Here is a 71680-nt window from a genome sequence, read left to right as displayed (position 1 = left end):
ACCAAAGCTTACCAGAATGGACATGTTTTCAAGGCCCTGTATATTTGATCTGCACTGTTTTTGTTTTTGTTTTTCTGATGTAACAAAAAGCTTGAAGTTCTCAGGGAGCAATGTTTTTCTTTGGCTGCTTCACCATCACAGAAAAAAAAAAAAGCTGCAAAAGGGTAGACAAAACATCCTTTCCACTATGAAAGGACTCGGAGAAGTCATATTCCCATTGAGTCAACTCCACAACACAAAGCCTTTTAGTTGAGGAGAAAACTGAATAAAAGATAAACACGGAAATACTTTTAACGAGTCTCCAAGAATATTTACAACGTGGCTGGGTCTCCCTCTTTCTGCGGTTGGCCCGAAAGGAGATAGTCACCGAGGTGAGAACCAGCATGGTGGAGCACATCTCTGTGGACACCAATGTTGTTGTCACACCTCTGATTATGTCATTTGAAAGCACAACGCGAAACAGAACTGTGCCAACTCTTTGTCAGTGTGCATTCAGTGAGGGACCGCAGCAGTCTTAAGAGCATCCGATTTAGACGTTCAAATGTGACAAATAGCGAGCTAAAGTTATTCAGAGAGTCTTGTGTGTTCAGCCTAGATGATATGTTGCGTCTTAACGCCGCAAATCTGACCTCATTCTATCAAGCAGCATGTTCAAACAAATTCACATGAGACCTAACCCTAAGAGGGGGCAGTTTTGTTCTACTTGTATTCCTGCCCAAAGTATCTGGTACATAAATGTCTGCATTCGTCACGCAGCTCGCTGGGCTTACATTTTAGCTGATGAGCAAAATGTCAGGGTTGGAATTCACCTCCATTCCTCACCAAAGGACATTTTTAAAGCAGCTCAATACTTCAGTGGCATTCCCTCCCCCCTCGCCCCCCTTCAGCCTCCTCTCCCCAGTAGTACTTTTTCAATAACAGGAAACAATCGGCCGTCGTCTTTCATCACAAGCTGACGTTGGTTCCCGCACGGTGCCACTAGGTCTCTATGCTGCCAGCCAGCCAGCCAGCCAGCACACAGCCAGTCTACAGCAGAGCTGAGAGAGAATAAAGAGCCTGTGTCGGCTTCCTCGTTTCCTTATCGTCCTCTTAGGCGGTGGGGGATGAGGAGGCGGAGGGGTCTCACGCTTGGGCTTTCACTGAAAGTACCCCGGATTGACACGAGTGGAAAGAAGCCCATCACCATTACAAAGTCATTTAATGTGCGTCTCCAGTCCTCCAAGCGGACTGAACGATAAGGCGCTTGTTGCAGAGTCGTCTCGTTTGTGAATATCCATCTCATTTTTGAAAGCGGTCGACAGTTTTTGTTTTTTTGCTGGCATTAAAGTGAGATTTTAGTTACGTGATGGGCGGAGGCACTCTATCACAGAAAATGACAGATTGATGATGTTAAATCAGTCCTGTGTTGATAACCCAACGGAGGCCCCCCAAACGAAAACCCTGAGATAATGAATCTTGACGTATACATTCAGCTAGAAGCTCTTGTTTTAAATAGACCATGTGGGTGGTTCTGTTCCAACCTGCCCCGATTTCTTGTTTTCATCTACAGTTGCTCAACTGCAAATCAAAACAAATCCTGAACAATTCCCATGCTTACCACAAAACATTTTGACATGAAATAATCACCTGCAGCAAATTAACCCTCAACTGTAGTGATATTTCAAAAGCAACACCTTGCATGCGTTTGAAGCATGTTTCCAAAGCTGAAACACAATGCACCAAATATGCTTCTTCACGTACGTGAACTTTTGCTGTCGATATCTGTAACAGTAAGCTTCATAAGTACATCGTTTTGGTGAATTATATATGTAGATTATTGGAGTACTTACTCAGCTTTAAGAGTCAGACTTCTCTGAAGTATGTGCCTCATCAGATGACAGGCATGCTTTAATAAATTCTATACATAAATATTCAATGTATTCAGTGTCTTTAAAATATGCACAAAACATTACTTCGGTTTTTCATCTCGTCAAACCGTAAGATTTTTTACGTGTTAGACTGGGGCATCTAAAATGCATTTGTCAAGGATTTTACCAAAAGGCTGTAATACGAATGTGTTCAGTGATTAATAAATAAATCTAGTCTGATGAAGAACATTATAAAATATTACTCTTTTTTTTTCCCTCTAAAAGGGCAGTCAAAACATTATCACATGATATTTCTATCCAACCCACAGGAAGGGTCAGTATCTTCACTTTAATCCTGAACTGGCACCAAGCTAATCCTTTTCATTTATTTTTTTTTCTGTTGCCTGACTAATTCAAATATTAAACTTTTTTTTTTTGTTCCTCAATTTCCTGTTTTGCATTTTACTTGTAGGCTTGAACTATGAAACGAAGACCTGAGAACGATTTCTGACAAAAGCAAAACTGAAGTTCAATATTCAGAAATGTAATCACTTTGTTTCTCTTTGCATGTCAGCCTCCTGTGTTATGCAATATATTTTTCAGAGCTTTACAACATAGAAAAAACAAGGAAATTGAAGGGAACTAAAGATAAGAGTGGTTGCAAGGAGGCCTTTCATTCTCAAAGATTTAGGCTAATCATCAAGTCACTAAATCTTGAATCATAAAATGTTTTGATCTCTCCAATGGTACTATTTTTTTTTCTTTCATTTGATTACTGATGTGGTTCTAAATAAATTTATACTACTTCAAAAAACAATGTAAATAAAAACTTTACCCTATATTTCCCCTCCTTTTACTTCATTTGCATTGCTTTCTTTTTTCTTTTTTCTTTTTTTGAGACGTCTGCTTCATTTCCTTTCAGACGTTCAGCAATAGAGAGCATATGCTCTCTATCGGCGCCTCAGGTGGCTATTTAAGGAACTGCGGTTTAAATCTTCCACAAAACAACTTGTAAGACCTGAAAATTGTGGATTTCTGTGGACGTTTCCGCATGAAATTTTAATGAACTATCAATCCCTTGCCGTCCTATCTGAAAGCAGAGTTCTCATCTCTTTTCACCAGCAGTTTGGTCAGTGTAATACTGGTATAATAAACAGTTTGCTATTCCTGTGATATTTCAGAAATGTCTACTTGAAAAGACTGAAATGTGCAACCCTGACAAAATGCATCTTCTATGCTACTTGCTATTTGCTGTATGTTGTTTTGTCTCACTTCAACGACTCGACAGATGATTCTGTAATTGCACAACAAACATCTTTTGCAATAACTTCCACGTCGCAAGTTATAATCTCAATATCCATTTAAAAACAATGCGTGCTAACTGTATAAGTCATCAGGTGTTATGACTTATAGATGTTTTCGAATGCATGACTGATATTGTCTCAAATTTGTTCGAGATTAATAAGCCGTCGGTCAAGCTAGACGCCAAAGTTTTTCCACAGTTGTACGTGGCAAATTCCACTGCAAGCTCAACATGTCCTCTTTGTTTTCTACCTTTATGAAGCAAGAACAAAATTCTTGGCATTCAAGCAGCATCCTCAGTGACTTTATGAAAGCATTTCAGACGCCTCCGTCTGATTGACTTTCCTACGGACACATCCTGTCCACCTTCAGAGGCCATTTTCCCTTTCCTCATCCCTACAGAGCACAGTCATGATCAGAGCCGTCCTTGGAGAAAAGTCCGGATACCTGCAGTAGCGTTGGCTCAGCCCCGACTGGAAATACGTGTGTTTGTGTGAGAGAAAGATGAGGGAGGTGAGAGGCAGAGGAAGAGCAGCTGGTCATTTGGGCCTCAAAGGAGTTATTGGAATAACACTGCTGGACCACAGCTGCTGCAGGGTGTCCTGTATCCTGTTGTGTCTGCATTCTCCAGCGTCCTCGTTGTGGTTTATTATTAGAAAGCATTTCCTGTGTTGGACTCCTTTTATGGCGTTTGACCAGAATTACCAACAATCTCAGTATGGTGGCGTTTAAAATCGTACAAAGTGGAATCTAGGGATGGAGCTCAGTACATACACCACCGCAAAATTAACATCAAACTACATTGTTTTATAGGATATTGAACATCTGTATTTTTTACAACTTTATAGAGATCTCTTTCACATGTGTACATACCGTCACAATGAAAGCGGCGCAAAATATCCGCAGAGCTTAAGATGGGCTAAAAAAAAGGAATTGAAAAGTTCTGCCTATGTGAACAATAACCTTATTTTATAATTTTGTCTCCTTTAAATGGCACAAGAAGACATATTGTAGCAGTGACGTGGCTGTTTTTTTTATGCATTTTGAACTTCTTTTATAGCAAATGTGTTGAATAGATCTATTGTATGTTTGTATAAAAATAAGATTTTGTCTTGTAATTCATCGTAACCACATTATCCGCCAATGTCACATTGGCACAACATGTTCTGTTTGCCAAAATGGACAATACAAGAAAATGATAAGCAATTTAAATGTCAAAGCTCAATGACCAGCTGTTTGTACAAAAACAAAATGTTCTACCCTCAAGTTAGGAATACAGTAGAGCATCTTTGAAAAATATGAAAATATTGTGCAAGGTGTCTGTTACATGGTGGACACCCATGATCTTTTTTATTTTTTAATATATCCTTGCATAAACTGCATCTCAGTGTGATACTCCAGCTGCAATATGGCACACGAAGGGCCCTGAAGAGGACAGTGACAGGAGCTGAAATGGTTGTTGGAGTGTCCCAGTCCAAGGCCTGTTTAGCAGTCACTGCAGTGCAGTGACGGGGTGCGGACCACTGCCAGAGATCCTGAAAATCTCTCCGTGAGCTTATTAAACTGCAGTTATCAGGCAAACAGTGGCAACAACAATAAAAGCAGAATTACCAGATCGGCACACAGTTTTTGGCTCAAGCTGTTAAAACGATGAACTACAGTAATAGCAGTAAGGCGGTTATTTTATACGCAATAGATGTCTTGTGTTTTTAGCTCGGTTTCAAGGCTTTAGCACACTGAACTGTCCTCAGACTGTTGTGAGCACATTATATATTATATCGAAATGACAATAAGCCATTTACATTTGATTTGATTCAAACACTTGTGGGGTGTGGAGGTCCTACGATTAGTAGTCTGTCTTCCAGTCAGGTTTAGTCCTTTTAAAACCCACACATATACTCATAAGAAAACAACATCCAGACACAGCTCATCCAGTTATGTTGTTTTACTACAGTGCATCAATAGCCTTGGAAACCTGGGCAAAGACGTCATCCACCGCCAGCTCAGAATCCACCTGCAAGATGAATAGAAAAACGACATCATGAGACTAATGTTTCAAATACGTTCTATATGTTTTTAGTCAACGACGCGTTTGTCGTACACACCTTCTTCACAATGCCACGGCCCTCATAGAAAGCGATGACCGGCTCGGTTGCCTTGTAATACAAGTCCAGGCGTTTCTTAATTGTCTCTTCGTTGTCGTCAGAGCGGCCGCTGGTCTCGCCACGCTTCAATAGTCTCTTGACCATGGTTTCTGCTTTCGCATCGACGTACAGCAGCAGGCAGGGTTTGCCGATCTGAGGTCGAAATCAAAACTTCTGTAGATTTAAGGCTGCAGCAATAAATAAGAAATCCCCGTGTATGTTCTCACCTTCTTCTCAAACTCCTCTCCCTGTTTGACCTCACGAGGATAGCCGTCGATGAGAAACCCCTTTGAGACGTCAGCCTTGGCGATCATGGCATCCTTAATCATGTCCAAGACTGTGTCCTAGAAAGCAGACAGGAAAAGGTGATGAAACTTTACGATGTAGCGGTTCTAACAGAAAATGCTCACGGCACCACTTTAAACTCTCGGTCACGTCCTTACCAGAGGAACAAGCTCCCCTTTCTGCATGATGGCCTGGAGTTGCTTGCCCCTTTCAGAGCCGGAGGCCACCTCAGCACGTAGCAGATCTCCAGAAGACAAGTGGGTGTAGCCATACTTTGCAACTATCTTTTCACACTGGGTGCCCTTTCCAGAGCCAGGTCCACCTAAGGACATCAACACAAAACCCAATGTGGTGGCATACAAACAAACAAAACAAAACAAAAAAACCCAAGTAGTTGAACATCTTGCAAGTGAAGTGTTAGGACCGGTTCAGAGTACTCACCCACAACAAAGATGATTTTGGCATCCTTGATTTTGTCTGCAATAAGCATTGCAAAGAGAAGTTATGAACATGTACAAAACCACCGGTGGCTTTTCTACAAATGTAATTTTAAATCCACAAAGAGAGATTTAGGTAACAAACCATCTTGTGAGGTGGATGCTTTTTTCATTTTTAATGTTGCAGAACAAAGAGTCTTCTTGTGCAACAAGCTGCTTTGGCTGTGCTCGCCTTGAAGTGAGTTTGTGTCATTACTCAAACTGCGTTGACATGGCAACTGTTGCTATCTAATTATGCTATGCAGCCAAGGGGTTAAGAGAGAACTAAAAGGAAAGTGGTAAGCTTAACCACTGCAGGAGAAAACCCCTAACTCGGATTTATTGCTTTAGATCATAACACATTTACATGTTTATTGAAATTAAATACATAATTTCTATTCAAATAATGATTTATTTCTATGTGAACTAAATACCGCAAATACACGGGACCGTTAGGATTTTTCTTGCAACCTATAAAAATACCAGAAGAGGGCAATAGAGGCCTTTAAAAAAAAAAAAAAAAAAACTCCTGTCTGGCTCTGCTTTACTTAAACACCACTAGATTACTAATGGAAGTACAAATGAAGAAGTTTCACCTCATTGGTCATATACAGTAGAGCATTTATCACTTCACTGAAAGTGATGCATTGATTACCTGCCATTGCGTTGTGTCTCTGGAGTGTTTTCCTTCAGCTGTGAAAAAATAAATACATAAGAGCCATTAAGTAAATGTGAAAATGCAATACATTTCAAGGTGCCAAGAACCCTAACCAGTCATTGTGCTGCTTGATAATTGGAAAACATGCAGGGAAGCAAAGTCTTTCCACTTCACTTCTTTTTTTTTTTTTTTAATTCTTCTCCTTACCCCTTACTGTCAGTATAGAGTAAAATACAAATAGATTTTGTAGTCTGAACTGGCTGACATAACTTTTCTCAGATGATTTTTCTATCGTTTCCAAAATCAATTCAGGATTGCTCTTTCTAATGTAGCAGCAGAAGACTAAAGGTCATATAAGGTTTCCCTTAAGGCGTTACAGCTATTTTATTGATTCTGACATTCCTTTGGCGATGACTGAACTGAAAACACGATTTGTTTCTAAAGTTGTTTTATACTATTCTGTTCTTTTATTTGTTAGCTTTTTCTCTAAGGAAATGATGTTTGTCCTTGCACTCATTGTGCACATTGGATTCATACATACGGTCCTGAAGATGTATAGAGTGCAGAATTAATACGATAGAATTGAGTTTAGGTTTAAGTTTTACGTTACCCCTAAGAGGGCAGGGAGGTAAGCTGCAAATTGAAAACCAGACAAATTGAAAAAGTGCCGTTATAAATTGCAATGACATGTGAAACATTAATGTAACTCAAAAGACAGTGGGGGAAAAGCAGGATTTGCTCTACATGAGTTCTGCATTTTTGCTTCTTAGAATGTATTAATAGTAGTAGTAGTATTAGTAGTAATAGTAGTAAGTGTCACATCATTGTACTTTTTTGCCTCTTGTGTAAACTTTAAACACAAAATACACACTGCAATGAAATTTTTGCCGTTTTGTTTCTTTTTTTATTATTATTTGGCTATAGGGTAAGTAAGCATATGAAGACTTGCATTTTCACATACTACTCTTGGCAATATTGCTCAACCAGTGGAAAATTCAATCGATGCCATCTAGAAAAATCTATATTAAAACCCCCACATATTCATAATTGAACCATGTCCATTTCAACACATGTTTCTGCCTGGTTCTAAGCTTTTCCACTGCAGCTCTGCCTGTAGGTTTAACATATTTCTCATGCAAAAGGGTCTATTTAAGTTCTTCTCCGTCAACAGCATGTACTCTCCCTAAATTGCTCCGTCTTTATCGCTATCTTCCAATCAACTCAGACCAGCCTCCCTGTTCCTGCCAAAGAAAAATAATCTTCACAGCATGATACAGCTCCCGTTATGGTTCATCATGGAAATAGTGTGAAAATCGTGATGTGCGGCGTAGCTTTTTAAACAAACATTAGCATTGTGAATGGAGGTCAAAAAGCTGAATCTTAGTCCGATCTGACAAAAGCTCCTTTCCCTACATCTGTATCATGATTTCTAAATGGCTTGTCGAAAAATATACATATAAAATAAGTTTTAGTTGTACAACCAGATAGCTACTAAGTATCTTAACATAGAGTATAATTATGTAATTTAAAAAAACGACAACAAGGATTTCATGATAGGATTTCAGATAAAGTATATTTTTCACTCTTTGTACCGTTTTATTTTTTAATTTTCAATTCTGACACTTTGGAAAATATACAGCACCTCCAGCTCTTAATGTTCAGCTGACAGAGGACTGCTAGTTTTACCCAATATGTACTTATGTACTCAGCGTATCTAAAGAGAACAGTAACCACAGAAGAGTTTTAGTAAATATTCTTTGCAGCTGACAGATAAAAGAATGAGGAAGTAGGTTGGATGTAGGCGGGCATATTCAAGTGCAAGCTTGCCCCAAGTCTCTAGCCCAAGAGCTTCCCTAGTTCCTGCAACTGTTTGCATTTTAAACAGCGATTTTCCCTTTTGTACAAATGAATGGTGCATTTTAATTATTTAACAATCAATTTAAGATGCATACATTTAGAGTTGATTATCACACAGTCACGTTTAGTTATACATTATGAATGGTTTCCTATGGTTTTATTGCTGCATTATCAAACTGTTAATTCTAAAAGCAATTTTTTTTATTGAAAAAAACAAAAAACAGAACCTCTTTCTTTTATGCATTTCTGCCAATTTGATAGTCAAATCAGCCTGGTGTGTTTAACTCCTCACCCCATGTTTCTGCGTTGCCACAGATAAATAGGACATACTCCCATGCAGGGCTGGGTTGAGGAGAGAGTTTGCCTGAGGGTAGAAGTCATGTTTTGGTGCCCAACCCAAAATAATTTTTACACATTCAAATTGCAATAGATTGAAAAGTAGATCCTCATCTATTTTAACAAACACAAGAAAAAAACAAAACAAAAAGAGGAGGCATGGGGAATACAGTTAAAGAGTGTTGCCATTATGATTTCAAGTGCTGCAGATGAAGGTTAAGGCTAGAGGTAAGGTAATGATGAAACCGTTTTTAAAAAGATGAATTCTGGGTAATGATAGTTGAAACTAAACACTCTCAGCTAACATGAGGTTATAAACTTTTTTTTTTTTTTGGAAAGCTGTTTGAAAACATTCATTGAATTAAATTTAAAAGAAAAACTCTTTGGATCCCCCAAGCCACTGCCGTGACAAAATACTCTGCCAAGGATTAATGCTAACAAAAACATAACATATTAAAACTTTTAAGTTTGGTTATACAAAATAGAAAAGATTAAAAGAGAATGGCTTCATAGCTTGCAAAGATGCATGAAAATGAGAATTAAAACATTTTTTTTTAAATTAATTTTGGGATATCCGTTTGTACCTTATCAACCGTATTACCTTTAAATCCTTGCTTGACATACATTCACAGGAAGATGGTGGCTTTGGGTTAGATTAACCAATGCTTAGTTACTGGACTCTGTTGTCAGCATTCCTGCACTGGATCAGCTTGCACTAAAGTTTTGAACTAGTGTTAGAATGGCATTACAAGTTCTACACAATTAATCTACTGTAAAGTACAACCAAAAATGATTTAATTATGTGCTAATTTAATTTGCCGTACACCTAAAGAGTGATGGTGCTGTGTTCTCAGGTTTCTGGTTTTATGATGGCACCCTCTGACCCTGTGGTCAGAGTAAATGTCACTGGTGGGCTGTTATCGGAGTCAGCACGGCGCCTCTTTGGGATTCCCACTCTGGCCTATTATGGTTATCTCGGTTGTTTGGTAACTTCAACCAGCATGGTCAATGCTCTGGTGTTTTGTGAAATTACAAATTAGTGGACCATTCTGAGCCATTGTTTACATTGTTACCATCAACAATTTTAAATACCCTGAGAGTAACATAAAGTTAAATGTAAAGGAGTTGGATCTGTAATGTCCATTATCCATAAAAGAAGTAGCAAAAAAAATAATAAAATAAAAAATAACCTTAGACACTCCAAAACTCTACATTACACCCACACGTCTTATTGCTGCTTTTAAATATGCAGTCAGTCCTGCTAAAAAAAGACCCAGGTTGTCTGCAGCTGTTAAAGGATTTAGTGACACCCATTAAGCACGTGGAGACGCAGCCCTGGCTGACTGCTCTGCAAGAGACTGGACAGGAAAACACGGTTGACAGTTTTTTCAGAGCACACGCTCCAGTGCACAATTTGGTTAAGCTTTCTCCAAGTTTAATTTGCCGTGCTGCCCCTTTAAAGGACCCTTTGACGTCAGTGCACTTTGAGGCATTCCATGATGTTTGTGAATGGATGGAGTGAGAGAAATCTTGTTTGTGATCTGGTCGCAAAGTGGTACCTGGAATGTGCAGCAGAATCAATAACACTCTTGCACTAATCAGTCGTTAATGACCTTTATGGGGGCTTAGAGGGATGGATGTGGAATTAAATGGCTGCAGTGAGTTGCATTGGCAATGACCTTTATTGGTTGCAGTTCAAAATATGGTTTATGAATTGATAAAAAAAAAAGGGGGGGGCAGAATGTGTTTCTGATGTGTATTTACACAGAAGGTAATTATGTAAATGTCCCTCCCCTATTTCATCCCTAAGATACCTGGTCAAGAATGACCAGAAATGCATGCCTTTGCACTAAAGAAACATCCCATTCTCTAAAAATGCCAATTTGAAATGATTTACAAAATCATCTGCCATTTGAGGTCTGTAGACCTCAAATGGCAGATGACAACTACACACTCAGCCTCAGTTATTCTCATTTTCCATCCCCATAAACAGCTCTGGCCACTCTGCCTGCCTTCGATCTCCGTCATCTCCATTTGGCACGACGTCTCACAAAAGAATAACTGTTGTCACACAGACATTCCTGCCCGATCTTCCTTTACCGAGCCTTTCGTCCTCTGTACTGACCTCTCTTCCGCGCTGTGGCTTTAGATCCCTCTGCAAAGGGGGTTGCCTTTCCCTGGATTCCCGTCTGCACAGTTCCTGCTGCACGGCAGCCCTCCCTCCCCCATCCGATGCCTTTTTATAGTGCAGCTGAGCCTGCTCAGCCTGCAATGCATTCTGGGTAAGAGGGAGGAAGAATAGATGAGGAGAGGGAGGGAGGAAGGAAGGGAATGTCTGGTGAAATGAAGAAAGCAGGGGTGAAACTAAAGGGAGGGTAACTTGAGGGGAAAACTGTGGCAGAAAGTTTAACAGCTGTACAGAAAGTGTATCCAATTATCAGGTTTAAATGGCTTTGCAAAATTGAACCATTCAAAATGTGTTCTGACATGTCTGGTAAAGAAATTATGCAAGGCGGAAGTAAACTTTAAAAAGAGGAATTACAACCTACTAAGTTAAGTGACACATATTCTATCTGAAATACAACATAAAAAAATGTGTCATAGTTCCTAGGCTTATTATCTTTAAGTAAATGCTTAAAAAAAACCAACTGAAAAATACTTTTCAGTCAAATCCAGTTGTGGTTATGCAATGATGGCTGAAGCTCGGAAACTGGCTTGGCCTGTACTTTTCTACAGTTCCAGCGTCACAAACTCATTCAGTAAGTGGTAGGTAAAAGGCGTAACTTTTCAGCTTGCTGAAAATGTTGACATAATCGTATGTGGAGCACCTCTTGCTGAAAGGAGGAAGTAACGCAATTCAAATAAACATTTGAAACATTTTATTAAAAGCATGAGGCGACATATTCATGTCCTTAAAAGGAACATAAATACAAAATATATTTTTATATACAAATTATGGCAAAGATAATTAAAAGCATTCCAGATATTTTTCCTAAAAATTTTCATTTACAAAAAAAGGGGTGGGGGGAAAGGAATAGTTTAACTGCAACTCCCAATATGTTTAATATCAAAGAGGAATGGACTAAGTATTCCAATGTGATTCACAATTTCTATTAAATTACATGGTATGAACTTTGAGGTTCAAATATGAGGTATGCAATAGTTCTAAATAAAAAAAGAAGTCTAAAATTAATCCCAGTACCACTGAAACAGATGCCGTATTTTCCAGACTATAGAGCGGACCCACAAAGTTTTTTTTATTTTTTAATAGAAACGTACCACATCGGGCTATAAGCCACTGATATCTCTGCCGCTCTCGGTTTTCCACAAGAAAATAAATCTGCTATTAAGGACGCAGCCCTGCATCTCAACGCCGAACCTTGGATTCATTCACGCAGAGCTTACGCACAGCGGCCATCGATCTGTACTGCCATATCGGTAGCCTTCAACTTAAAAGCTGCGTCATATGAACTTCTTCGTGTTTTTTCCATGAGGGGGTATGAGTTTGAAAACATTTCTCCGCCGTGCCTGCTGCTAGCATATGTGCTTGTTCTAAATGAAAAACAGCACTTTCCTCTTTGATTTCCAATTTTGACTTCCAATGATTCACTTCCTGCTAAAGAGCCCCCTGGTGGTTGAAGAAAAATCCACAGAAAAGCCGCACCGGGCTATAAAGCGCATGGTTCAAACGTGGGGAAAAAAAAGTAGCGGCTTATAGTACGACAAATGCGGTACTTTGTAGCAGATCTTAATTTCAGAGTCCTTGCAAATTTAAGCTTTTTATGTGTAGCCTGTACCAGGCATTGGCTGGTTAGAACTGTCAAAGTATACCACCATTTAAAGAATAAAAAAATGCTTTGAAAACTGCAAGGAATTCCACCTTATTCCTGTGGTTTAAAGTCAGTCTTAAAGAGATGCTGCAAGAAGGGCTAGAGAAACCAGTTTGTTCAGGGAGCGAACTGAGGAAGCAGTAACACAAAGTCAGCTCTCTCTCACCTGTTGCTGCATACAGGTGGCTGGAAGTCGGCTGGGCTCTTTATCGTTTACACATTAGACAATTTACCAGTTCTACGTGGAAACAAAAAAAAAAAATCAGGCAGAAACTAGAGGATAAATAAACTAATATTCTGCACAACTAGTTCTTTTTTTTCCCTTTTTGAAATACTTCAAAATTTAGCAGGCAATTTGCATCTTTGATACCAAGGTGGTAACAATAAAAGTGTTAGATTATTTTGTAGCATTTTTTGATTACTTGTTGCATTTCTGTTTTAAGTAATTGCAATGAGATCAAGTTTAAATTTTATGTAAATTTCGTAATATCACAAACCCATGGTGTTACTTCAAGGTTATACCCTGAGATTCTTACACCAGCCCATGGCTGGTATACAACTCTCGTACTTTATAACCAACAAACTGAAAAATGCACTTATCTGCAATCGGTTATTCTAAAGCATTTATAATAATAGCAACAATTAGCACAACCAAAGTAATCATGCAGAACTGTGATGCTGAATCACAATATCACTCATATTAAAGACCACACCCTTCAATTCACAGATGCAATAAGTTTTCACCACATTGAGGCAGTGTGCTACGAATACGTTTCAGAAACATAACATCTCTTTGCTTTTAACCAATAAATAAAAGCTGCGAAATGTAATTGGTTGCCAGATCTTCAAAAGAATCACAGGCAACTGAAAGAATCACCTAAAAACTAAAAATTCAAAGAATTTAAGGTTAAATTAGCAACGCTGGTCTGTACCCATAAAGAAGCTATGTACGTAATTTGCCCTTTAACCTTGGTCTAGAAAATTTTGAATTAGAATTTTAATGCAAAAAACAATGACAATTTTCTCATTTTGTCAGTTGATAAAAAAAAGCGTTTTATCAAAATAATTAGCAAAATAACTCAAGATGACCAAATGAGTTTGTCAAAGGCCAACACACTAATACTGTTACTGCACAGATAACACTATAAGTGGTAGAAACCACAAACAGATCAAGGATAAAACTAAGCAGCATTAATCGGAGCACAATGGAATTAAATTTCTAAACATTATATTTCATGTTTACAAACGTCAGTGCACGCCTCCCGTTGCAATTATACCGTTTTATAAGTTTCGCTCTCCACATCATACTGTATGCCCAACCTGTGCATTCAAAAATGCATTTGACACTGGGGAATACAATCTCAGGTCTGAAAAATCATCTGATTAAGGCATTAGACTGAGTATATACACTTTTCCCATCCTTGTTAAGCCACCCTAGACTTCTTGCAGACTCCTCGAGCCTCCCATTTTGTTTAACATCGTATTTACACACATTATACATAATACATCAAGTAACATTTAACAGGGCACCACCTATTGCACATGAAATTTCTCTCTTCATTAATTAACAGGTTAGCTCACCCATCAGTACCTTTTTTTTTTTCTTTTTTTTTTTACTGCCTGTTCATCCTGCCTTCGCCACTGTTTTCTATTTTAAATGACATGACAAGTTGTGCAGCATTATTCACCAAGTCCTAGCTTGGAAAGTCACCAGGTGGCTCCTGGTCAGGGGACTGAGAACTGTCCTGGTCATCTGAGGGTAGGTGGACACGCTGCTCATCCATACGCTTTGCCTGTACCCTCTGGATTAAGCTGAAGAAGTCTTCATCAGGCACTGTGGGGGCATGAGGGCCTGCTTCTGGTGGGGAGCACCGTTGATCATCAATCCTAGAGGACTAGGGCCAGAAAAATGAAAGAAGTTAAACGAGAATATATGAATAAAATTACCTGGATGCTTTGCAATAGAGTGGCATGATCTTAAAAAAATCTCGTGATGGAAATGATATCGGAAAATAACTCAATGACGATATCTTTCGGTATATGTCCATTTTCGTCTTTTCTTCCATTACTCTGACCTTTAGCATTTATCTGGTGTGAACCTCTGCTGCCATGAGACAAGCAAGCTGTGACATTAGCATCTATAATGAAAGTTCATAATACTCGGAAAATGTTAGCCAATAATTTTTGAACTTTAAACAGTACTTGTTGCACACACCAACTGGGAGGACAACATAGTTACGATATTACAGAAATCCTGATACTGGCTAAGCTTGATGTTTATTATATCAATGTGAGTTTTATGAAAGATGCACCAACTAATAGGCAAGATGAAGATAAATGACACATGCTTGGCTGCAGAAAAACTTAAATCTTGCAATTCCTTTCTTTGGATTCAAAATATGTACAACTCATTCTTGCTACTGTCTCCACATGCTTGCTCAGGATGATGGATTCCATCAAAGTCAATGAGTCAAAGGCTGAGGTTTCTTACATAAATAACTTCTGGTGCTAGAAACTGAGCTAGAACGTCTAGTGTGATATGTAGGATCAGGCATCTCATTGCACCTAATCTGCCTTCATGCCTGGATTATACTGAATTCACTTCATTCAACTGCAAGTGAATTGGACCAGTTTTTCTTATTTAGTGCCCAAGGATGACATTTGTTGTAAACCGGCAGTAAATTAAAATAATAATAATAATAATTTTGTTATTTTTCCAACTTATCCAGATTTGGAAAATTAGACATTCCAGTTTAGCAGTTTTATGATTGCACAGGAACCCTGACGTCTTTAATGTGTTTCAGCATTCTATGACAATTTAACTTTAGCATTTGTATAAGAATGGGGTTCTGACCTGGCACTTAATAAGCATGTTGAAGAAATCATCGCTGGGTTCTTGATGATCTCCCTCACCAACCAGATGTCCCAGGTTGTTCTGAGTAATCCTAAGTCCTGGGAGGTTTCCAACACTAACACGCTGATCATCAAGGCGGCGACTCTGAGAGCTAGCAATCAAGTCAAACAGCTCCTCAGTCTGGGGGGATGTGGTAATTGCAGGATCTATAAAAAAATAACACAAAACACAGAAATGACTTCCTGGTGTGACGTTTTAGGTTGATTGGCTTCTCCCCCCAGGTGCACATTGACTAAAACTGAAAATATGAAGAAAAAAAATTAACTGACCTATCATCTCATTTAGGGATGTGTTGGCAGCACCTTCTGTGTCATCTCCGTTCTGTGTTTCATCAAGGTGGCAGCGCTGGTCGTCCATGCGGCTGCTCTGGAACTTACTGAGAAGGTCAAAGAAGCAGTCTTCATCGGAGGGGTCGCGGCCCAGTTTCTGAAAATAAAAAATGACTACACTCTTTATCATGTGTTTTCATTCTCCTGAGCCACCAGATGATGAACTACACCATATGAGTAAATAAAATAACCCTCAAGTGTTTTCATAATAGCAAAATAAACTTTTCTCACAATGGTGGACTTTTTTGATAAAAACGCCTATAGCCCAGACGCTGGATGTCAGACAATGCAAAAAGAGAACATATGCATGGATCAAAATAAAGAAAATATCAAGAGACATACAGTAGATGTAGTTGCAAAGAAAGTCGCTACAAATTTAAAATTCTTAATTGTCTTTACTTGTCCAAGAAAATGAGATCGTCAATCACTCAATAACAAAATATATATTTTTTAGGATGGGTTTATCTCTGCTAGAAAGTCCAATGATCCCATTCTTGTTTCATTGATGAATCCTGGCATGGACAAGATTAAGAATGTTACTTTATAATAACCTTGACTAAAACTACCATAATTTTGCCATACTAAGGTATTTCAAGCTGCAGTAATTTGTACATTCTTACTTTTATGCAAATCAGACAAACATAACAAATTGGTTTACAAACATCTTTTATGTAACTGATATATCATAGCTTTACAAATCCATTTCCTTAAACAATATCAGAATAGCAAAACCTCTAAATAAATTCTTCAATATATATATTGTAATTCATATTTCCTGTAGTACCTGGTTGTAACACAAGATGGAGCCTCTTATTATTTAAAAACCCAGTTATTGATATAAGGTGAACTAAATGCTGCCATTCTATATGTTGTTTTTTTTTTGTGTTTTTTTTGTTTGTTTTTTTTTAGCTTGCAGCTGAACACTGTGAATTATCTGATAGTTGTTTGGATTGGTAAACTACAAAGCCTTTACAGAACACAAGTTTTAAGTCATAAACCCAAAGCTTAGGTGATCAACTCTGATAATATGATGCATGATCTAAAATGACATGCTGACAACTACAAAAAATGACATGTTCCCCCAACATTATGGTGGTGGCAGCAAATACTGATGGATTAACCAGATGGATAAATTTAGTAAGAATAAGGATGAGGTACTTGCTGGATGACTCAACAGTGTAGAGAAAGCAGGGTTTGGGTAAGTAACTGATGAAAAAAATGTAACTAAAGTATCTAATATTACAATATTCTATTCTTTTTAACATACAAGAGCTGTGATGTCAGTTTTACTGTTAATTTCAAACTCCATTTTATTTTTTCCCCCCTAAAATTTGTAAAAAACAAAATTTTTAAGTAGTAATTCCAATCTCAAAAACAGCAGTTGTAGCACAAATCATGGCACAAGTGCTTATGAAAGTACAGAAACTGCCCAAGGATTGGCCGCTTCACTTCAACATTAGCATGTCATTACATGGTCTACAACGCTGCTAGGACTATGTAGTCTCCAACTTATGCCTTTGCGTTTCCTGTGTTTTTCATCTGAACTGCCCTATTTTGAGATTTCCAAAGGCATAGCTTGCTGTTAGCCACACATCTATGCCAAAAATGCAAACAGATATCCTTCTGCTACCCTTTTTAAAATGTATAAAAACTCCAAGTAAAGTGAAACATCTTACCAGCAGCAGGTTGTTGTCTAGCCTTTATCTCGCATTCCACTCTTTCTGGATCACTCTGTTCACATGTCTGGCTCACACCTCTTTCTTCTCTGCCATCGCCCAAAGACTCGATATTCTTCCCTTTGCTAAACACAACCACTAGCCTCCGATTTCTTCGACTCTGCTAGTCCGTTATTCCAGGCCTCTTTTAAGCTGCATACTACCTTGTCCTCTCCGGTCTCTCAGTTTCACTCTCCCTCTCTCACTCTCTTTCTCCCTCTATGTAGATCTCTGGCAGGCCATTTTTGTCCTGTTCACCCACTGTGGGAAAACAACTCATTATGGGAAGCTAAGCGTTTGACCCTGTGGGGAGGGTACCAGTTCTCCGATCAAGGTCACATTATCAGCTGAGAGGCAGAGCTGTGGGGGACAAAGCGGGAGGAGGGGAGATGGAGGGTAGAAAGATGTATGCAGGGGGAGTAGTTATGCGAGCAATGCTTGGCAGCAGGCTATTCCAGTAGGGATCAGATGCGCTAAACTGACGAGGAACCACGCATTTTTTTTGCTTTTCAAAAAGTCTAATCTGGTGTGACTTCTAGTAATTTGTGTCCTGTGTCCTTGGCCCAATGGATTCTCTGTGGATCTAGTCACTTCCTACTTTGTGATGTCCAATTAGTCAAGTAGGCCACAATGACAGAACAAGAGAAAAGAACATGTGATGATCGAGAGGGAGAGAGAAAAGGGGACAGAGAAAAGTAGGGAAAGAAAGCTACAAAAGAATTTGACTGAGAATGTGAATGATGGTTTAGAAGAGACGCCTTGTCTACGTCAACCCTCACAGACCAGGGGTAGGACAGGTTGTGGCCATAAGAGCTGACAATGCTCCAAATATGCCAACTTAACATAGAACCTGTAACTTAAACAGCAAATAAAAACTATGCCTTGGTGACCAATTCCACTCCTTGAGAGCTATCAGCCTTCTTTTTGTTACACCCCTTCTATAACACACCTGAATCAAATGAAGGAATCATTACCGCGCTTTCGCAGAGCTGAATGATGAGTGAGTCATGCCATTAGTTTTAGGTGAGTTTGGAAAAGATATTTTGCTTTTTGGAAATATTTTTGCTCATGAAAAACAGCTGGTCACGTCGTTCTGAGAGTGAAAGAGACACTGCATTGGCTGCTTCAATGCAACATGATCTGTTTGGACGCTGTGCTCAGACAGCTGTCTGTATGAAAATGTCATGGTCAAATCAGAGGATTACATTTGTGAAACAGTGAAAAAAAAAACATATTTTCTGTGTAAAACATTAACTGGAATATACTGCCACCAAAATTATCAACAAGATATCTGAAAACAGAAAAGTAGCATGCTAGCATTAGCTTAGCACTTCAGATGCTTCAGCCGAGAATATTGTCAGCAGTTTGCCAAGCCAAATAAATATTGAGAAATAAGTTATACATCCAGACTGTACTTGTATAGTACTTTATCAAGACCAGACGACCCCCAAAGCACTTCACACTACATTCAGCCGTTCACCCATCAATGCACACATTCACACTCTGACTCCACCAGGGCAGCTGTGGCTACAGTCCTGTAGCTTGCCACCATCAGATACAAAATGCACTGGTGCCTCCAGCCCTCTGACTACAACCAGCAGGCAAAGACCGACAATGCAAGGATTCAAACTGGCAAACCCGATTACAGGACAAACTCCTACCAATGTCCATGTCCAGAACAAATTAAATACAAATACAAATATATATATATATTTATTTTTATTTTTTTTTCCCAAAAACTAAGCTTAGAGATTTGGAAGTTTTCTGTCCTAAGAAATTAAAGTAGATCACACAAAATGTATGTCGTTTTTGGAAAACTGTCAATGCAAAAAAATGTCTCGTAATTGCATGCCTTTTTAAGAACATTTTGGAAAATAAAAATCCTTTAGGAGAAAATTCATATATTTCTAACAAGAAAAAAAATGTAAATATCAAAAACAGCGTGTAGTGTTACACGTATAATAATCGTGTAAAGGTGTGAAAAAATCTCAAGAGGATTTTAATCGCAACCCATCTCAATGCATAACTTGCCAAAAATGGTCAAACCTAATAATGAGTACTCTTCAACATTGTCAAGAGGAAGAAGATTCACATCTAAATTAATTTTCTACTCAGTTAAGATGAACAATTATGAAGCACACAAGTAATTTCCATGTTTTTCAGTCCTGTCAGAACAACTGATTACAACAATTAATGTCATCACATTGGCAGATGATTAGGTGCTGCAGGGGTGTGAGGCTCCAGCAGCTGTGACGGAGCACATTCATTAAACATTCTGATTCACAGCAAACTGCTAATTGCTCTTAAACTAGAAGATATTGTTACAATGTTGCCAGCACGTTTATTTCATAATTTCATAATGAACACTTTAAAGAAATGAACATTCAAAAAGGTTTACTGGTTAAATATTTCCTTGAAAGAAATTAAACTGAGTCAATGTCTCTGAGGTCTTTTTGGTGTAACTCAAGAAGAAATCTGAATCTTGTCTTTGCTAAGATGAGCCCTCAGTGACTGCAATAATTGTCTGACATTTTACAGAGGGTACCAAGGAACTAATCCCCAATTGGTACACATTTAACACCACATAAAATCTACTAGGTTTGTGGATTTAAAAGACTTCCCCCCCCTATTGTTAGCAAGAACACCAATGAAGCAAGTCTCTTTTTGTGATTTTAAAGTACCAAAGCTAAAAAAAAAAAAGTCAAATAAATGTCAAATTACGCTTAAAATATAAAAAATGCAAAATTTGAGCTCAAGCTCAAAATGCACAAAAATTGTCTGATTTTACGCCTCAGAGGCCCTAATTTGTGATCAGTCGGTTGGAAACTACAGATCTGATCTTTCTATCTGTGAACACCCCAGACTAAAACGATATCGGGTCAGACTGACAATATTCAGTGTGGGTGTTGTTATCACCAGAATAAGACTTGGCTATTTTCTATATTTTTTGCATCAGTGGGTTGTTCATAAATAAGTTGGTGGAAATACAAAGAAGCTCTTCTGTTATCTGGTATGCATTAAAGTTCTTGTAATGATAACCAACGCATGGAGATTGATAGAACCACGTGTGCTGTTTAGGTGTCTTTAGTGCTGCACCTACAATGAGATGAAGCTTAACCCGTGGCTTTAGGAAGTCTGTGTTAAACATTTATTCACAGTGAAACAGGATCGAAACAGTTTACAACATTCTGGTGTTTACGCCTCTGACCGCATTCTCAACCTATGGGAGAAAACTGCCTTTTAAAAATTGTCCAATAAATAATTAAAGTGCTCTTAGAAAAAAAAAAAAAAAAGCTTAGAAAACACCAGAAAAATATGAAATTTAATTTGACACCCTTCTGTCTTTCCACTACACACTCCAAGATTAATTTAAATGTGTTAGAATATATGATCAGAGTCCATTTTTATCAGGTCATCCACACAATCTTTTAAAGATGAAAGTATAGCTATGGTTATATTATCACTTTATTTAAACTACAATCGCTATTCCCACATTTTCTGTCTGTATTTGTTCTGCAACAGAGCGTTCAATTAAATCTAAGATTTCTAGCCCAGAAGCAAAGCATCAGAAGTTATAGAAATAAGGTGGATAAATGATTAATGATTATTACAGAAAGCTTCCATAAAGCATCCATAAATTTATGAACAGAAAATTCATGAATTCAAAATCAATGACTTTCATATCGAGTTGGACACAGCTGATATTTTCTTTGAAAACAAAAATTGAATACGCATAAGTGACATTTTAGCATTTTTAAATGCAGCTGAAAAGGAAAAAAAGGAAACTATAATTGGACATGTAAAGGAGCAATTAAAATTTGCAGCAACTCATTTCAGATGTATTTAATTTTCTTAAATATAACCTGCATTATTTTAGTGTAGTTGAAGATTTTCAGCAAAGCAGAAACCGAAAGATTCAACAGCTTTAAAAAAACTGAACTGTTTCAGAGAAATTATTGTCTTACTTGAGTGTAAATCTGTAATTATGTTCATATCCACTTCATGGAAATGGTAGTAAAAAAGTACATTTTGTTATTGAGAGTTCTTAAAGACAGACTGGAACCAGATGAAATTGACGTCAGCAGGTCGGAGCTTTACAAATTTGGCAATTGGAAACCAACTGCAAAATCTCTAAAAATGTTGCTAAGCTAGCTAAGCTGTAGCTAGCTTAGCGAATGTGTTTTTTAATCATAATAACATGATAAAATAGTAAAGGTGTGACTACTTACGGACACTGGAGGTGTAACTTGAACGGTGATATCATCGGTGTCAACAGGGGAGTCCAACCAGGGCCTTTCATCAGACGACTGACTGTCCGGGTAACCTTTTCTTTTACCAGGTTGCGACAGCTGATTCCTGGATCTTCTCTGAATATTTTCCATGCTTTGGTTGTCACCGTTCTGTGGCAACGCAGCACATTAGAGACGGATAGATGAACAAGAGTGTTAAAAAAAAAAAAACAGTAAAAAAACAAAACATATTTCAGCAGCAAAACATGTGAGATTAGACACACCACCTTGTCTGAGGAGTACTTCCATAGTTCTACACTGTCCATGCTGTTTCTCTTGGTGATTTTGGGTCTTGCTCCTGCAAAAAAAAAAAAAAATTATGTAAATAAATGTTACATCACAGTTCAGATGTGATATTTAGCAACATTAGAGACTCACACTGTCTTAAATGAACCAACTTGGGCTGAAAGCTGCCATCTGTTTATCTTTTTTCACCCCACTAGACAGTAATTTCAGCGGTGGTCTCATGATGACCAATGTGGGTAGGAGGGCAAACAACCAGGCAGACAAACTAAATAAAGCATCTGTTTGCCAAGCTGTGATTCCAAAGCTAGAAATGTCTGATGTGGGTGTCAGTTTCTACCCTGAGGTGGGTTCATGAATGCAGACACTATGCAGACCAGGAGGACTGAAGAGATTTCTCAGCTTCTGTCTATATTTTTTTTTTTTTTTTTAGGAAGCTCAAATGCCCAAATTTGTGAACAGCTGAATCATTTGATTTGATATAGAAAGTTATGTTTAGCCTCAGTTCAGACATAACACAGACACCATCCTGCTTCAAGTTGGTTTTAAACTTCATGTAGCCAATTTGTGTACATAGAGGTTAACTGTGAAAACAGCAAAACTAAAAGGGGATTATATAAAATATTGAGTGAAACACGTTTTAGAACTGTGTTAAATGCATCTTCTCCTAATTTACAATGATCACAAAAGTTTGTTTAGCCACAGAATAAATAAACTTATTTTTTTTACACATTTTCAAGAGGCAGTGGCTTCTCTAACTAAAAGGATCTTGCCATTAAATTTCCTACTTGAGCAAATCGCTTGATCCACGCTTCAAAATTAGAAAAAACAAAGATGCACCAAAAAACAAATTGTTGACTGGAATCAAATAATTTTCAGCTTCATTCCTTACTGCTTAACAGTCAGAAACTCAAAAATCCTACATTTCTACAATTACTGAACACACAATACACAAGTACAACACTTTTGAGGGTAGAACTTGTTACTGCAGAAAGAAGACTCAGCAGGTTTTTGTTTTGTAAGGCGTTTAAAATAAACTATTTAATATACAACAGTATTTTTTATGACATATTGAGAGATTGCTTCAGTTTATTTGGGCTACTTAGGCAGAACTTTTGGCCAGTCAGAGGAAGGTTGAATGTAATGCAGATGAAAAGTGTTTTATTGTTTTTTGGGGGTTTTTTTACCTTTAACCTCTGTCAGGGAACACAATACTTTTGGAAATGTTGATAGCCTATTAGAAATATCAGCTGAAATATGGATCTACATTTTTAAGGTAAATCATATGGAAATTACTGTTCGAGTAAAATCAGCCTTGCCAAACATCAAAAAAGATGGTGAAGATTATGTTTTAGGGACCGCTTTAACGCACGGGGCATGAAACAAGCAATGCTCTTATCATAAATAATTACTGCTAAAAGCAGTAACAGGCTAGAAAAAGAAACATTTACAGTGCTCTTCTCAAAATGTCTTGTATTATGCTTGTGAAATAGAAATTTGTGCCAGCAGGTTGGGATACAGAGGTCAAGATATAAAATTCTGATTAGTGCACTTAAAAGGACTGAACCTCATTACAAAATTACATGTTATAATAAAAAAACTTTTAGCTCAACTTAAAGAGTCGGCCACTAAAACATACACTTGCCTTACATCTGTGAAAAGTACTTGAAAAACCAATAGACGTCCATATTTCTTAAAAAGCAGTCTACTTCCTGGGTGTTACCTTGCATCTCAAACTCCGAACTGGAGGGAGAAAGATCACTTTCATTGACTCCCAAAGCCTCCATCAGCTGCTCCACATTCATCCTGGCTGTTAGCTCCCCGTTTCTGTCTCCAATCTGAGGATAACAAAGAGGCAACAAGACAGAGGGGGTTCGAGAAAATGGCTTCACACCGGGCTGCATTGGACTGCTGAGATTTTTAAAGTGTCCTACTTCTTTAGAGATGTCCAGGTGTTTTCGGGCGTAGTGGAGGGCTTGTTTGTGGTTTCCCAAAGACACGTATGCATTTCCTAGGCTCCAGCAGGCACGACCCTCGCCAACTCTATCAAAAACAAAACCAACACAGACTACTCAATCATAGTCAAGTTAAGCATTTTCGTTAATAATCATGACTTGTTTTTTGTGGTATTCAGTGACGAACACTGAATATTACTCCAGCAAAACAAAAAAAAATAAATAAAAAATGTTCCAACATCTGGCATGCCTGTTTAGTCCATTATTTGACCTTGCCATTTTGCACTAAATTACATAAAAGTTGGAAATGCCTCAAGATCATTCTGATTTTTTTTGCTGTCAAGTCTATTAAATAAAAAAGGAAATCATAAAGTGATGGATCTAAACGGGACAAAAAGAGATTTTTTCACTCACTTTTCACAACCACATGTGGCGAGGAATGAAACTGAACCGGCAGCTGACCCAAATGAGATACAGACAGACATGTCTGAAAAAAATACTTTTGTCTTGTTTGCATTTTCAACACTGCAAATTGTGAGTCGATTTGCTGTTAGCAGCCATGTCCCATAAAAACACCACTTAACATAAAAAAAAAAAAAACATGACACACTGACTTCCTTTGTGTGGATCTTTGGTTGTTGGTATTATGTTTTACTGTTTATTAACGTGATAATATGAGATCCTGCTATTGTCGATCCTTTAGTTATATGGAGAATCCCAATAAATGCATTCATGACACCTGGTATTTTTTGCGTTTACCTGTCATTGAGCTCCTGGGCTATGCACAGATGTTTCAGGTGGTAGTCTATAGCCCTCTCATATTGTTGCAGTAGTGTGTAAGTGTTTCCCAAACTGTAGCATGCTTGAGCCTCCATCACTTGGTCCCTCAGCTGCCGGGACAGCTGCAAAGTTTTTCTGAGATGGGAAACAAGAGAATAGGTAAGGGGAAGAAAAAACGCGACTGAAGAGATGGATAGATGGAAATCCTTTAGCTTTTAATGGGTTGGGACATGCATTGGGATTAACCCAGATTCACTTTGATGTTCCTCCACTAGATGTGAGACTGCACTCTTTCTTCACCTGTAATATTCAGTGGCTGTGTTGAACTGTCCCAGGAATATCAGGGCATTGCCAAGATTGCTGTAAGCTCGACGTTCAGCTGCTTTGTCCCCAAACTCCTTCGCGATGGATAACCGCTGTAAATGACAGAACAACACGCTCAAAAACCATTTTTCAGCACTTTGCATTTCATCTTACCAATATTAAAACATTTAGTCCATACGTTATTGGCTTTATTTAATCACATTTATTTATTTTTTGATGGAGCATACACAAGTAAAAGTAGCTCAACTGTTAAGCTATGCTGGGCCTCTTTCCATTACCTAAAAAAGGGGTTTCTGCAGCACTAGTGGATCAAATCACCCCTTTATTTCCTTTTACAGGCACCATGTTCTGCTCTGTTGCATCCTGATAGATTTGTAATAGGAAAGGCGGGCTTCTCACAAAAGAAAAGAAAAGGTTTCAAATGATGAGTGACATGAAAACAAGACGAGTTACTGAGCTACACTTTTCAATGAATCATCACAAAACCAATTTTCTTCTTGTTTCAGTAAGTAGAACACTTTCTGCATGCTAAGGCAGAACAAAATGCATTCAGTTTAGTCTTACCCTGACATTTATCAAAAATGCATACTTTTGTTTTTTTTTTGCTTTAAGAAAAGCACATATGTAAATGATAACTTTAAAATAAATTCCACAAATATCAGTCCCCTCCTCTTCCTAGATGAACTGATGGGCCAAAGTATTTTGCAAGTAAAATTTTAGTCAACCTCACATTTAAACAAGACAAAGTCCTATGAGGAACGTCTCTCAGCAGGAACAAAACTCATACTGTATTGTTTGTCTCTGAGTTGACCTCTCACCTGACGGTGAAACTTAATAGCTTCAACAAAGTTCCCCAGCAGGTAGTGGGTATTTCCCAGGTTTCCGTACGCTCTCCCCTGAGCTGCTCGATCGCCAAGTTCTTTCACCAAGCACAAGTTCATCCTGCAGTAACAAGAACAGCCATTAGTAAAATGATTGAAAAGACATTTATCAGGCGATATCTTCCGTGTCCTTTACATTTTTATACTGTTTATTTTTACATGTACTAGAATGTTAATCTATACAGTTGAAACCAAATATTTACATAAACGATAGAGAAAGACAAGCTTTTTTCTCCTCACAATCTTGCATGAAAACAAACCATAACATAAGTCTAGATTATTTAGGGTTACAAACATTATTTGTATTGACTACAAAACAGAATACGGTAATGGGAACACATTTATTTCTCCAAGATTTTTTGTTTTGCTCGAATTTAAAAATGTATATTGGCCTTTAAGTTATATGACTAAGAAAATAAAATGCTCTGGATAAAGAATAATTTTAGTAGTTTTTCCCTTTTACTTATAGATGCATTAAAGTCTCTTTAAGTTGTCCCTTTAATTTCTCCCTTTAATCTTTTACCTGTTTTTATCCCCATTTTATTTCCTCGCATTTTTTTTTTCTTTGTTTTACATGTTCCCGTCTAATTTTACATCATGTATTTCTACCTCATTATGCAAATGAGGATGGGTTCTGTCTTAAGGCTTCAACTTCTGTCTATTGGTTGGTTCTCATTACACCTTGCAGGTCCTCAGTGGATGTTCTGGGCTCATTTATGATATCCATGAACATTTGTAGCACAATCTATACCTATCTAAACAGGTAGGAGATTTTCTTTAGGGGGGAGTGACACTGTGGAGTATTTATGAACATTCAGTATGTAGCTAGAGCTCCTTGGACTTTTGCATAAGATGATCATTTAAATTATCATTTTAGAACATTTACACTGAAGACCACGTTGTTTCTCCAGCCACTAATTTATTACATGTAAACTGTATATAGTAAACAGAAAATTTTATTTTTAATAAAATTGTGTAACAGTTCACGTATTTTGTACATTTTTAAGCAATTACTCATAATTATATTAGATAGCTTAACATGTTTAATTTTGAAAGCTTTTGCCATTTTTGCTTTATGCTGAAAACATCATTTAAAAAAAAAAAGCCCAAAGTGTATCCAACATGAGGTAAGACATGTGTACAACTCTTAGTCCTCAGTTGTTATTCAAACAAATGGTACTACCTGCTACCGTTTAAGCTCAATAACAAAAAACAAATACGCAATAATGCAAAACTATAATTGGATACGTTATATTATTAATACATACTCGTAAAAGCCTGTAGCCTTCTGCAGTGTCTCTCTGACATCAGAGGGCAGCTCGCCTGGCTCCTGGGTGCAGCCCCACAGCTGCTGTTTGCCCTTTGCATGAAACACGTTTCCAATGTTGTACAGTGCTCTCGCTTCTCCAACCTGCAGCATTACAGTAAGAAGAGACAAGTTGGATCCCGAAGCATATGATCCTGAATACTGTGCTTGTTTAAGTCATTTTCATTACAGTCCAAGACGGGTTAAATGTGTTTATGCATCTCTGTTAATCAGTACACGGTGCAACACTTTACCTTGTCGCTCTGCTCTTGAGAAATATCCAGATGTCTTTGGCAGCAGACAACAGCCTCGTCAAAACGCCCCAACACTTTTAAAGTGTTACCAAGGTTACCGCTAGCTTTTCCTTCTCCAATTCTGTCACCTATGGTTCTGAGAAAATTAACAACACATTTCTACATTCGCAATCTGGAACAAAAATAACTTTCGGATGTTAATCAGCACGTCAAATAATTAGTATTAAGGTATTAAAATGCAGTTCGTTAGACATGTTGTATGGTATGTATGCAGTTTATCTGCTTAATTCAGGGACCAAGTCCCAGTGCTCCCCAGTGAGACTGTAATGTAACAAGGTAAATCTCCCAGGGGTGTTTAATCACTTCCCTGCTGAAGTACCAGCTGCACTCACTGTAGGAGACCGGATTACTAACGAGCTAAATATCCTGCTTGTAGTCAACTTTTACTATAAAATATTTCTCACGGTCTGACTCAAAGTCAATAACTTAGATATTCTTATTCTCTGCTCGTTTCCAACTGTGCAATAAAAATCTGTAAAAAGAGTGACCCGAGTTCAGCTCAGGTTGGAGAAATTCTGTGTGCAGTGTACTATGGATTCTCTCACGTCTTGGTCTGTTTCTAGGCAAAATAAATTAAATGATAACACAGCGGAAGGAAGGAAGGTGAAGAAAGCAAAAAAGCAAGGACAGAAGGGAGGGAAGGATGCAATGAAGGAAGAGAAGGAAGTAATGTGAAGAAATAAAGATGCAAAGGGAAGAAAAAAATATGGAAGGATGCAGGGAAAGGACACGAGGTAATAAAGTCTGGAAATAAGCATGATTTTTCCTTTTCTATATTTATTTATATCTTAAAAATACTGAATTCATGTTTCATATGCAGTAACCCTGAGAGCGTAAAACATCTATAGGCCAGTAATTGGCGCAAAATCTCATCAATGAAACTGACCGGCTGACCCAGCTTTACCTTTCACCACCTTTCACTCTCCTTTTTGTATCGAATGTAGATGTCTACACAGATAGCATCTATAAATGTATATGTGACTTACAATTATAACTACTGAAGTACAAATGTTTACACTTTTTATAAAAAAAACTACACTGTGTTGCATACTTTAAACCAACATTTTTGTTCATTTCGTTAGTAATATACCAAAAGCATATTTGCGTTCAGCTAAAGCAACTGTAAATGTAACTGACTGTTCACCTGGCCAGGGTTAGGTCATGTCTGTGGTATTCCAGGGCTTTTCCATACTCCTTGAGGTAGAAGTAGGCATTGCCAAGCTGGCTGTAGATGGCACTGAGGGTCTTCAGGTCTTCTGTGCCGACTTGCACGGCTGCTTCAAAGAACGCTGTTCCTCCTTTAAAGTCTCCCGCCTTGCACAGCCGCTCACCTTCCAAGGCCAACTCCAAACAAGAGGCCTCCATTCTGAAAGATGGAAACAAGTCAGATATCAGCTCACATGTACCTGGTCTACACTATGCAGCCCAGGACCATTTACAGTAACACAGATGCTACTGAAGTGGAGGTGCAACATCTTAAGCTGGTGGTATCACTATGACAACAGGTTCTGTAGTCATTTCTGTGGACTGTTGCCTTAGCAACTCTGTCTAAGCTCAAAGCTGAACCCCCATGAGAAGATGTTGCACTTTTCACTCATCAGTGTTTGCATCAGTTTGCCTTCTGGAGCAACACAGCCGTCCTTCAGTGACGCAGCAAATGGAATTGAAAGCAACCTTGCTTTCTACTATGAGCAGCACATTAGAGCTTAAAAGACCTTAAAAGGTCAACTTTCCTTGCAATATCAATGTGTGCAAAATCGCAATTGTAAAATGCTAATGAGAGAACTATTACTTGTTTGGCTTTTACACTTCAATTTCCATGTTTTTTGATTATGACTGTCAGTTTGGCCATGTGTAGGAACTTTCCCATGCTTCGATTCTGACATCTCATACAGATTCTAATGCTAATATACAGTACATGCAAATATTGTAAAGATGAGAAAAGAAGTAGACCGGTGGAGCACCAGCAGCTTAACATCCACAAGCCATTTCATGTTCTCCATTATTTCTGAGCCCTACTTGGCCTATCAGCAAGTGAAATTAACAAGCTGATATTCTTTCATGGTTCCTACAGCAAAGTAATGTTAGCCTTTACTCCCAAAAAAAAGGTATGTTTTTTTTAAGTTCTTTTAATAGGATTCCAGAGAAAGTACTGAAGATTATTTTCAGGCTGTATGAAGCATAGAGTTGCTGAACAATGTCTGAAAAGAGGCTTCTACACAATTCCCTCGCTTGTAAGAGAGACAGATATGATTTTATATAAATGTAAATGAAAGGAGGGGTAATGTCTTTTTGTTAATTTGACAGAATATTTGCAGCTTTTCAGTTTTACATAAAAGTAATTGCATCTTTATGATGGTATGTTTACAAAGGATTATCTTCACAGCTTGAGAATCTTATATCAGACAACATCTAATCCAGAATTTATAGGAAGCTTTTCAGTTTCGCTGTATCCCTAAAGGGTATAGCGTTGAATACAGAGTTAGGCGGTGGATGTCCTTGAATTTGATCTGTTTTCCAAAGAGCCTTATTCCAAAGAAGAGAATAAGGATGAGGTTTCTTATGCATTCTTAGAACGTTTGAAGGATCTCTTTGAATATTCAGTCCATGGTTCCTACACTAAATTTATGACTCAGCTTTTCATTAACATTAATTTGCATAAACATCATTATCTGATTAAATTCTCTCTACTTGTCCAAATCATAAATCACAGTGCTAGATGTGATTCAAAATCTTACATCAAAGTGCTAAAATGACCCCATCCACATAAACAGCACCTGTGTTTTTGCTTTGTTCGCATCTTATCCACATACACCTGGAGCTCCAAGCGCAAAGGCTTTATCATAGACTGTGGTCGGGGTCCATGGTGGACAAGTCTGCACACGGCTCTCTCTGCTCCAGTCAGAGGACACGGCTCCATTGTGATGAGAGTAATGTTTAAGAAAATTTCCCCAACTAAAAAATTAAAAAGATCAGTTTTGTTTTTTGGTGGTGGTGGTGGGGGGTTTACACAAAGTTGATTTTCCAAAACTGAAAGAAGAAAAACAAAAGCACCAGCTGTCCTTCCATACAAATCCCACAGAGCCTCAAATCGCTCCACCAAAATCCAGAAAGCTGGAAAATGTCCAGCAATGCGCAGACGTTGGAACTGAAAGTCATGGCCACAATCCAAGAACAATCAGCAATAACATCCACTTTGGAAGTCTTGATGCCTGTTCCAAAAAGAGACTGAATAGTTCCATTTTTAAGCCAAAACAGTCAAAAGGGAATCGTTTTAAATTCGACAAAAAATTAGCACCAGATATGGATTGCAAAAAATAATATAAAAAAAACTCTTCAGAAGTCTTCAAAAATGATTCATTTTGTCTATTAAAAAAGTCTCCTGGTGTTCTTTCTGCTGTTACTATGCATAACCAAAATGAATCCTCCTCTTTTCCTCTTTATCTTAACATAAAATGTTCCAGGTTACAGCAGAGATGAGCTCAGTTACACTACAACTACAGCATTACTTTTAAACTTGCCCGCTGTCCCGTTCAGAAAGAGAAAAGGAATGAGAGGAACATAACTATCCAGTGACCTGCACCTTCTTACTAGAGTTCAGAGAAGTGAGTGGCCCACAGTAATCCACCCATCTGCTGACCCGAGCACAAAGATAATTAGGTCAACAGCAAAGACGGACTTAATTAAGGCCTAAGGACCTATTGAATGAATACATTGTGGCAAAATAAACACAAATGCGAGGATGTCATCGGGGTTAATGTAGAAAAGGTTTAATTGGAGAAAACATTATGCCAAAACCTAATATTCTCACACATCAGGTCAGAAGAAACTCAGAATAAAACTACCTTAACATTGCAAGGCTTACAGCGAATCTGTCAGAGTTACACAGGAAGCGAAATAAAATATGGGATAAATCATGGAAATCTGACTGGCTTACCTTGAGAAAACTTCAAATTGTTATAACTGTTGCTGCAGGCAGAGGGAGCGAAGAACAACTGATTTTTCTTAATCAACATTTTAACCAACTCACTATATGGTTTTAAGGAAAAGCTGCATTTGCATAACATTACTGCAGCAGCCCTAATAAGTGGTAAATTATCCATTTAACTTTTCAACTAATACACACCACAGTGCAGGACTCTATAATTCAATCAAAAGCTCAATAGTCCACCTTTCTCAAACTAATTGTGTACCTCTGAGGTTAGTACCGAGTCCTTCACCTTGTGTCGCACTTGAATGTCCATCTATTATCAAACACACTTATCCTTGCATTAAGTCTTTCCTCCATTTTAGGGCTAAAAAGCAACTGGTTGCTGCTACATGTTTTATACGAGCATGCAATCTTTGGGCATGTTTGGACACCTGCTACAAAGCATTAGTCACTGCGCTCTGTTTGCCATGGAGCTCCAGGACTTATCACCAATCTCTCACAGGGTTGCATGTTCAGGTTCGATATGTCCTCCAGCGACTTCCAGTTTACAAGGCTGTTAGAGCGCAGCCTTGTAAACTGGCTTATTTAGCTCCTGTCCTTTGTACATACAATACATCAACTTCAGTTGCACGAAACATTATTATCAGCATCAGAGATTTTTTTGAGAAGTAGTAATTTCAGTTTACTGCTCAACTCTTTTGAATCAACTGCAAACTGATCTCAAATGGAAGAAGCTAGTCTCAATTAATTTAAGGCATGCGATATTGGATGCTAGTGTTTTACATGATTGAAACCATGTACTGCTGTGAGTCTTGGCCAGGGAATCCTTGTGGGAGCGATCGTAAATCTCAATGGGATATTCCTCAAAGAAAAGGTTAAAAAAAAAAAAAAAAAAGCTCTCTGTGCATTCAACACCCTTTATCCTAATATGTGCAATGTACAAAATGATACTGGCAACACACATGTATGTGTTTTGATGCTATTGTGTTTTTTTTTTCTTAATTAGAAACATTCAGTAATAAAATGCAACAGCATTCTTTAAGCAAACTGAATATCAGGGTGTACTAGATTAAAACAATGTCGCGCCAGATTCAGGCTTCACAGGTAACATTGGAACGTCACTTTTATTACAAAGACAAGGTTAAAAAAATAATGTGCTTGGAAATTATTAAATAAGTTGACGGCAATAAAACAGTCTTTAATGTGGAAATTATGCAGATCAGATTATCACTGCGGGGAACAGTCCTCAAAAATGTGCAAAGTCCAATTCTAAGAACACCAAAAATAGTAAAACAAATATTTTTACTAGTGGAACTCTTACATGGATACTCTGAGGCTTTGAAATTAAAATTCCAGTAAGAAAAACAGATGGTAACACTTCACAAAAAAAAAAAAAAATAAAATATGCTCACAAAAGCCTCGACTGCGTCAAGGCTACAAGAACAAAATAGAAGATGCAGCAGGCATCAGCAGCCGTAGCCTGAGGGAGGAAAGCCACAAGGCCAATGAAAGAACATAATGTTACAAAAGAACACGTTTAAAAACCCCAGTCTAGTCTCTTCTATGCAAGAAACAAAAATCAAGTTAGTTGGCAAAGAAGTTTAAACTTTTATGATGTTAGCTTTTTTTTTTTTTTTTCCAAATGAAGCAAGAACTCAAATATTCTATAGTGGTTAAACTCTCACAAAAAAAAAAAAAGCTTGCATAACTTTGACAAATCCACAGAGCTTAGAAAGTGAAAAGGCTAAGAAAATATTTTTTAAAAATGTGATGTCGAGCACTATCCCTTCTGCAGTAAAATGGAAAGAATGTAGAAATGAATAAAAGTGGATTACAGGGAACAGAACATGAATATTATTGCAGTTAATAAAAGAGGTTCTATTTCAGAAAAAGACAAAAATGGAAGAGAAATAATTCATCTCAAACACAACTAAATAATAAAATATGTAAAAATAAATAAATAAACAACACTAACTGACCGCGTGATGGAGAAATAACATCAAAGACAAAACAAAAGCAACAGAAAGACCAAAATCACTGTGAAACACATACACAGATTTGTGAGCACATAAAAAAGAAAAAAGTTAAGACAACAAAACACTGACCAATTTCTTTGTTCTCTATGGCAGGACTTTATTGGCTTTCAGTCTTTGTGGTTTGAGTTACATCAGATATGAGCAGAAAGCTCTCCCCTTTTATCCTCTAATGAACACTTAAAAGTGAGCGTTTGTGTCACACTTATGTCGGTAAACTTTCCAAAAGATAGAACAAAATTGCTTGTGAAAGAAGCTGGTTAGAGGCAAGTCTATGAATGTTGCCCAGTCAAAAGCAAATCCCCTTGTAAAAGCTATATAGTCAAGTTATCACCAAACTAAAAATAGTGTCTCTCACAGCAAGTTTAAGAGGACGCATTAGTTCTTAATTGCTGTATTTTATTTTTTTTTTTATAAAAATGCCTCAATCATTAAAATGTTCATGTTTTATTACCATACCAGGCAGAAATCATTTTACTTTTCAATATGTTTCTAAACAGCAAATTTGTAAAAAGGATACAAATGCAATACAATATGAAGCAATTTCAACCCTACAATTGGGATCTTTTTTTTTTTTTGACTGTGCACTTAATTATTTTCATTATTAATCCTGTACATGCTGGTGTATGTCAGCCGTAATAAAATCAGTCAATGGAGGGTTTGCGATTTGGCAAATCAATTTGAATAACGTTTGTAACACCACTGTAGCATCTGTCAGTTGTAACAAAGTATTAGCATAAGACAGAAGATCCTTCTGAGAAAATATAGTTCAAGACATTTCTATAAAGACAGTAGTAGGCCTATATTTTAGAGAATACTCAAATTGTCATTTCCACTTAATAAACAGTCTATATACACCGACTGTTCTGGTGATTAACATTTTTTTTTTTTTTTATATTTTTCTACCATTTCATTTTAAAAAGCTCCACATGACTGTTGGCATGTCTATGAAACCCTGTGCTCAGAGTAGTAATACAGCCATAATTACAGTCTACCATGGCCAGTTGTCAGGGGAACTAAAGAAAAACTCCAGGAATGTTTTTCCTCACGCAGTATTTTTCTCTCAAAACAGAGCCTCTTTCTTCTTTTCTTCAAATCTCCTGTAAAGGTGCACTTCGCCACCTTGTCATTGTGTTTCGTCTCAGCCATGTTTTCAGTGCCTGAATTATTTGGAATAGGATCAAAAATATGTCCTTCACGTTCCTGAAAGGAAATTATGTAAAAATGAGAAGAAAATATGTTCTCTCAGGAGTTGTTCCGAAATCTAAAAAGCAGATAAAGTATAAAATTTGAGAGAGGATGTGGTTTAAAACATGGTGATTAAATGTTAATACGTTTAGTAGGAAGCAAGAATGCCAAGCTGCTTTTCCCTCAGCTGTTTGTTTCTCTGAGTGCATTTCTGACCATAAAACATGACATGATTGTATCATTGATTTTTTTATGATGAGGCTTTTATTGGCTGCTTGCTTCGGCTTACAGTGTTTATTAGAAAAGTAGCTAATACTGAATGTTTAAGGAGTTTAAAGTGTCTTGCATAGCTTAAAATGTTTCCAATGTAACCAAGGATCTCAAGCTCTGGTCAAAGGACCACATGTATTATTTTCGTTCCCTTTAGGGGGAACTCTGTGGAAATTTTGACACCAACCATTTACAAGGTAACGCCAAAGTTTAAACGCTGTTAGAGTTAATAAGCAGACTGCAGCCACAAACAGAAAAATCCCACGAGATGCAAAATATATTGAGAAATCTGAGTATGATTTAAAGTGGGCACCAGTAGCTTTAAAGCTAGAATACGTATGCAGCATTTACAGCAAATACAATTTAAGACTATTCCTCTTGCAAGCTGGAAAGCCAAATTATAAATTCATGTGCTCAGATTAAGGCTAACGGCTATTAGCAATACAACCCAGCTAATCTTGGACCAGCTGCCTCGATCAAAGTTTTAAAAAGTTAGGGTTTCAAAATCACTTATTTTTTTTATTTAATTTTACTTATTTGGATTAAAACTCCCATTCTCTCCTTCCCCAATCTACCAGCATTCCTCTTTTTTTCTTGGTGACAAGACCAACAAACGTTGCTATTAATGAAAAACAAGGATGGTGTGATATAGGTAAAGTAACATAACACACCATTCTTCTTAAAGTAACAGTGTTTTAACACTAAATCTGACAAGCTACTAGTAACCTACCAAGTGAAGGCTGGATATCCATAAAGATAATCTGATTGAGAAACTAGTTAATATCACTCTAGTAGAGCTGCTCTTTAAGGACAGGATCTAAAATAGTAAAACTCTGCACAAAAGGCACTTGAAAAAAACTAAATTTAACAAGTGTTCATTGTACGTTTTTGCTTTTGTATTAAAAACAGAAAAAATAAATGTAAACAGCGCCAATAGTTGATATGTTACTATATATGTTATATATGTTACTCAGTGTGTAGTATGAAGCACAATAGCTGCCTTTTTTGTTTAAAATACACACTGTTAGATCATGTTGTACATCTTTGTTTGATGTTTGCCTATACACAGTAATATATTATTTTAACTGTGACAATTTCATATTGACCAATGCCTCTTAAAAGTAGTTATATTTCATGACGGTAAACAATAATGATACATGTAAACTGAAATGGGTTTGGATGAAGTAAGTGTTTGAAATATTTAATGAGGTATTGTTAATAGCATGAAATCTTACAGTCTGTTGCTATTGCTACTGTATATTGCACTCTTTAAAGTTGATGCTTCGATACCGTGAATTATATATATTGGGTATTTTAATTTTTTTTAAAAATGTTTTTAACATATTCAGCGAAAATTGCAGTTGATCTTTGAACCCATAAAGTTGTTGATACCACTGAATTGAAAGTACTGAATTGAAAGTCAATCTTTTTCTTTTTATGCTTTCAAAAGGATTGTACAGGCTACGCATTTTAATTACACAGATCGTTTTGCAAAACCAAAATCACATTGTGGCATTGCACTGTTCACTGTCTGCTCCACAGATTAGGCTGCCTGGAATGTTAATTGAGTGTTGACTTGAGATGTGACATTCATAAAAGCCTGCAAGGTTGGTGTGCCCCCCTGACAAAATGACACACAAATTATATTTAAGCGTGCTAATCACAGCAATGCTGTTTTCCCCTCTAATTTTACCAGCATAAGGGGGTGGACACATGACCTTTCCACAGTGAGTGTGCATGTATTGTCTGTAGCATCCCAAAACAAGGTTGAGACTTAAATATGATGATACCAGGAGGATTACTGTTGGCAAACAATGGAAGAAGCGTCTGCCAGCTGAAAGTCAACATGTTGGACCTCGTTTTTCCCTTACATCTTAACAGCCACTCACCATTTATCAGGGCTTGTTTTATTACCCAGAGGCATGGTAATTAACCCAGAGGCATGATTATTAAGCCCTATGACTGGGAGTTTGTCTGTGAGGCTATACTGATAATTAGAGGTGACATGATTAGCCTAATGGTTGACAAAACAAAATGAGAGGCAAGTAACTTACAAACACCAAGGACTGGAGGACTAAGGAAACTTCTAGACAAAATGTGCTTATATGCAAAAACGAATGACGTTTTTGCATATAAAAACGGGCTTTTAATTTTAAAAAATTAAATATACTTTTAAAAATAAAATTATACTTAAAAATTAAGTATATTGGCTTTTTTTTTTTTTACATGGTCCAGCTAACCCAAAGCCATATCTAGATGAAGTCCAACCTGTGGACTGTCTGTCTCTGCAACATTCCTCCGACGTCCACATCTTCCAAGGCTCCTCTCAGTCTGTACATTCCAGCCACAGCGGCTCAATGATCCGAGCCAGGAGGGAAGGCTTGGAGCTCAGCTCTGGCTGCTCTGGATGGGTCTTTTTAAACGAGTCGAAAGCTGCTGGCTGGACGAGGTTCCCCCAGACTAGCTCCTCCTTAAGCAAAGCCCTGAGCTGGCAGCGTCTTCTATTCTCCCCCTGTGTTTCTGTCCCTAAAACCGCTTTACATCCATGTGGTTTATCACAAAGTAGATTATCGGCCCCCTTATATAAATGTATGTCTACCAAGGGTTCTTACCTTGAGTGCAGCCTCTTGGTGGCCAAGTCTTGCTCCACACCGTTAGCAGCCGACTGAGCCATGGGAAGAGCTGCGAATCTGCCTGACTCCAAACCTGCTTCCTCCCGCTGAAGACCCCGTTACAATCACTTCCTCCAGAGGCAGAGACCTTTTCTTCTTTCTTGAGGCGTGCCGCTCCTCTGCCCCTCCCTCTCTGCCTCTCGCTATTCTCTACGCTTTCTTCATTCACCACAGTAATGGCAGCCTCCACGGAAGTGACTCCCTGTGCAAATAAGCTCGAGACGCACGTAGCCCCTCCCCCTCAGCCACGTCACGGCTCACATTCGCTCACATTTTGTTGTTATGCCGAGTTATTCATGGTTTTACAAGCACATTAGATCCTTTTAGACAAAACAAAAATGAAACTGTATGTCCAAACGTAATATTTATCATTAAGTTGTGGCTTAAATCAAACTAGGAATAGCAGAAAATATCTTTTATATGTTTTCTTTGCCATCTGACAGCTTATGGAGACTTATGTTGAACTCATTTACTAAAATGCTTAAATCTTAGTGTAGTGCTTTATCCTTCACTACTAAAACAATTTGTGTTCAGAAATGTGTGGCAAAGGCAGAGAGCAGCGTGTTAAGGTTATCCCAACAACAAAAATATGTTTTACAGGCACTTTTTAAAAACATATATTTTACATTCATATTTATATCTTTATTTTTGTCTGTCAACGTTTTATAATCCAGCAGAAAGATTTTTATTACAAGCACAACATTCACACCCAGACACTTTTATAAGAAAGCCTTTGTAATATTATTAATCAAATTAATGAAAGTATGTGCTAGCTGGTATGGGTAATGGATAATAATAATGGATAATGGATAATGTTTTACAGGGATAATGTTACAACCCCAACTCCCTATAGGACTGTGCACCATTTAAGTCTGAAGGTAGTGTTGCAATTCTAAACCTATCCTGTCTTCAAAAATGAGTCAGTGGGAGACATTTTTCCAAAGTTTATTCCAATTGCAACTCCTCAGAGTTTGGAGTGACTTTAATTAAATGTAATCTCTGACTCCGTTAGTGCCAGTGGTTACATTTAACAACAACAAGCTAGTTTGGGATTTCACAGTAGAAAAGCACAGAACTGACAGAAGTAGAAGAATCTGGGAACTGTTGTGAACGTTAACTCGCCTTTAGCTTGGCCTTTCTTATGATTTGAGCACAATAAGTGGAAAAAAAATACACTGGACAAAATGTAATAATAATAATAATAATAATAATAATAATAATAATAATTGCATGTTAAAAGTAAACAATTAAAACCAGACAAAAGAAAATGGCAAAACATATTGACCTCTTCTTCAAATTAAAATACTTTTATAAGTGAAAGGTAAAAAATACATTTTCTTTTGCACATAAATTTAAGATATTTCTTGAATATTAAGTTTTAAGAGTTGCATTTTTTCTCTACAGATTATGCTCTTACTAAATCATGCTTAGAGGGGTTACTTTGTCAATTAACTCTTCCAAATACATGTTAAAGGTTGAGGTTATGTCCATAAACTATATGTTTTGTAATAAAAGGTCGAAAAGAATATGTATGTTGTTCGCAAAAATCATCCCAACAACATTTGCAAATTCAATAAATATATTCGTTCATATCAAGCATCTGTAGTACTTACAGTTTACCACACGAGGGTAGTATTGGACAGGTTTTATGTTTTGATCGAGGCTAAATTCTTTTCACTTTAAAAGATGCAGTGAAATCTAAAAATAACAAAATATGTTTGTTTACAAATCCACATTACTGAACTGCCATAGCTGTAACCGACTTCTTCTTTAATGTGTTTTTGTCGAGTAAATGGACAGCTGATGGCAAATACTTTATGATTTCAGGACTATATTCATGCAATTCTGCAATTAATTTGAAGAATGTTGGGCGCAACACAATGAGTAAAATGATATGATCTTTCCTGAAAAGCTGTTTTTTTTTGTTTATTTTATTTTGTTCTTTTTTTTCAGAGTGTGGATAAATATAACCATATTCTGCTTTGAATATGATTACATTTAGTTGTTTGTTTATGTTCTTCTAATATAATGGCAGTAGTTTCCTTGGGTACCTGCATCAAAATAATTTTTCCCACAACAAAAACAAAAACATGTTTTTTTTTTCTTTTTTTTTCACTTGTCCTTTTTTCCCTCTCTAATCCTAGATGGATTGAGTGCTTAGTCAGTGTTTGTAACATCTCATTATAGGCAACAAAGAAAAAACAAAAAAGGAAAATAAGATTGAGGTAAGCTGATTTAGATTTACAACTGAGCAACTCATATTTATTCTTCTTTTTGTGGGCGGCTCAGCTTACAAAAACAAAGCCATCTGGTTTTATGGAAGGTGAAGTTGAACTGTCTTTATTGTTTTTCTCAGGATATTCTCAGTCTTTGAATATTACCCAAAGGAATTCTTTTGGCATCCGAGGCAGAAAATATTGCTTTCAGCTGCTTAGCAAATGTAAGACTTGTTTTGCTTTCACGCACTGAGATTCACAATGATCCTGTTTTGTTTTTTGGGGGTTTTCTTTACACTAAATCAGCCCTTTGAAGACGTCTTACTGTTCCCTCCAATAACTGTTTATTTGCATGTGTGTGTTTTTGTGCAGTCAAAATAATAACATATTTTCTGAAAAGCCAACAAATAAAAAAATATATATATATGAAAACTCTCTCTTCAGCTTCAACAGATGACTTTGCCATTTTGAGCAGATTTAACTTGTAACTTGTAAAAGAAGACAAATGGTTATGTGTAACTTAATATGTTTTCTTAGAATTAGAATTCCTTTATTGTCATTGTACAAGAAAACACAATTAAATAAAAAATAAATAAATAAATTACACACTCACATTGGAATTATTTTGTGAAATCAGTCTGTAAGCCGCCTGTCATCAGCTCGTTCTTTTTTTTTTTTTTTTTGGAAAACAATGGTTATTTTTTTTTTCATATTTTGAAGGAATGGTTACATTATGAGCTTAGAAATGTATTTTCAAGATCACTTTAAACTAATTTAAAAAGTGGCAAACATAGGCTGTCGTGAAATTGATGAATTGTCACAGATGAAAAATTAACATAATATTTAACAAGTGGACATTTGTTCTAAAAATATAGAGGTAACTCCTTTCCAGAGCTAAAACTGAGACAAAATTACCAGTTTTGGGGTTCGAGGTTTGAAATGCAAATCCAAACTAAGATCTTTGTGTTGTTTTGCTTTTTTATTATTATTATTATCTGTGGCTAACTCATTATAAATCAGTCTAACAATTGGTAGGAAGAAGAAAACAATTTGCCTAATGAAAAATCAGCCCTAATCTTTTCTGAAATCACCACAGGGGGCTTGAGAAGACAATAAAGGAGGGCAAGAGGGAGGGGCGAAAGTAAGAGGAAAAGAAATGGATAAGCCTCTACTTCATAGTTCAACTTGACATCTCTTATCCCTGCACTTAAACCTTGTTTGGATGCCCTTTATATTCCAGCAATACCCCAACACAATGCTTCAGTTTCCACCAATCCCTTTCACCCCAACATTTAGGAAGTGCTTGATTTTTTTTTTTTTCAGATTTTGCAGTGTTTACAATATATACACACACATTTTTCCTGTATTTTGACAAATAAACATACATGGCATATAAGCTAATACATTGTGGAAACTTTTTTCACCATAGTGTCAATTTAACATTTCTTGCCTAAATTTGTCACAAACAACCAGGTGGTGGCAGTGTTGAGTTTGACTTTATTGAATGTAGTGTAATAATAAAATAATTTAAAAAAATAAACATAAACAAAGAAAATGTATTCAAAACAAAAGCAAATAAAAGAAGAACATCAGTAAAGTATCTTTGCACTTTCAAATGAGTGGGAGGAAGCATGAACTTACTTTTTAAGTTCACTGCTTTTCTTCTTCACCTACAAAATAAAATTCTCCCTTTCAGAAAACGATGGAGATCATTTTACCTTTTAACGATTTAAGACTTAAATCATGCGCAGATAAAGCTAAACACTAAACTAGTTTTGTTTTACCTTTTAATCTTTAAATAAATTAGAATCCATCCAGTTTCAGGATGAAAAAGCTGGACAGTGCAAAATGTGAAGTTCACATGAAGCAGAATAGAATAGAATAGAATAGAATAGAATAGAATAGAATAGAATAGAATAGAATAGAATAGAATAGAATTTATTTCTCATTTGGGAAACTCAGCAAAACAACAGGCAAAATGGGATGATAATATTAAGGGTAGACAAACTAAGAATAAGAAACTGTACAGTAAGGGTAAATTTACAATGTAAGAAAAAAAATACTTTACAGTTACAACATGTGCAGATAGTTTGTGCATTAAAAAAAACAAGAAGTACTTTCAAGAAAAGAAAAAAAATCTTGTAGTAGTTTAAGTTTGTTGGGAGCAGTGATGGTCATAAAGTCTAACAGCTGCTGGAAGGAAGGACCTGCATTGATGCTCTTTTGTACACCTAGGATGCAGATGTTCCTGTCTGTGAAGGAGTAAGAACTTCATGCATAAGCTGGGAGACAATGTCCAAGAGTAATGCTGTTTTTCCTAAGGTCCTCTGTCTCCACCCACCTGCACTGGTTTGAGGAAGTATTCTTTCCTATTCACTTCCTTAGGTAATGAGGAGGGAAAGCTGACTGTAAATATATCTTCTTTAGCTAATCATCTTATTTTATCTATCTTGAATTAAAAACAAAATTTTTCTGAGAAAAATGTAACATGAACTCAAATCTGAGTTTTGTTCAACCTTGTTTATGTTGGGATTCCTTTACTACTTATCTTTCTGTCATTTTGCATCTTTAGTTTTTGTGGTGAATTTGTTGTATTAGGGTGTTACTGTATTACCATGTCATACTTTCTGCTCTGTTCTTTTTGTTTGTTTTTTTACAAAAACCATATTAAAAAATTAGTTTGTTTTTTTTTTTGTTTTTGTTTTTTGCAAAAGTGCAAAGTATGAGTCATAGTTTGATTGTTGTGTTGCTACAGCTACATAATGATGCAATACTTAATCTTTGTGTTTGAGCTCAGAATGTTCACAAATAAATCGCAGCAAATAATAGCCAATTATCAGTGACTGCTTTTAAACTGAACCAATTAAACTTGGCCTCCTCTCCCAAATTCCACCAAATCAGTATTAACGGAAAATAATTTTCTGCTTAAGGCCACGCATCACTATGGGCTGGCCATGCATGACGAGCCAGAGCCACAGCACTGCGCATCTCTCTGCTGGATGTGAGAAACCAACTGAAAAGTTCAAATTGAGTGGCACTAGTAGGGATAGACAAGGCTTTTCAGCTTTCATAAGTGCTGCAGAGTTTTTGTTGGCGGTTTTTATAAGATGAGTTTTTCTGATCTTCGCCTTTCATTGTCAATCGGCTGACCCTGCCTGAGCTGAGGTGATCTGCTGTTTTGAGGAGGAGGAGGAGGAGGAGAGGTAAAGAAGGCATTTATATGCCACAAAATCGAAGCACAGTGAGGCTGCAAAACAATTAGTGTTCTCAGACAGCTTCTTCATGGGTTAATCCACCAGCCGAAGAAACGTCCCTCATGCCAGTCCGCCCCTGAACCATGTTCAGTTACACAAAGCTTTACCAGTGGGTCATAAGAGCTCACATGTCTAGCAAAACATATTATGAAAACCGCATGTGTCCACTTGTTTAGACCCCTTGAGGCTAATGGTTTAAGTTGATCACCTACCAAGCAACTAGTGAGTTTCAGATATACATTAACAACACCTTCAACAAGCAGGTTCCAACATCATGTAGGCTTGACAGCAATAATTACTGATTTGTGTTCACAGCTTAAATTCTTACCGTCATGCCATTGTCTCCCTCTAAGGTTGTGTGTGCTCAAAGTTATAACATAATAAAGAGAAAGGAGCAACGGACACATCTAAGAGTAGATGATTTGTTTTATTCCCTCATGAGCGTTGAAGTAGGTTAAAGCAGGAAATGTGTGTGTTTGTAAGTCGTAAGGTCACATTTGTTTCTGTTTCTGAAGCCCAGATTACGCATCATCTGTCCGTGAGTCCTTCTGTGCATGTGTGCAAAGGTCTGTGTCCCTCTTGCCCGTTTGTCTAGCACTGCGATAAAGCCGTGCCCTGTGAAGCCGCGTGCCTCTCTGTTGTGCCTCCTTGTTCTTGGCCTACTTTGTGTGAGGTGAATTGGGGGCAACTCGAGTCTATGGGTAAGGGGATTAGGTCTCCAAACACGCTCCTCTCCAGTTTGGGATTTTGCCCCGATGCCAGACACTTAAAGTCTGCCAGGGATTAAGATAAAGAGAGAGAAGTAAGAGCGGTGTGTATTGTGGTGTTTCACGCCACGAAAAAAGCAAGGCCCGCGGCAGGTGGCGCATATATAAAATTAAGATGCGTGGTGCTAATATGATTCAGTTCACTAATTGAGCATTCGCTGACCCATTTGTATGTGGCTCATGCCAGGATGCCGGTCAGCATGTTTTTAAGGGATGAGACACAATAGTGAAGAAGCTGTTCTTTTATATATATTTTTTTGTTTGCATTAATGGATGATCTTTGCTTAAGTCATTGCTTTAATTAGTAAATGTCTAAAAAGCTTACGTACTGTTATTAGTTTAACAATATCTAGTTGTAGGACACAAAAGATCGAATCAAGGATCATCTGATTAAGAGTCATGTACCAACAAGCACAAGGTTAACAAAGCACCTGTTATTTCTTCTTACCTTTACGAAGTGGCTCCCTTATGAATCTTCCTCTAAAACAGAACATCATCTGCATACAATACAACTACCAAAATCCTGAAGCTTAAATGCCATTTGATTAAAAGCAATGGATTGTTATCACCTCTGATTATTTAACAGACATAAATTATAAGAGCATCAAGTTAAGGTATTAGTGTCGCTGAACCTCTTATGTGGCTTTTAGGATCCTTTAAAGGAGTCTGCTTTTTTTCTTTGTCTTAAAGGGGATTGGAGGGCTACACCACCCGTTCGCCCTGCGTCTGGAGGCACCTCCTGGGTCAGAGGAGGCTGCTGCCGCAGTATGCTCCTCCAAGAAAGTGGGTCATGAGTCTGAGACTGTGGGATTACTGACCGTCATGCAGGCGTGTGCCGGGCAGCCTCTTATCCACACGATGTTTAGCCCACACCGCCCACCCAGCCTCCCCCTCTGTTTAGTACAGGAAAGAAAGGCAAAAGAAAAAGAGAAAAACATGTGTTCCCTCATCAGAGCTATGCGAACATCACTAAACCTATTAAGACAGCTTGAAGCTGATGCAGCCGTGGTCAGCACACAAAGAGAACAACAGGAATAAATAAAAAAAAGCAGACCCAGCGACTGCAAACAGTTTTTACGATTAATTTTCTCTCATTTATCGAGTCCACCAACCTGCTTGGCAATAACATCAAAACCCGACATCATGATAAATGCCGCCTTTAAAACACCTGACCCCTGTGATACTAATGGCATTCTGGGGTCTCTTGCTGGCTCTGACATTGAGAATGATTAATCAGCATGTAATTTACTGATATTAAATCCATTAATTTTCCAATGGATAGATTATAGCCATGAGGTCACTGCTGGCTTGTAGAGCCACTAATCAGTTTTTCCACGTTGTGATGGCAAAACAAAAATGTTAAAAGAGTCAAAACCATAACGATGGTGGAAGCAAACTAGTGACAACAAACAGTGGTGGCGCTGTTGCAAAAATATGAATGGGCAAGTTGAAACATCTTTTTCAAGAAAGCAAAACCTATCATTGTTATCTGAATTCAAACTGGGGAGCCAGAGGTCTATGAAGTGGGAGATCCTCAGGAGGGGAGGAGGATGGGTGCAGATTTCAGTTAGAGGGATGGGAAGGGTCAATTAGAGTTCAGATATAACCATTGACGTTCTGTTGCAAATTAATTTCTTATAAATTAAAAAAACAACAACATTGATATTAGTTCTTTGATCACCTTTGTTAATGTTTTAAGATGATTACTGTTAAATAATGACTCCAAAGTGTGTATTTGTGATATGAAAACCTGTGAAAAGCACTAGGAGTACTGATACCTTTCCAAGACATTGTAGTGTTTTTAGCAAACTTAAATTTTCCATTTCGACATATTCCGAGTCTAATAAATAATTTCACACAGGAGTCTGTAATGTATGTTTATATTCTTCTTTTAAAGATTAATTGAAGTAACTTAAGAACTTTGGTTAGAGCCCAAGAATTTATTCATTAAAAGCCAATATTTGAAAGAGAGAAGACTTTTAATTGAAATAATTAATCACCGGACCTTATATTTGTACAGCTAAAAGTAATGCACAGTGCGATGGTGGTGGTGGTGGGGTGTGTGTGTGTGTGTGTGTGTGTGTGTGTGTGTGTGTGTGTGTGTGTGTGTGTGTAGGGGAAGTGGGTGGTAAGGCAAGAGCCTTGTTACTAAAGGAGTTCTCGAGATGATAGGAGTAGGCCACCTTCTCAAACAAATCTTACCCTTATAGAAAATGTCATGATTTTTCTTTTTTACATTTTGCTTTATATATATATATATATAAAGTAGCATATTTTCCAAACGAAATGCAAATCTTACTTTGAACCAACAAACAACAGTTCCTTTATTGTTTTCTCTGAGCGTTGAAAGTTGCAGTGAAATTAAAGAAAAACACTTCATCGAGACTGTACAGGTCTCTGCTAGGTTTTCAGATGTTAAAGTTTAAGTATATATTGATTGTCTGGAATGATTGACATGTAAGGCAGCAAGGCTGAAAGCTTTAAAATGTATCTGACTGGACTACTGGACTTCTGGAATAATGTACTTTGGACACATGAAATCAAAGTAATGATGTCTGGTCATCATGTACGTCCCCACATTTGACAAAAGTACAGCATATCAACAGAACCAGTTGTTGAACATGGCGGTGGGGGTGTGATGGTTGGGGTTGTTATGCAGCCACAGGTCCTGGATTCATTTTCAACCTGATTGAAATGCTGAGACAGGAGCTTAACGGAGCTGTTCAAAAACAGATTCTCACCTAAATCAATGAAGTTTGTGTTACCTGAAGGAACTATTGTCTGTTAAAATATTTGCTTTTGTTTTTCTTGTAAATGTGTCTCACAAATAGATTAAGAAAATGAAAAGTTTGCAAAATTTGAGTATTTCTTACAAGTCAGGAAGGTGTACAATTTTAAGCAACCACAAAAAGACCAAACGTAAGCATAACACACAATAGGTGGTCATTTGATGAAATTGATAGTAATTAGCACTTGTTTATGTAAGTCGTGAAGGAAGGCTTTAAAATATTTGGTCTTTTCTATTCAGCTTGTCTATTCTAAGATTCAGAGCTTATGAGCACAGTGTTGAAAGCAAAGTACTTCTTAACTTTACAAGCTGTTTATTCTTCCTTTTTGTTAATGCTAGTAGGGATGACAAAATGACTAAATGAATGAATAAATGACTATTATTTATAACAACACTGTAGCTCGTGCTCTTCAAAAAAGAAAACACAGCTCTCTGTAATGAGACTTGACTCACTCGTCCCATCGCAAATGAAGGTAATCACTGACTTTTATATGTTCTTCAAACAAAACTCTTGGATAAAATAATTCCAGAGTATAATTTAGAAATGTTAAAATCTTCTATTTCTATTCAGTGTAGATGGCAAGATAAAAAATCTTCCACCTACAAACAGGAAAGACCTGACAGCAAGTCAACATCTGTAATGGCAGTCATGCAGAGAAAAGGTGGATAAATCAACAGGATAACAGGTCTGGACCCTAAACTGGTCATCGGAAGTGAATGGCTAAATAGATCAGCAGTTGCTGGCCTTTTTGTCTGCGCATGAATCAAAAGGCACATGTTGGGTGGTAAAAGTGTCAAAGACTGACTGAGGATCCATTGTAGTGGTTTCCAGTGGTAGCAGTCCAGCTTTGTTCCCTGTGTTGTTAATCATTAGCATATCAATATTCAGAGGGGTTAACACTGGGCAGAGGTGGCAGCCTTTTCAGAGGAAAGTACACCCTCATGCACAAGTCCTCAAATCTCTATTGGGCAGTCAGCTCTTTAAGGGCCAGCTGTTCAGTTGATAAAATAGTTAGTGAGAATCCTCTGTGATCTAAAAGTAGAGGAACTTTTGATCACTGTTTGGTAGAAGTCTTTTCTCCAACTATTCAAAATTCATTTTGGATATTTGTCCAACAAGTTAAACATTTTGACCCATTTTTTTGTGTGTGTGTGTGTTGTCATGTATGAATAACAAAAGCGTACAATGGTGTCACCCTTCCCACCCCACACCAGCCGTCCCAACTATATCCCCTCCCCTCTGCTTTAGCCATCTGACCCCCAAGACGGGTAGGCTTGTGGACAGTTAGCCTTGTGTGGTGTTGGGCATGTGTGTGTGTGTGTGTCTGTCTGTCTGTGTATGTTTGCAGGCCGAAGCCAGCAGAGTATCGGTTAGTGCGAGGGCCAAGCAGAGAAGCGGTTGGACAGTTTAGCCAGCTGCTCCGGGCTGCCAGCCTCGGCTGGCCTGGTCAGTGAAACCTTGCCAGATGGAGCCATTTTAAAACAATGAGAGTTGCCCGCTATAGTTGAAAACTATATGCTGGTTACTCAGGCGACAAAGATGTGTGGGTGTTTACAAAACTAAAATCATCAGCATTTCCTTCACGCTGGAATATTGTGTCCCACTTGACATCTGACATCACAAGGAAAACTGATTCAGTCAAATCAATGCGTTAAGAGTCACCATAAAATAAAGAACTTGTGTTACGTTTTCTCAGTTTCCTTTACCCCACCTTTCACACATATTTGTGCTCCTCCTTTTTTCCTCCCCAAAACAGCAACAGGCCGAGGTGTCTGGGGACTGAACTCCGCGTAAGAGTGACCAAGCCTGTGTAATGAGCCGTGTGATTGGTCCCCTCCCTCCCGGACAAGACCACTCTTTGGAGGACATGATTGATCATGACAGAAGCACAATGGCTGCCTGGTGTCAGAGGGGTGGCATGGGTGCACACAGACCCCAATGCAGCAACACTCGGCCCCCAGCTCGCCCCGTCTTGGTGAGTCTTGAGCGGTTACACACACAACATGTTTTGCACATTCGGTACATGGGCACGGTTAAGTATGCAAGAGGAAATGTTAAGGCCTGCACACAAAACGTTAAGGCCTTCTGTTTTAAGAGCTAAATACAAAATAATTAATAGTAAGTCATATAACAATCACTGTTTTTGACCATATACATAAAGACAGACATGTTATAAAAGTTAGGTCATTGTAAAACTGTTTTGTCTTTACACCCCCAGCTTATTAGTTTCTTTTTTCTTTTTTTTTTGTATGTGTGTGCGTGTGTGCATGTGTGTGTTTGGAGAAAAAATATTTAGTTGTAATGATTTCCAAAAGGCACATCTACAGTTGAGTTCTTTTCATTTACAAACGTAGCAAATAATTAACCCATGTTCACCATTCCTGTCAATTCAGGGATAGTTCAGACTGTTTTATTTTATTACAAAACCAACTAATAATTCAGAAATACATTATTAAATTTCTACTTTAAGGCAACATAGAGTTTCTTACTCCTGCATGAAAAAACAAGTTTTATCTAAATGAATGCACTCATGGAAATATGCAATCCTGTTTCTGATATTTTCTTTTACCCCAGAAGCCTCCTGATTTTATTAAATATTAGCATTTCGATCATAGCAAGTGACTCTTAGAACAGGGACGAGAGGTTCAATTTCAGACACGCCGCTTGTTCTTTTGAAGTGGTCCTTGCCCACACAACACTCGTGAGACCACTGATCCAGCTCATCGGGGTCAGAAATCAAGTTCTCAGAGGTGCAAAAGGCAGAGTCCTTATGGAGGACAATTAATTGCCCAACGCAGCTGCGTTCTCAAGAGGGACACAGGTGGGTTAGCACCTTGCCAATCATTTTGGATGATGCTCCAAATTATTCGCTGTGTACAAACAAGAGAGGATCAGAGTCTTGTTATGGTTTTAACCAATTAGTTGTAGGAAAAAGGAAAGTTATAAAAGTAACAATATTTCAAACTGTGCATGGACTTTAATGACTTTCCCACCAACCGTATAACCGTAAACCACGGTTCCAAGCTGTTAATGCAAAAATTAAATGTACTGTATAAAATTCTTCCTTTTATTGAAATTGAAAACAAAAATTATTCCTAGTACTTGAAAAAAAATAAAACACACTGATACAGTCCTAATAATATAATATTACCTGTAAGATTTGCTTATTGTAAATGAGTAAATCATTTTACTCTACTGTTTCTTGTAGCTATCAAGAGGAAGTGTCTATAAACAATGTGACAACGCCGTAAGACATGATGGTGTCTTTTTTATTATACTGGGAAAATGGCTCACCACCCAGGGCAGCATGGCCTAGGGGATGCCCCCAAGCACTCCAGTTGTTTATTTATATTTCCAGTCATTGAGTTTGGATGATCCTCCATGTGGCTGGAAAAGTGAAAATATGTTATTGTAGAGCTAGAACAAAAGTGGATTGTAATGCTGAAGTATATTAGCATTAATTATTAGTTAGTGTTATTGCACTGTTGTTAATGGAATCTGTATTACATTTTCTACTTTCCATTTCACAGTTTGATGTCACATTTTTAAGCCTAAACTGCATCGTTTCAAAGTTGACAGAATTTATTTTTTAAAAATAGACATTTTTCTTTAGATTTGTAAAACTGTTATATTACCTGTGAAAACAAAGTAGTTTTGATGTTGTTCTAAAATAGAGTCACAAATGATGGGCAAACTTGGATTTAATTATTCAATATTGAGTCCAGAGTCCATAACTAATAAAACATCATTTCAGGCAGGAGTGTGGAGGGAGAGAGAGAGGATCACCCTCCTGTGCCATTCGAGAGAGAGAGAGAGAGAGAGAGAGAGAGAGAGAGAGAGAGAGAGAGAGAGAGAGAGAGAGAGAGAGAGAGAGAGAGAGAGAGATCGAGATCCACTGATGACAAAGAGTTACGTTTCTTCATGTTTTTGCAGGACTGGTGCCCTAATTGCTTTGAGCGAACTAATGAACAGCATAGTACTTCTATAATTGGCTTACACCAATGGTGAGCTGGGGTGCTGGGCGAGTAAAATTGAATCAAAGCTGTACATAAGAAGCAGTATTACGATAATAATTGGCAAATGAGAAAAACATGGCACAAAGCCAACTAGGCGGCTCTGAGTACGCGTGTGTTTGTTTACAGTACAGGGCATGCCCAAGACTGAATGGGGTCCTGAGCAGAATTTGATTTTGGCGCATATTTATAGACACGACTTAAAGAATGCAGACCGAAATATTGCTTGCATTGCAAATAGCACGTCTCAGAGTTAATTAGTAAATCAACAGTTTGCTGCTTTGCCATCAACATGCTAATCATAGGCTACTGTACCAAAATGTGGCTATGTGTTGCTCGTAGTTGTTTTGGCTCAGTCAAAAGTCTGAATGTTTCGTATTTCAATAGTCATTTAATCAAAAACACTCAACTTCAAATTGGCCAAATTGATTTATTTTCATTTTATCCCTGTACAATTTTCAAAAAAATAAATAAATAAAATAAAATAAAATAAATGAATAATAGAGGTAAATGTATGCGTAAAAATAGTTTGTTAGAAAATAGAAATAGGAGAGATGAAAAGGCAATATGCTATTATGGATTTCCGTAGGAGTAATTAGAATTGGATGGTTTCTTGGGGGCCCTATGTAAGCCCAGAGCTTTCAAGCATGGGCTGATTTCACTTACACGAGCTCTGACAATATCTAAAAAAAAAAAGACATGCGACAAAGCTTATTGTCATTATAGCTCACCGGTTTGGTAATTTTGGCCAAGATGACAGCATACTCACACAACACACTCCTATTATTAATAAGCCATGTAGTATTAAAAACAAACAAACAAACAAACAAAACGGGAAGATGGGAACGCATAACGACAACGTCCAGCCTTCACGTCGTGCGTCTCGAAAGACTGACACATGAAACAAAACAAAGACAAGAAGACAGAGAGAGAGAGAGAAAGAGAGAGAGAGAGAGCGTGAGAGAGAAGGATAGGGAGAAAGAGAGAGGGAGGGCAAGAGCAGACCGCTCTCTGTGTGAGCGAGCTTTAAAGATTGCCACGGGGGGTGATGGAGCAGCACACACGCCCCCGCAGCCAGGTTGGAGGATCTCCTCCTTCAGCACCTTGGACAGAGGCAGCGCTGCCCGCCGGAGATTTTTACTGGAAGTGGGAAAGCGCAGGCTCGCAGTCGTGTCAGCTGACGCCGCTCGTGGTCAGACACTTCTTGCTGCCAGCCCAGCCATCATCCGGGGTTTAGCGCCAACGAGTTACTTCATGAATATTGAAGAAATCTTGCTCTGGGTGGGTGACGAAAAGGAAAAAAAGGCCATCTTTTTCTTATTGTTTCTCTTTCCTTTTCCTTTTAAACTTTTTTTTTCTTCTACCCACAAGAGAAGAAACTTTAACCGAGTCTAAAGAGGATACGCCGCAAAGAAAGTGTGATTTTTAGATCCCTTTCGCAGATTTTTTGATTTTTTTTAAATTATTATTATTATTTTATTATTATTATTATTATTATTATTTTAATCACAGGGCGCGTCGTTTCTGAGACATTTTTTTAACACTTCTTCAAAGATGCTGCTTGAACACCCAGGGTCAAGCTGTCAAAATTCTGGAAATTTTTCCCGGTACAGTTCGGGTCAAGGTAAGTCACATCTCCTTTATACAATTGATAAGGATTAGATTTAATTAGAAACAAGGTTTATATTCTTGAAGCTCACGTGTTCATTTTGGGGCCTACTGAAGTCTTTAAGTGAATATGAAATGGTGAATAATGCAGCAAATCACACATGGGCCACAAACGTCTCACTTCATTATATCCAAAGAAACCAAACTTGCACAAATAGAGAAATTAATAAAAATGCTGAGAGATACTTATTTATAGAAAAAAAATAGACGTTATGAATCCATAATGAGCAATCATTGTTGGAGAATCGCACGACCAGATGCCGTGCGCCGCGGCTGTCATTTCACACCACAGCCTGTAGTCGCCACGGGAGCGCAGTGAGACCCACTGCGGTTAAAGGCAGCAGGCTCTGAGCCGGACAGCATAAGCGACAGACAGCGAGCAGACGCAGAAAGCCGCTCCCATCCGCACAGCAGCCAGGCCGCATGTTCAACAGGTGTCCCATTTCTGGTCTGACAGGTGGAACACCTGAGGTCTGCTGGGATGAATAAGGAAAGAGATAAATTATTTGTTGTTGCAGACGTATGATCTTCCCATCAAAGTTGTGTGTTCGACACTTGTGTTATCCCCTCGCGTGCTAAATTTATATATATATATTTGTTTGTCAAAGTAAATTACAATACGAAAGGAATGGGAAATACACTCTGATACCGACTTTTGAAACGATTTGAACGATATCACTTTTTAGTCGATTTAAATTAAAACAAAAAACATATAAAAACAGCCGGATGTATTTGATCGTCTTTGCAACTTTCCCCAACTGACTGTCCATTACTCTGATGGCCATTTTATGGCTTTGTTGTCACATTACTGTTGACTCACCCCCTCCTCCTTCAACAGCGTCCGATCAATATGACATAAGAAATATCTTATCACAAAGCTGAAAAGTAACTGTGGGACCTATGAACCCCACACCTTTCTCCAAAACGCCTTTCATATACTTCGGAAATGCAGGCAAATGGGGCATTGATTTTAGATTCATCAGCGGGCCCGGCCGGTTTGTGGCTCTACCCGTGATTTCCCAAGGCTCTCTTTTGTGCCAAAGATCAGTGTCAATAAAATTCATTGGGGTGCTGGCCCGATCAACATGTTATTGAACAGCCAATCTCTCCCCTAAACAAACACTTGTCTCTGAATGCTCGGCTCACCTGCGTGAAGAAGTAGCATCATGAGTGTTGGTTGGATTTAAAAATATATATTTGTTGTAGATTATGTCAAAGGTTTTAGTTGAATAATAATAATAATAATAATAATAATAATAATAATAATAATAATAGCACTTATTACTATTATTATTGTTATTATTATTATTATTATTTAGCGTTTTTATTTTTTCGCTTATAAGTAGTTTGCTCTCACGATGTTTGGACCAATTGTTTACAGTTTGTACAATGCTAACATAAAACAAGTCCTGTGGGTTGAATTTGCAATATTTCCTTCTAAAGTTAATTCGTTTATTTATTTGTTTATTTATTTATTATTATTATTATTATTATTAGTAGTAGTAGTAGTAGTAGTAGTAGTAATAATAATAGTAGTAGTAGTAGTTAGTTAGTTTTTTTTCTTTTTAAATTTTTTACATAATTTCGATAATGTTTTGGTTACCTTTTTCTGCCTTTCCTATTGCTTCGTAGGCATGAAACTGTGTCATTTTTTGACGTTACAAAATTGACACTTTTTTTTTACTGATTTATTTCTTCAAACGATAACATGGGACAATTCATTCTTTCTGTTTTACGTCCAGGTAAAACTTCCCACAGTGAAACTGATAGATTACAAATCAAACTAGCCCGATATGACCTTGAACATTTAGAGAAAAATAAATTGTTCGTCGACGGTTTTTTTGTGTGTTTTTTTTAGGTAAATAAATCAAAATAAGATGTGAATGTAAGAAAGAATCATTGATCCATACTGTTCTCATCAGCAGCTTTGGTTTGACGCGTCTCTGACCGTCGAAGCTAGCTTCTTCTCCTCTTGCCTCCTGCTCATTCCTCTTCCGGTTGAGGTAGTCGGTGGATGATGTTGATCTATCAGCCTGTCGCCCAGGAAACGGCGCAGCCAGCGTAATCCGGCACAGGCTCAAAGTCAGTGAAGCATAAAAAAAAAACTCCGCTGCGCCCTGGCGAGCTTTTGGTGCGGGACTCTTTGCTGGCCAAATTTTGAAACCACCTGCCGCGCGAGGTTTGGCGTGTATATCTGCTTGTGCTTGTGGATGTTCGAGCCAGACTTGCCTTACTTTTTGGCGTAAATCATGAGGTATGGAAGGGCATCCTGAGCGTAACTGTCCCAAAGAGGCACCAAGTAACACGGAGATGCTCCTCGCTCTGCTGTCACACAGTGAGGAGTTACGGAAAGGTAAAAGCTACAGGCACGATTTCTACGTCTTTTAAATATTATTTATTTAACAAACGTTTCTCTGTAAAGTATGACTCAATCTGCTAAATTGTTGACATGGGTTGGTGGGAGACGTCTTGATACGTTTAGTTTATTAAACTGGTGTGTACATCTTTCATATTGTACATTTTCGGGTATTTCATTTCCCGGAGGATCAGTTTGTACGATTACAACAGCTTAAAGAGCAGAGAGGACATGTCATTTTGCACGTTGGGACAAAAATATTTATAGGATAAACATTTGACCTTTGATCTACCTGAATTCAGATGAGCGAATGCAGTTTGGTCACAGTTTGAATCTCCGGATTTATTTTATTATTATTATTATTATTATTATCATCATTTTCTTGCATAATAAAAGTTTATTATATGATGCACAACTTCAGTCATGTAGAAAAGTGACCATTTATAATTTCAATTCAGAACGGCTTACCACGACAACATCAGATCAAAAACTATATATTACTATAATTTTTTTTTCTCCTAATTTTCCAGTTTTGGTGTTGCATGTATAGGGTAATAAACTGCTTTCCCCCACTGTAGTGGTGTAAGCCGTGAGACCACAGGCCTGCAGCTTTCTAGTTTTACCGAGCTGCTCTAAATTATGGATGACCTGGATACACCTGTTCCTGACGCCGCTTGCTGCTGCTGATGCAAGTAGAAATGGCTCCTCAATGTTTCATGACCTGTCCTCCCGCAGAACAATAGCGGCGCGACTCCTTGCAGGGGCTGCACGAAGTGCTTGAGCTTCTTTTAATTAGTAATAAAGAGGCCGAATAACATCGTATCTGGCATTTCGGGCATCTTTGTTTTGCTTCAGTTCTTTTGGTGTAGATTTATATGTTAAAGAACAGGCGGTATCAAGGTTTGAAGTGGTTGCTTATTGCAAGGTATTGACTTTTTCCTCCGGCACTTTTACAAAACTAAACCTTGGAAAATGTGACTTGTTCCTAAAGGCATTGATCGTTTTGTTTAACCGTGAAAATCTCCACCTTATGGTTTTAGTCGGATCCAGTTCTTAATTTAATATAAGTTACAAACAGTGTATCCTCAAGCCCAATTAAATTTGAAATGTTTCCTGCACGTTTTAGAAAGTATCCCATCTGAATTTTATTTATTTGTTATTTGTTTAACCGTCTTTATCCCTTTTATTATTATTATTATTATTATTATTATTATTAAAACACATGAAGCAGTCACAAACGTTGACGTAATCCCAGCATTAACTGAATTATTCTGATTTCATCTCTCAATAAAAACAACTGAGACATCATTCGAAGAGTTTACAGGCTATTTTCACTGGAAAAAAAATATATTTAGTCATATCGCAGGCCAGTGACGTAGTAAATAACTAAACATGACCAATCATCGAAAAAGCTTCTCTCGATCACCTGCCACAAAAACAAATAGTTAAGACATAATATATATTGTCTTATGCATTTTGGGTTTCGTTTATTTATTTATGTATTTATTTATCCTTTTCTATTATTTAGTCTTGATGTTTATGCAGGAATTCAGGCTTATTTTATCATTGACAAAGACCTATTTGCGGGATACAATTCCTATATTAAGCATGCAGTTTCATACGTATCCTTGTATTATTTCACAAAAAGATGAATGAATGAATGAATTTGTCACGATCTACCGTGAAAGGCCGTGCCATGTCATAGAAACGGGCGTCTTTTCTTTTACAGACATTCCCTGCCGTTGTCACCCGACATCCCGTGATTCCCGCTTTGCCTTTTCTCCGACAGAAATCCCCTTGTGCGCAGGCTGCAATCAGCACATCGTGGATCGCTTCATCCTCAAAGTGCTGGATCGCCACTGGCACAGCAAGTGCCTGAAATGCAGCGACTGTGAGGCGCAGCTTGCGGACAAGTGCTTCAGCAGGGGCGACAACGTCTACTGCAAAGACGATTTCTTTAAGTGAGTTCCCTACCTTGTTTTCTTTTTTTTTTTCCTTTAAATGATGAGTATAACTATTGATATAATTTTTTGTCATTATTAATTAATTAAATAGTTAATTAATTAATGGGAAGCCTCTCGTGTCCAAAAGGAGATTTGGCACCAAATGCGCGGCCTGTCAGCAGGGGATCCCGCCCACCCAGGTGGTGAGGAGAGCGCAGGACTTCGTCTACCACCTGCACTGTTTTGCGTGCATCGTGTGCAAGAGGCAGCTGGCCACAGGTGACGAGTACTACCTGATGGAGGACAGCAGGCTGGTCTGCAAGGCCGACTATGAGACCGCAAAGCAGAGAGGTGAGCCGACAGACTCCACAATCGCATGCGCAAACGGTGCCGTCAGAAATACTGCGCTGCACATTTGGCGATGTTCGCACCTGGAGTTGTATGTTTGGCGCGGCGGAGAGTTTCGTTTGCAACTGCGACCTGCCGGCGGTAGTTGCATCATTTTCAGCAAATCAGTCATTACTAAACAGAAGAAAGTTGAGAAAATATGAAAGGGGGAACGAGAGGGAGCGAAGTTTGCGCTCTAAGGATTATCTTCTAATAACTTTTGTGACCCCAAATAAGGTTGCGAGGGAGTCAAAAGTACAGCCTAGAAAGGCTGATCTGCGTGGGAGGGGAATTGTTGGCTCATCCAGGGCACAAAGATGATCTCTTTTTTGCAAGACTTGACCAAGTTATGAGCAAGCTTTGCGACTGTTTGGGGACTCCTGATCGCCTGGGGCGCCTGGGAAAAAAACAGCATGTCCAACAGGAAGTGTTGATGAAATACACTAAAGGAAATCCCTCATATTTTGAAAATGACATGAACAGAGTTTCAATTTCGAGCTAATTTAATTATTTCTGTTGTTTGTGTCTCAATTAAAGTTTATGTATGCACAGTTTCAAACAAGCTGCACCAAATATATATTTTTTTTGAAACTTTCAAATAATTTGTAAACTCAAACCAACCTTCAAAATATGCTACCAAGAACCTCTACAAGTAACACACACTGTAATTAGGTGCCCGTAGATCACTATAAATAAGCTATTTTTTTTCCTGTGGTCAGTTGTGAACACAACATCATTGCGCTCATCAATACTTTATTTAACGTGATTTAAAATGGAGCAGGTTCTCAGTCATATCCCTTTTTTCATTTCGGCAGCGCTTCTTTAGCTCACACTTTTGTGAATCCCAACAGGCTCATTCCAGGCCTGGGCAGGCTGAGCGTGGTCAGGGTTTTATCTCTCCATCTGTTTGTCCGTAATTTACATTGCTGATTTATGCGGGGAGTTAACACAAGTTTTTGCAAAAAATACACACGTTTATTTTGCTAATGACATGGTGCAATTATTCAGGCGGCGTCCATTTGGGATGATGGTTTTTGCAGGCACTTTGGAACAGATGTTCAGACAAGCAGCAAGTGTGTGTGCATTGCATTACTATAGTTCACAAACAGGGAGACACTTATCCTGCTTTGTAAATTCTCAAAGTTGTATATTACATATTATCTTCTTGCGGCTATAGAGATTATGTGCTTTTATTAGCATGTTGCACACCAAGGATGGTCATGTAGAGTTTCTCACGTCAACTTCAACGGCAGCTTTTCATTGTGACAGCAGCACTGAAAAAACATAAATCCCACAGAGCATTTATGTCTGCTTCACTTTGTGTCTACTTATGTTTCTTCTGCTGACTGTTGCATTCGTCTCCATTAGTTTCATGCTGGAGCAAATAAAAACAAATCATACAAAGCAAAAATTACTTTTAGAGTTACCGGAAGACCGCTTGTGTTTCTTACAGAAGCAGACTCCACGGCAAAAAGGCCCCGGACGACCATCACTGCTAAACAACTAGAGACGCTGAAGAATGCCTACAACAACTCTCCAAAACCGGCCCGCCACGTCCGGGAGCAGCTGTCGTCAGAGACGGGCCTGGACATGCGGGTTGTCCAGGTACAGTACATTATTCTCTATTAAGAGCTACTCCATTAGTGTCCTGACTTCATTATCAAGGGACAATTGAGGCTGATCTGGCACAGGCTCACTGTACGAACAAGTGTGCGTATAAACTTATAAGAGGAAGTGTTGAGGGTGTGGGAGGGGGGGATTTATGGCCTGATGTAGTAAAATGAAGTCGGCATGAAAGTCGGCGTTGTTTAAGTGCAGTCTCGTTAACAATACTGAGAGGGCCCCTCGCATATTGTCCGCTACTGCGGAGCCTCGCCGCCGCTTGCTGTAGGTGTTAGTCGTATATATTGTTTTATTTGCAAGGACAAAACTGGGGACAGAAGCCACTAAAATGCCCCTCATTATTCAGTAAAAGGGAAGGGGTGAAGAGGGTTCACGCGGGGTGGAATATCATTAAAAAGAATGTCGAGTTGCACGCTTTGTGCGCAAGTGACCTGAATGAATTACTGCTAAGTGTGAGATTAAGGATTCAAGTAAGGACAGTTCAAATTGAGACGTTACAGCGAAAGCAGGGATGAGTTAGGATCAAAAATGCGGAAAAAAAAAGTTTTAAATGATGTAAGGAGTCAAGAAGGTGTCAAGATTAATGATGTGATAAAGCAGATTTAGGGGGGAAACTGGTCCCAGGTCAAAGGTCAATATTCTTGTCTTGTTTTTTAAGCATGAAGTGATCATTACGGTGTGAAAATCACTAGGTTGACTGTTTTCTCTTTCAGATCAAGAGATTCATTTTGTAAAAGGAATGAAATAATTTTTTTTTTACATTTTTTTTGTTGTTTGTTTTTGATAAATCACCACTGGAAAATCAAGTGACCTTTTCCCATGTATCTTTTGGTCATCTACCTTTACATTTGCCATTTCCTGACATCGCGTTTCTTTCGCCCTTCAGGTTTGGTTTCAGAACCGACGAGCGAAAGAAAAGCGACTGAAGAAGGACGCCGGGCGGCAAAGGTGGGGCCAATATTTCCGCAACATGAAGAGGTCGCGAGGAAGTTCCAAGTCTGACAATAACAGCATTCAGGAGGAGGGCATGGACAGCGACGCTGAGGTGTCCTTCACAGGTATGTTTAGTCTCTTACAAATAAGAATAAGGTACAGACACATGGCATATCTCAGAGACAAGGAGACTGAAACATAGGCGTTATTTACATTGAAGTTCTTTGGTATTAACAGTGAACACTTTTAATATCCAGACTTGCCTTTTTCTTTCAGGGTTATGCAAAATATTTGCTGTTTCACCGATTTTATTGTGTATGACGTATGGTTCGCCGTAAGGTTCGTAGATACAGTCCATCGCTGCATTTGCCTAGAAATCATCCATCCATCCATTTTCTGAACACCCTTGTCCCTCAGTGGGGTCGGGAGGGGTGCTGGTGCCTATCTCCAGCTAACGTTCCGGGCGAGAGGCGGGGTACATCCTGGACAGGTCGCCAGTCTGTCGCAGACCTAGAAATCAATTAAAGATAAAAAATGATTTGAAACAGAATGCAGCACCAGCTACGAAGCATCTCGCACAACGTCGCGGAAGTGCAGATGTAGAGCAAATGGAGTTATAAAAGGCAGTAGTGAGAATAAGCATTGTAGTATAATGGATTATCTTTTCTTTGTTTGTTTCAAATATCGACATGAAGTCAAAGTCGGCTTAAAAAATCTCGTGTTGTTGGAGTAAAGAGAAGATGAGATGTTATGAAACATCACACGAAACAAAGAAAAGTGCATTCAACACTGTGTTTTTTTGCCAAAAAGAGATTTTAATTACGCAAAGACATAGATTACCTCCTCTAATTACTTTAACTAGCAAACATGACCTTTCTTAACATTTTTAGACAAAATGAAAGGGTTATATGCAAAATCTGCTCTTTGTAGCATAATCCATAATGTAATGACTGACCAAACAGTGACTTTGTTTGCCATATTCTTTAGCATATCCAGTTTTTCATCCAGTGTCAGTCATAATTGCAGAAGAACGCAGCTCGTATTGTCAGATAAGTTACGATACCCAAACGTAGGGAATCATCAACGACTCTGCTTTTGCCAGACAGACAGAAACATGTCAGAAAAGCTGCTACAGTAGCCAAGCAATTTGTCACTCTGACACGAATCTACATTAAAAATGTTAAAAATATCCACCCCCAGCAACATGAATGCAGTCCAATATTTTTTCTAAAATAAATTCAATTTGTAACAAAAGTTTACTTCTATGAATACCTGATGTTTGCAAGTCTTGCAAGTATATTCAATGACTTCAAACTAATTTAGTTTACAGATTTAGTTTAGCCTGTGATTGAACCCAATGATCGGATTGACTAATGAACATGTGTTTGCCTACACTTCAGTGTATAGGAGAAATATACAAGAAACTGATGGTATTCATTACTGAAAATTACTTAAAATTAGGTAAAACCAACCATTTCTTCTTTTTTTTTTCCCATTCGTGTTGCACAGATGAACCTCCCATGTCAGAGCTTGGCCACACCAACAGCATTTACAGCAGCCTGAGCGAGTCCTCTCCAGCTGTAGGAGGACGCCAAACCGGCAACAACCACAGCTCCTTCCCGCTGGACCACGGCACGCTTCCCTCCCAGGACCAGTTCCACGACATCCGCTCCAGCAGCCCCTATGGCCTCCCCCAGTCGCCGGGGTCCCTTCACGCCCTGCCGAGACACCAGCCTCTCATCACCAGCCTCGTTTACCCCGATTCGGGCCTTTCTATCATGACTCAAAGCGGCGGACCGGGCGTCAACCCCTCTGTGAGAGTCTCCATGGGGGCCGCCAACGGCCCCAGCTCAGACCTCTCCACTGGCAGCAGCGGTGGGTACCCGGATTTTCCCGCAAGCCCTGCGTCTTGGTTAGACGAAGTGGATCACGGGCAGTTTTAATTTTGACAGCAAGAAACTTGACTTTGTTGTCTCCTGCTGGCGTTCTTTTCGTGCTCTGTTGGACTGAAGAAATGCGGGAGTCGTGCAAAGGGGGCGGTGTCTGTGTGAAGTAGCAGAACACTGGTCAGATCTCACTTGCAGCTGCCAGATTAATAAGAGAAAAATACAAACAAAAAACTATCCATTTAAAACATTATAACATAATGTTTGCAAATTACCAATTTGTCTCTAAATCTATTCTTTGTAAATGCCACTCTGGAGTCTTTTAAAGCAAAAACTAGCTAGTGGAGGAAGAACTGATAAGGTTAGACGTTAGACACTTGTATTTTTTATTTATTTATTTTTTATTTTATATTTTGCTCAAATCCCATCATTACTTCTCTGATTTAACTTTATCACTTTTGGCATGATCAGGTGAAAAATCCAGTCCAATGCGCTGCATCTTTAAATGTCTGTTTGTTGCCAAATGTCTACACTTAAGTATATACGAAAATATACTTAAATATACACTTAACGTTTATGATCCATAAATGTGGAGACTTTATTTTTATACAAATCCGATTCTTGGACATAAAAGAAGGCGCTGGGCATGGGGACTTTGTACATTCTTGAAAAATGTAGATATCATGTTAAAATGGTACCCAGGGGTCCAATCACTTCTATGCATTTGGTGTGTTCTCAAATGTGTCTCGTTTGCTTTGTTGTACCGGAAACCATCTCAAAGATGAGCTGTAGAAATCGGAGTTGGGGAATTGGGACGGGGTGTATATGTTTGTTTATGTGGAAAATGTCTTATGTATTATTTATTCCCTACTGTAATTATGACAATTCATATATAAATAGCAGGACTTTAATAAATTTCACACCTTACAGAGCACGGAGCTTAGGTCTGTTTTGTTGGTCCACGAAACGGCGCATCTTACAAGCAGGGGATATCCGGTTCACCTCAAAGTATCCGCAGTTCCCTGCCATTCTGATAGTGAAACTAGAGAAAGCCTGCAGTTTGCCTATGTCTGCAAATTGAGTATCTGGCTACCTACCAGCACTGTATCAGGGGTTCAACAGCTCTTTAGTGGAGAAATTTGATGCAGTCAACTCATCAATTCAGAGATTACTGGGCCCTGTTTCCCCCAAATGCCCCGATGGGAAAGGAATCTCCAATCCATTATCCAAGAAGGGATCGAGTGCCCCTCGTGAATTTCCTCATTTGTTTAGTTATTCAAAGTCGGGTTCAATTAAATAGATTAAACAGTAAATGTCTGCGTCACCGTGTTTACGTGAGTGGCCCGTGCCAGTACGAGCGTGCGCGCGCTTGTATGTTTATGCATTTCCTTTTAGTGTAGTCAGCGTTCAGGCTCTGTGAATGTTTTTTTTTTGTTTGTTTTTTTAATGTTTTCATGAATACGTTCTTACATAATCTTTAGGTAATGAGTTTTACAGGCTGTTAGATTTATCAGCAATGGCGAGACGTTTGAACGTGCTTTAAAAGCAGGAAAAATAATTGTTTTTATTCGTCAAATGTGTTTTATAAAAGTATTTTTTTTTTTTAATCAAAGGTGACAGGTTCTTACTTAAAACTAAAATTAAACATAGCTTTAAAAAATGTAACAGAAATAAATGTACTAAATGCATTCAGTCAGAATTAACAAAATACAGAAAAACATTATAAAACATAAACTATTGAAATTCAGCATTATTGTCTCTTTTTGTTAATTGTTGTAGCATTTTGCAAGTAATCAAAGCTTTGCACATCTCGACCATTTATGCCTCTTGTTTGAATAAACATATTTTTCACATGCCATTTTAACAATGTCCGATTTTAGTCTTTTCCAGATGTTAAGGGGTCACAGGTCGTTGCTCAAAGCTTGAAAATTAATCTTTTTCAACAACTTGGATTCACAATTTGTTCTTTATCAGAGTGCAACATATTTTGTATTAAAATGAAATCCTCTCGACATTGTTAGTGTCTCCAGTATCAACCACAACACAGTTCTTCACAGACAGTATCCCTTTCTTTATGGACTTTATTTCATCAGCTGTTGTTTGGGTGTCTAGCAAAGAAAGGACACTTTTTTAATATTTTCTGGATATCCAGTTCACGTGTATGCACCACAAAAAGATTTTACATTGTTCTTTAACCCAATGTTTTTCAATAAAAACATTGCATGTGAATGGAAAATTCAAATATAATAGAAAATTGAAGTTTTGCAAGATCTCTATGTTTTTGTGAACAGGGACTTGACTGTTGAGACATAATGACAGCTATCAAATCTTTGCAACATAAGACAAGCGCTGTTGTTTTTCTGGTTCCTTCTGTGCTTTGACGCAGTTGTTGCCTTCAGGACGGCTCATAGTAACGCTGCAACAAAGCAACTTCAAATATTGTATATTAAGTCACTGATAGTAATGCCTCTTTTGCACAATCTTGGAAAAAACTCTTAGTATCAGATTAGTTGGTCAAATCTCATAAGTGTCCTGGTTTATGGAAATGTTATTTTAAGATTGTTTAGGCCATATTATGTTATCACCTATGCAAAGTTATGTTATGGGGTATGGGTAGAGAATATTATAGTAGTTTAAGTGAGAACTATTTTATCAATAGTTTTATTTCATACAGTTGCTCTAACTAGAAATACTTTAAAGATTATATGTAATCAGTTTAGTCTTTATTTGTCAGTCAGCTTTTGTCTTGTCCCTTTGTTGAGTTGCATATTTATTTGCTCAACAATAGTATTTTATGTTAAAACAAAAAGCTATATCATGATGGTTAACTCTGTGCTAAATTAAAAGGTAACATTTTAAAACATGACAAACGCTGAGGAGCAATATTACATATTTCCAACGTAGATAAGTGACGATTTCGAAACAGTAGTATAAAATCTTTAAAAAAAAAAAGAAATAAAAAGTTGTACATGGACATTTTAGTCTACATAATGAAAAGTGTATTACTCCACCTCCATGAAACATTACATATTTATAATTGCAAGATCCACCGGTCCTTATTATGCTTTGTTTTTGAGTGCAACCTCAAACTCCCCCCTCAGGTTCCCACAACAAGAAAAGGATATTCAATTGACTCCTTCCCGCTAATTAGGGGATCATAGCAGGGATCACTGCTGCCTTGCCAAAAGCAGCAGGTGTGTAAACTGAGCCAGAAAAACTTTGGTAAAAACTGTAAAGAGGTGAGAGTAAGGGGGCTCATTAATCCACTCTAACACCCACTTTGGTCAGTATGGAGGCAGTTTTTAATTGAGATTAGAAAAGAGAATTTGGTACAGAGAGGAAGCTATTTTTTTTTTTTTTTTTTTTTCAAAATCTATGAGCTTTTGAAGTAAGAAGTTAGTAATCGCAACAAGAACAGGCAAGGATTACCATGTTCCACTCTTTTGGATTGGGTTTAAAATCCACCATTTTCTGAGAAAATAAATGAGATTAGGTTAGGTATGCAATTTGCCAGATGAGCAGAACAAGGTTGGTTAACTAATACAATCTTACCTGTTAGTAAGTAGTGGGAAGCTGGCATGAGAAATAAAGGAGAAGGTAATGCAGGAAATTCAATACAATCTCATTTGGAAGGAATGAATCACAGAACAATCCGGTTACAAAGAAGTTTGGGAAGTGAATTCAAATGAGAACAAAGTACTAATTAGCTCAAAAATCTAACTTTAAACGGATTATGAAGAAAACATCATTGTAAAACAAAATCTGTAAATGAATAATACCAATTGGATTAATGATGGTATGTTTTTAAGACATGAATAAGTGCTGGTGGCGTTTTAAAAACTTGCAACGCCATATCATGATGTATTTGATTTTAAGATTTTAAGAGTTAAAAAAAATATATATATATGCACGCACTTATTATATTTGACCAATGTCCACCACAGAGGCCAAGAATGAAACACTGTGAACTTTCGGCAGGATTACACAAAAATTCACAGGAGTTGTCTGCAGAGACAACGTATCCGTCCATTTAAGCCACAGATTCATCAGCTAAACAATAATAGATAACTTTGTCAACCTAATATTTGGTTAAATATTTGCTCATCATTGAGCGTTTGTCCTTCAGTCTTTAAATTCAACATATTATTTGACAAAAGAATTAGGTTAAATCAAGTTTTTCTATAGAAGAGTAAAGAACAACAAGAAAACAACCTAGGAATTGAAAAATATTTAAATTACTGTGAAAACTTACAAGAATATTATTTTCCGTACGTTACACATGTAAATGATCATTTCACTGGATGCATAAGGCAGTTGAAGTTGCCTTATGCTTAGCAGCGTCGAGTAAACTGTTGCTTTTAACTGTCCTTTCCGTAAAGGACTCTAAGACTGGCAGGACGCCTGTTGTCTCTCAAATGGAGGGCTCACACACACACACACACACACACACACACACGCAACCACACGCATACACACTCACTCCCCAGCGTCGTGTCAGCTGGTGCTGAGTAAATCAGCTCTGACAATAACACCTCCCATGGGTCCTACACATCACAGCTACAATTCAGACCTAATGGAGCAGCAAAGGAGGGAGGGGGGTGCAGGGGGACTGCTTAGCTTGTGTGTTTTTCGGGCATCCCAGTCTGTGCAAATGTATGAATGGAAGAGGGAGTGAACTTATTTAGATTTGGGAATCCCTGAAGGACGGGACCGATGAGAGGAGGGAGAGGAGTGTGGCGCAGAATTCAGTCAGTTAAAGGAATTTGTTAAACTGAACGACGTCCTATCAATGAATTGTACAAGGGAATGTTAAACACACATACACACACAGAGTTGTTTAACTTTAGCATCTTTAAGAAAGTCAATTGTGTACACTTTAAGAGAAAGGCGCCAACTCTCCACATTCTCATATGTATGCGACAAGAAAGTTTGAAAAACACGGTTCTTGTGCAAAGACGGAGTGTAAAGCTCAGCACTGACCACCAACACAGGAGTTTTGTTTATGTTGCAGATTAATGGCATCTGCAGCTGCATTAGAGCAATGTAACTAATCAACATGGTCATTAGCGCGTGTTTTCACTGACAACTTTAATCAAATCCATCACAGCCCCACCTTCTTATTGCTTCCCACAAGCTGCATAATTATTTCTTCATTTCGTCCTCAGACAGGAATGCAATATTCATTAATATGTCTGCAATGGCTGACTGAAATTCATTTGGGAACTTTCATATTAGAAATGTATTGGCTAATGGATCACACAGCTCTTCCTCATATTGCCCCGCATTGAGCTCATCATTTTCTTTTTCTTTTTTTTTTTTTTTATGAAAGCATTGACTATGGTCATTAACCATGAAGCATCAAAACACTGATTTTCATATTGCATGTCTGTTAAAGAAAGAGCAACTTTATTTGAGCAATAATTATGACCTTTCGTTTGGATTATCTTGTGAAATTTGCAGTATGATAAAATTATATTTTCACTCAACTTATGACTTATAACTACAAAAAGAACTTTACAGTCAATGATAACATTTTGCTTACTTTGACATTTTTTGAAGTGATCATCTGTGGAAAAACAAACAAACAAGAAAACAACAGAAAAATATGTTGCATTTATTAACCTCCTGCAGATTTAATTAGTTTTCAGTTGACCAGATGTGAGTTTTCAGCTCCACACTATTTGGTTTTATGAGTAATACATTTTTCCATCCACCTTGATGTTAAGGCATTAAGCAAGTTTCCTTAGAAGGAAACTAAAATAAAGCATAAGGAGATTCCTTCATATTTTTTCAGTAATCATAATTTGGTGAAATCAAATCAGAATCAGAATGAACTAAAATCAACCTGGTATCAAACAAGGTAACTTGTGGGGGAGTCAGTGTTGCTATTTTAAAAATGGGATGTCATATTTACAACAAACACATGCAATAGACAAAATAAACTCACTACTTCCTAACTTTGATCTAAAAGGTGAAAGGTTAATAAAGGAGTTGTCATTGTAAGACCTGTATGACTGTGAAACTTTCCCAGCACAAAGGAAAAGGCTTGAATGACACATTGCGAGTGACTTACAGAAAAAAATGTGACATTTAGACTCATGCCAGGTCATGCTGGTGGCTCAGAGAGCCTAACCAGCTGCTTAGGTTGCTTATGTTTTGGTCCGGCTCTCTGCTGTGATAAAGACTCTTAGTTTCTGCTGCTACAGTCAAAGTATGAAAGGTCAGCAGTGATTACATAAGAAGTTGTTGGGGTTTTTTTATTTCAATATTTAATAAAAAAAAAAAAAATCATATTTCAACTTAACTTTCACATACTTACCACCTTTTTACCGCTGGGATTCGTAGCAACACATGTTTATATTTGCCTCACACAGGGATAATCACCCTCCTTCTCATTGGCAGGTTTGGCCAAGCAAAGGGTCGTCTTGGGGCTTTTTGGCATCTATGAGGTGTTAACAGCTCCCTGGGGAAGGCTGTCTGGCTCTCTCATAACCCTCGACCTCCCCCGCCCACGAACGCAAACCACTCAGACTCACAGATGGTCTCTGCACCAGCAGCACAGCCACCACACTTTTCAATTATTGCTGCAGCCATTGCTCAACTGTCACTGTCTCAGCGACGTGGCAAATAGGGGAAGAGGAGAGAGATGTTGGAGGGAAAAAAAAACAAAAAAACATTCCTGGATGCAGCAACAAGAGCAGCAGCGTAGCCTCCATCAAAGAGGGTCCGCCTGCTGCAGACGCCTCTGATCTTTAGCTGAAGGAGGTGATAAATCACTTAGTATAATTGTTGTTATTAAAGGCAGGTTTTCAAGTGTCAGGTTGAAGAGAGGTTTTTGTTGGAGAAAAGGGGAAAAAGAAATGAGTGTTTTCTATTTAAAAATATATATATACAAAAAAAAATTATATATATATGTGTGTGTGTGTGTGTGTGTATATATATATATATATATATATATATATAAAAAATTCCCCTCTCACCCTCCGTGGGTGGTCTCTTTCATCCTCTGAGCTCGGGTCCTCTACCAGAGGCCTGGGAGCTTGAGGGTTCTGCGCAGTATCTTGGCTGTGCCTAGAACTGCACATTTCTGGACTGAGATGTCTGATGTTGTTCCTGGGATCTGTTTGAGCCACTGCTCCAGTTTGGGGGTGACTGCCCCGAGGGCCCCGATGACCACAGGCACCACTGTGGTCTTCACCTTCCAGGCCTTCTCCAGTTCCTCTCTGAGGCCCTGGTATATATATATATATATATATATATATATATATATATATATATATATATATATATATATATATTTGTAAAAAATATTCAGTTTATAAATTGTCACCAGACTTGTTCATTGTAACATTGTTCTATATTTTGCTCCTTCCTTTGAGCAAAAGCTCAAAAGAACTCGATTTATTCTTTATCTTTTTTTTATGTACAGATTTTTTACAGAAGAAAAATAATAACAGAGTGAAAACAATTTTGCAAAAAATAAATTGATGCAGTGCATAACAATACAAAATGTATTCTAAAATGTGTTTTAAATTGAAATAAATAGGAAAAACATTGCTAATTTGCAACATGATTACTGCATGATTGTTTAGGGAGATAATATGTAGCATTTTCATTGCATTCATGCCAAAGTTAAACTGAAAATCTCGTTTATTTTTTGATAAGACTTCAAAAAGGTTCAAAACATATGAATGTGTAGGTGAAGTGAATCAGGTCAGTATTTTGAAATAGCTTCTTTTACATCTAATCTTTATTTCATTTCAGTTTCATTATTCATATTTTATGAACAATGACATTGTTCTAATTCTGAGCTGTCATTTGGAACTTGTTTTCTAACAGGTAATCATTTTGGGAAAGCAAATGAACATTGAGGAGAATCCTACAAATTCAGCGACGTGAAATTACATTTTCATCATCTTTGTGCCGATTCTGCATGGGAATTGTAAATATAAGTACTTAGTTTTTAATTCAATCTTGTTTTCACTGTTCCTATTTGTCTTTCACGGACAGAATCGGACGTCTCCGTCCGCCCGGCCAAAAGGCCTAACCAGCATCACCGAGGTCGGTGGCGTCGTTGAGCAGCACTCAATCTGGGTTGGAACGTCTGTTCAAGCCGCTCGCCCTCTTTCTCTCTCTCTTCCTCTCTCTCTTTCTCTCCTGCGACACTTGTCTGTTGTTTTCTTTCCCCATTTTTTTTTTTTTTTTCATAATTTATGTCACAGGATTTCTGGAGAGACGAGTGGTGCTGTGTGTGTGTTGGGATGGGAGGGGGTGACTGTGGATGGAGAGGACAAGGGGGTGGAGAGGGCATACACTTAATCCCTGGGTCAAGATGTATTTATTGAAGATTAATAACGGAGCAGCAATCTCATCATGCTCTCGATGATTTTATAATTTAGTTTCTGCGGGTGGGGAGGGCGGGGAGAGAGATCAGGGACAAAGACAAGAGGGAGAAGCAGAGCTATTGTTAATACGGGAGCACAGAGCAGGGTGGTGAGTTTTGGAGAGATGTACAAATAAAAAAAAAATAAATCAAGCAAATATTTACAAATTTTTTGCCTGCTGTAAAGTCTTTACTTGAACCTATCAGTTGAGACGCTGTGACCAAGCACAGCAGTGATTCTCATTTTGGATTTCTTCTGTTTGATCATTTCGCTGCAAAAGTGAAGCATTTTGTAAATCGAAATGGCACAGCCGTCCGCTTTCCCAAAAAAAAAACACGCCACAGCTCAACACCACAGTCATGTTGGTATTCGCTGAATGCTCTGCGTTTCCAAGTCTTGCATATGTAGAGTGGAAGCATTAACCTCATTCAGCTAATGGATCCGTTGGGCTCTCAGGCCCGAGGCAGATGAAGATGCTGAGGAAGAGACAACTTTTGTCACCGAGCAACAGGGTGAGGAAAAAAAGGATAAAAAGAGATACATTCAAAGGGAGGTTAAAGGCGCAGAGTTCAAGGTGTAGTCTTCCAACCAAATTTATTGATACCCCTAATAATGATGAGTGGATTGAATAGACTGTTTGTCCCTGACCTTTGTCATCAGACACACCTTGTGCTACTATATCAAAGCAGGCAGGCAGACAGATGTCTGAGCAGTGTGGCATCCAGCGCAGGAAGCCTCAAGATGGTAGGAAAAGAAAGATGGAGGCGAGGAGGGAGGGCAGGACATGGAGAAGACATGTTATGGGATGAAGGAGTAGCTGGTCTGCAATTTTCATGGGAGGAAGAGGATGATGAAGGGTATGGGAAAGGCAGAAGGGACATGCAAATGCACTGGTTGTATTGGAATCCTGGTTTGGACTAAATGGACTATGTGAGTACTGTGTTTGGATTTTGACATTTTGCAAAAACAAAAATAATAATAATTCTTGCAAAAGTTTTAATTTGTTTCATTTCATTTGGATTTTATTTGCTAGGCAGAGCAGAAAAAAAAACTGATTTTTAGGATTTTTTTTTCCACAAACATGAATCTGAAAAGTGTGGTGTGCATTTGTATTCGGTAAGACTTTCCACAGATTCCCGATTAGATTTTGATTTGGACTTTGACTACACTAAAACACATGAATATGCTCTGCTCTATTGTAGTTTTGTGTTTAGGGTTGCAATTTTGCTCAAATATGGATATCTGCTCTGCTCTCAGTCTTTTGCAGCCTCTAGCAGTTTCTTTTTTCCTAATTGCCCTGCATTTAATCCAGTTATCTTCCTATTAACTCTGATCAGCTCCCCTGTTACAGCTAGAAAAAAAAAAGGATTATACCCACACCACGCTGCTGCTGCCACATATAGCATTTTGCATAGAGCAAATAATTTTAGTCTGACCTCTCATAATCATCTTTATCTTCATGACTGCCGCGCCCCCCTGCTTGGTTTGTGGCAAACAGCAAAAAAAACAAAAAAACAACCTCTTATGACTTTCTTTTAACACAAGCTTTTCCTCTTGCCATTCTTCTTCAAATTACATTTTT

General features: G+C 38.0%; 3 protein-coding genes across 8 annotated transcripts; 1 reads left to right on the top strand and 2 right to left on the bottom strand.

Moving 5' to 3' along the window:
- Window positions 1-4508: 4508 nt before the first annotated feature.
- On the bottom strand, window positions 4509-11138 carry ak1 (adenylate kinase 1). Its single transcript, XM_007558993.2, has 7 exons — window positions 11031-11138; window positions 6710-6747; window positions 6020-6055; window positions 5737-5900; window positions 5521-5637; window positions 5255-5446; window positions 4509-5163 (listed from the first exon to the last, which is right to left on the bottom strand). Exons 2-7 carry the CDS (start codon window positions 6714-6716, stop codon window positions 5098-5100), a joined length of 582 nt encoding a protein of 193 aa, XP_007559055.1. The 5' UTR covers window positions 6717-6747; window positions 11031-11138; the 3' UTR covers window positions 4509-5097.
- Window positions 11139-13056: 1918 nt separating this feature from the next.
- On the bottom strand, window positions 13057-38089 carry LOC103142773 (G-protein-signaling modulator 1-like). 2 transcript variants are annotated; one of them, XM_007558992.2, is made up of 14 exons: window positions 37820-38089; window positions 28930-29151; window positions 27726-27861; window positions 27434-27576; window positions 26103-26226; window positions 25261-25376; window positions 24940-25095; window positions 24160-24268; window positions 23949-24063; window positions 22210-22280; window positions 21923-22093; window positions 15919-16075; window positions 15590-15795; window positions 13057-14630 (listed from the first exon to the last, which is right to left on the bottom strand). In XM_007558992.2, exons 1-14 carry the CDS (start codon window positions 37879-37881, stop codon window positions 14430-14432), a joined length of 1989 nt encoding a protein of 662 aa, XP_007559054.1. In that variant the 5' UTR covers window positions 37882-38089; the 3' UTR covers window positions 13057-14429. The 2 variants fall into 2 exon arrangements, with proteins under 2 accessions (XP_007559054.1, XP_016530264.1); XM_016674778.1 differs by lacking the exon at window positions 37820-38089 and adding an exon at window positions 30563-30756.
- Window positions 38090-51952: 13863 nt separating this feature from the next.
- Window positions 51953-62645, top strand: lhx3 (LIM homeobox 3). Of its 5 annotated transcripts, none has more exons than XM_016674725.1 (6): window positions 51953-52542; window positions 56672-56903; window positions 57034-57236; window positions 58726-58877; window positions 59782-59953; window positions 61338-62645. In XM_016674725.1, the coding sequence occupies exons 1-6, from the start codon at window positions 52473-52475 to the stop codon at window positions 61769-61771; spliced, it is 1263 nt and encodes a 420-aa protein (XP_016530211.1). In that variant the 5' UTR covers window positions 51953-52472; the 3' UTR covers window positions 61772-62645. The 5 variants fall into 5 exon arrangements, with proteins under 5 accessions (XP_016530211.1, XP_016530213.1, XP_007559053.2 ...); XM_016674727.1 differs by having other exon boundaries at window positions 51955-52542; window positions 56732-56903; XM_007558991.2 differs by lacking the exon at window positions 51953-52542 and adding an exon at window positions 54153-54939 and having other exon boundaries at window positions 56732-56903.
- Window positions 62646-71680: the final 9035 nt, after the last annotated feature.

Source organism: Poecilia formosa, unplaced genomic scaffold (assembly GCF_000485575.1).
Source record: "Poecilia formosa unplaced genomic scaffold, Poecilia_formosa-5.1.2 Scaffold100, whole genome shotgun sequence".
NCBI lineage: Eukaryota > Metazoa > Chordata > Actinopteri > Cyprinodontiformes > Poeciliidae > Poecilia > Poecilia formosa.
Note: the sequence above shows the minus strand (reverse complement) of the source record. Positions and strands in the feature narration are given on the sequence as shown.

What these genes read in the sequence shown, in the direction of transcription:
- ak1 (XM_007558993.2), bottom strand. An exon ending in CAAAATCATCTTTGTTGTGG is followed by an intron (nt 5,901 to 6,019) that starts GTGAGTACTCTG and finishes TGATGTCCTTAG; the next exon opens with GTGGACCTGGCTCTGGAAAG. An exon ending in AAGGGGAGCTTGTTCCTCTG is followed by an intron (nt 5,638 to 5,736) that starts GTAAGGACGTGA and finishes TCTGCTTTCTAG; the next exon opens with GACACAGTCTTGGACATGAT.
- LOC103142773 (XM_016674778.1), bottom strand. Translation starts at nt 30,705, where the DNA reads ATGGAGCCGTGTCCTCTGACTGGAGCAGAGAGAGCCGTGTGCAGACTT. An exon ending in GCCCAGGAGCTCAATGACAG is followed by an intron (nt 24,269 to 24,939) that starts GTAAACGCAAAA and finishes TGTTTTTGATAG; the next exon opens with AGTTGGCGAGGGTCGTGCCT. An exon ending in ACATGCTTATTAAGTGCCAG is followed by an intron (nt 14,631 to 15,589) that starts GTCAGAACCCCA and finishes TTCTGGCCCTAG; the next exon opens with TCCTCTAGGATTGATGATCA.
- lhx3 (XM_016674724.1), top strand. Translation starts at nt 56,599, where the DNA reads ATGAATGAATTTGTCACGATCTACCGTGAAAGGCCGTGCCATGTCATA. An exon ending in TGAGACCGCAAAGCAGAGAG is followed by an intron (nt 57,237 to 58,725) that starts GTGAGCCGACAG and finishes TGTTTCTTACAG; the next exon opens with AAGCAGACTCCACGGCAAAA. An exon ending in CGCTGAGGTGTCCTTCACAG is followed by an intron (nt 59,954 to 61,337) that starts GTATGTTTAGTC and finishes CGTGTTGCACAG; the next exon opens with ATGAACCTCCCATGTCAGAG.